General features: G+C 36.6%; 1 long non-coding RNA gene across 1 annotated transcript; it reads right to left on the bottom strand.

The window, feature by feature from the left end:
* Positions 1–45547: 45547 nt before the first annotated feature.
* On the bottom strand, positions 45548–61757 carry LOC309846005. Its single transcript, XR_014301673.1, has 3 exons — positions 61575–61757; positions 55297–55354; positions 45548–46338 (listed from the first exon to the last, which is right to left on the bottom strand). It is a non-coding gene; the product is annotated as an uncharacterized lncRNA (long non-coding RNA).
* Positions 61758–72089: the final 10332 nt, after the last annotated feature.

The following is a 72089-nucleotide window of genomic DNA, read 5'->3' as shown; positions in this document are numbered from 1 at the left end:
TCCTTGAGGAGAACACAGGCAGCAACCTCTTCGACCTCAGCCGCAGCAACATCTTCCTAGGAACACCGCCAAATGCAAGGGAAGCAAGGGCAAAAATGAACTATTGGGATTTCATCAAGATTAAAAGCTTTTGCACAGCAAAGAAAACAGTTAACAAAATCAAAAGACAACTGACAGAATGGGAGAAGATATTTGCAAACGACATATCAGATAAAGGACTAGTGTCCAGAATCTATAAAGAACTTAGCAAACTCAACACCCAAAGAACAAATAATCCAATCAAGAAATGGGCAGAGGACATGAACAGACAGTTCTGCAAAGAAGACATCCAGATGGCCAACAGACACATGAAAAAGTGCTCCATATCACTCGGCATCAGGGAAATACAAATCAAATGAGATATCACAATGAGATATCACCTTACACCAGTCAGAATGGCTAAAATCAACAAGTCAGGAAATGACAGATGCTGGCGAGGATGCGGAGAAAGGGGAACCCTCCTATACTGTTGGTGGGAATGCAAGCTGGTGCAGCCACTCTGGAAAACAGCATGGAGGTTCCTCAAAATGTTGAAAATAGAACTGCCCTATGACCCAGCAATTGCACTATTGGGTATTTACCCTAAAGATACAAACGTAGTGATTCAAAGGGGCACGTGCACCCGAATGTTTATAGCAGCAACGTCCACAATAGCCTAACTATGGAAAGAACCTAGATGTCCATCAACAGATAAATGGATCAAGAAGATGTGGTATATATACACAATGGAATACTATGCAGCCATCAAAAGAAATGAAATCTTGCCATTTGCGACAACATGGATGGAACTAGAGCGTATCATGCTTAGCGAAATAAGTCAAGCAGAGAAAGACAACTATCATATGATCACCCTGATATGAGGAAGCGGTGATGCAACATGAGGGCTTAAGTGGGTAGGAGAAGAATAAATGAAACAAGATGGGATTGGGAGGGAGACAAACCATAAGTGACTCTTAATCTCACAAAACAAACTGAGGGTTGCTGGGGGGAGGGGGTTTGGGAGAAGGGGGTGGGATTATGGACATTGGGGAGGGTATGTGCTTTGTGAGTGCTGTGAAGTGTGTAAACCTGGTGATTCACAGACCTGTACCCCTGGGGGTAAAAATATATGTTTATAAAAAATAAAAAGTTATTAAAAAAAATTTTTTAATTTATTTATTTGACAGAGAGATGGTGAGAGAGGGAACACAAGGAGAGGAAGTGGGAGAGAGATAAGCAGGCCTCCTGCTAAGCAGGGAGCCTGATGTGGGGTTTGATCCCAGGACCCTGGGATCATGACTGAGCTAAAGGTAGACGCTTAATGACTGAGCCACCCAGGCGCCCCTCAACAGACTTTTTGATTAACCTGTCATCTATTAGTCCAGATACATCACATATGAAGGCTTCTATGGTACTATATTTAGCCACCATAAGAGTCAAAATACGTGGCTTTCTATGTGGTACTGCAAAGTAATTGACCTTCCATGTCTTAAATCTAATTTCATTTCCTTAACAAAAGAGAAAAAAGAAATATAAGAACACTGAGGAGAGTAATAATAGACCTAAAGATCCTGGGAGTTAACATCTGCCTTCAACCTCTATTTCTTATGTTTCTTGCCTGATGTAGATGAGGATCTCTTTCAACAGTCCTAGAGGACTTCTGGGCCTCTCACCATATTCTGAGGTGGGAACTGGATGACATGAGTTGCATATTTGCTTCCTTGGCTCATTGATGACACTTGACCAAAATAAACCAATTCCACGGGCCCTCTAATTAACATTGTTTCAGTTTAACACTCAAATGCTAGAAATATGGCATAGTCTATCCTTACACTTAAATCCCATTTCGATTCACTCCAGAGAAAATTCTTAGTAACTGTGATGTAAAAAGAGGCCCGAGGGGCACCCGGGTGGCTCAGTCAGTTAAGTGTCTGGCTCTTGGTTTTGGCTCAGGTTTTGATCTCAGGGTCCTGGGATGGAGCTCCCTGTTGGGCTCCACTGACAGTAAGGAGTCTGCTTGAGATTTTCCCTCTCTCCCCCTCTGCTCCTCCTCCCTGCCTTTAAAAAAATAAATCTTTTAGGGTGCCTGGGTGGCTCAGTGGGTTAAGCCACTGCCTTCGGCTCAGGTCATGATCTCAGGGTCCTGGGATCGAGTCCCGCATCGGGCTCTCTGCTCAGCAGGGAGCCTGCTTCCTCCTCTCTCTCTCTCTGCCTGTCTCTCTGCCTACTTGTGATCTCTCTCTGTCAAATAAATAAATAAAATTTAAAAAAAATAAAAAAATAAAATAAATCTTTTAAAAAACAAAACAAAACAAAAAAACTAAAAAACAGAAAAAGCATGCCAGAGATTATTGTCACCCAGGACCAGCAATGGAAGTATTATGATCATTTGGCTAGTGAGTTGTCCAATTACACAAAATCATCCTGAGGACCCATTTCCTAGGAAAATTTCTGCCTTTGTGGGGCTTCCAAATAAGCTGGTCTTGAGAAAGGTACTCAAGTACAATTAGTTTATTTGGAATGTAATTGCAGAAAACATAGATAGGAGGTTGGGGAAATGTGATGGAGAAGATAGCCAAAAAGGGTGGGGGGGAAGTATATAAATCAAGTTACCACTTAGGGAAACAGTAGCTTAATCCCACTGGTGTTGGTTTCCTAATTGGCCCCATAACAGAGAGGTCAAGGACAAACCAAAGGGAGAGACGGACCACTCCAGATTATAGGTAGACATGGTAATAGGACAGGGAACTTTCTTACAAGGGATGTCTTGGATGGCCACAAGAGGAGAAAATCTCTGCACCAGGTCACCCAAATCATAAAAATTTATAGAGGCCTTAACTGGGTTCACTCACATATATCATCCAAATTATCTCAATAATACGTGGTTTTCTCAAGGCTACATCCTTGGTAACAGCTCCCACAGTTGGAAGTATAAAGAGAAAGAACATTGTAAGGAAAGGAGAGAAAGTGAGGAGCCTCCCATTAAACAGCTTTTGAGTCAACATGTGCTCTCCACGACCTCCTCCAACAACTGGGGAATTCTGGAAACCACTGTACAGCACTCACTCCAGAGTTATGTCATCGAGAAAGAGAAAACTGGGATTTTTTTTTAAGATTTTATTTATTTATTTGACAGACAGATCACAAGTAGGCAGAGAGGCAGGCAGAGAGAGAGAGAGAGAGAAGGAAGCAGGCTCCCTGCTGAGCAGAGAGCCCGATGTGGGTCTCGATACCAGGACTCTGAGATCATGACCTGAGCTGAAGGCAGAGGCTTTAACCCAGTGAGCCACCCAGGTACCCAGGATATTTTTATATACCAATTGCCATTAGCTGGGGACCCCAAAAGGAAGAGGCATTGATTTCCTGGCACTGCCAGAGACCAGGTGGGCTAAGAAGGCTCCAAGAGCCAGACAAACTCTCTAGGAAAAAGAGAAAATAAAAAGCAGGTGCTAGCGGTTGGAAGTTAGGCTTCTGTGCACTCATATGGAAAGGGCACCAATCAAATATGCTCTAGTGTGCTCTATCTTCCAGGGTAATCCCTTGGCAGATGTTAACTGGCAGTTTTTCTCTTCAGCTGCTTCAATTTCTAGATTTTCTTACCTGAAGTTACATATTCTAAGCCCTCTAATCTTCATCTTAAATATTAGCAATATTTAATATCCTGAATCATAAATTCAGCAGTACTACAATCAGCATCCCACTCACTGACTTTACATAGGTTTTGTAGAAAAGATGTTTTTACTTTTAATTATGCTCTTCTATGAAGTGTTTCATGTAATCTAGCACAAATTTTGATTACATGATGTCTCATGGGACAAAAAGAAATATATGAAGAGAGGCATACATTGCAATTAGAGCACCTTGTTAGCAAGTTAAATGTGAAGGAATATGAAATGTGGGAACTTCATTACCCAGAAAAAAATGAGACCACTGGTACTATATATGAGTCAAACATGGTCTCTGGACTCTAGCTCACATTTAAAACAAATATTGTGTATTAAGAAGCAATAGTTAAGCTGAATGTTTTAATCACTAAAACAACTGAAAAAGAAATTAAAATCCTCTTACAAACAAAATGCTAAAACAGGATAATTTTATCTATGTGATCTGAGAACAATAATATTCAAACTTATACACAATTTTCCAGAATATTTAAGAAGAGGAAAAACACTCTAATGTATTTTATGATGCCGCTATCCTAACCTGAAAAAAGCAGAACAGATGGACAAAGATAAAGAAAAAAATAGCCCAGTGTATCTGCAGAATACGCACTTGTACCTGCGGATGAAGAAAACTCTGGACAAGATATTAGAAAACAACATGTATCATATAATTATCCCAAAAGATGCCAGATAATATTTAGCTAAAATATGGCACTTAGGCATTATTCTTTTTTTTAAATTTATTTATTTATTTTCAGAAAAACAGTATTCATTATTTTTTCACCACACCCAGTGCTCCATGCAATCCGTGCCCTCTATAATACCCACCACCTGGTACCCCAACCTCCCACCCCCCCACCACTTCAAACCCCTCAGATTGTTTTTCAGAGTCCATAGTCTCTCATGATTCACCTCCCCTTCCAATTTACCCCAACTCCCTTCTCCTCTCTAACACCTCTTATCCTCCATGATATTTGTTATGCTCCACAAATAAGTGAAACCATATGATAATTGACTCTCTCTTCTTGACTTATTTCACTCAGCATAATCTCTTCCAGTCCCGTCCATGTTGCTACAAAAGTTGGGTATTCATCCTTTCTGATGGAGGCATAATACTCCATAGTGTATATGGACCACATCTTCCTTATCCATTCATCCGTTGAAGGGCATCTTGGTTCTTTCCATAGTTTGGCGACCGTGGCAATTGCTGCTATAAACAAGATCCTAGCCAATAGGATCCAAGAGCACATTAAAAAGATTATCCACCATGATCAGGTGGGATTCATCCCTGGGCTACAAGGATGGTTCAACATTCGCAAATCAATCAATGTGATACAACAAATTAATATGAGAAGAGAGAAGAACCACATGGTCTTCTCAATTGATGAAGAAAAAGCATTTGACAAAATCCAGCATCCGTTCCTTATTAAAACACTTCAAAGTATAGGGATAGAGGGAACATTCCTGCACCTCATCAAATCTATCTATGAAAGACCCACAGCAAATATCATCCTCAATGGGAAAAAGCTTGCAGCCTTTCCATTGAGATCAGGAACACGACAAGGATGACCACTCTCACTACTCTTGTTCAACATAGTATTACAAGTCCTAGCAACAGCAATCAGACAACAAAGAGAAATAAAAGGTATCCACATTGGCAATGAAGAAGTCAAACTCTCTCTCTTCGGAGATGACATGATTCTTTATATGGAAAACCCAAAAGACTCCACCCCCAAACTACTAGAACTCATACAGCAATTCAACAACGTGGCAGGATACAAAGTTAATGTGCAGAAATCAGTGGCTTTCTTATACACTAACAATGAAAATACAGAAAAAGAAATTAGAGAATCGATTCCATTTACTATAGCACCACGAACCATAAGATGCCTGGGAATAAACCTAACCAAAGAGGTAAAGGATCTGTACTCGAGGAATTACAGAACACTCATGAAAGAAACCGATGAAGACACAAAAAGATGGAAGACCATTCCATGCTCTTGGATCAGAAGAATAAACATTGTTAAAATGTCTATACTGCCTAGAGCAATCTATACTTTTAATGCCATTCCGATCAAAATTCCACCGGTATTCTACAAAGAGCTGGAGCAAATAATCCAAAAATTTGTATGGAATCAGAAGAGACCCCGAATCGCTAAGGAAATGTTGAAAAACAAAAATAAAGCTGGGGGCATCACGTTACCTTATTTCAAGCTTTATTACAAAGCTGTGATCACCAAGACAGCATGGTATTGGCATAAAAACAGACACATAGACCAGTGGAACAAAGTAGAGAGCCCAGATATAGACCCTCAACTCTATGGTCAATTAATCTTCGACAAAACAAGAAAAAATATACAGTGGAAAAAAGACAGTCTCTTCAATAAATGGTGCTGGGAAAACTGGACAGCTATATGTAGAAGAATGAAACTCGACCATTCTCTTACACCGTACACAAAGATAAACTCAAAATGGATAAAAGACCTCAACGTGAGACAGGAATCCATCAGAATCCTAGAGGAGAACAGAGGCAGTAATCTCTTCGATATCAGCCACAGCAACTTCTTTCAAGATATGTCTCCAAAGGCAAAGGAAACAAAAGTGAAAATAAACTTTTGGGACTTCATCAAAATCAAAAGTTTCTGCACAGCAAAGGAAACAGTCAAAAAAACAAATAGGCAACCCACGGAATGGGAGAAGATATTTGCAAATGACAATACAGACAAAAGGTTGATATCCAGGATCTATAAAGAACTCCTCAAACTCAACACACACGAAACAGGCAAACATATCAAAAAATGGGAAGAAGATATGAACAGACACTTCTCCAATGAAGACATACAAATGGCTATCAGACACATGAAAAAATGTTCATCATCACTAGCCCTCAGGGAGATTCAAATTAAAACCACATTGAGGTATCACCTTACACCAGTTAGAATGGCCAAAATTAACAAGACAGGAAACAACATGTGTTGGAGAGGATGTGGAGAAAGGGGAACCCTCTTACACTGTTGGTGGGAATGCAAGTTGGTGCAGCCTCTTTGGAGAACAGTGTGGATATTCCTCAAGAAATTAAAAATAGAACTTTCCTATGACCCTGCAATTGCACTCCTGGGTATTTACCCCAAAGATACAGATGTCGTGAAAAGAAGGGCCATCTGTACCCCAATGTTTAGGCATTATTCTTAACAAACTTGCAATGGAAGTTTACTTTAATCTAAAAAGTTTACTTTAATCTAAAAAAGGGAATTGTTATAAAACCCATAGCAGTCATCATACTTAATGTGAAAAGTTTATGTTCCCTTTAAGAAAAGAAGTAAGACAGGATGCCTGGGTGGCTCAGTTGGTTAAGCAGCTGCCTTCAGCTCAGGTCATGATCCCAGCATCCTGGGATCGAGTCCCACATCAGGCTCCTTGCTTGGCAGGGAGCCTGCTTCTCCCTCTGCTTGCCATTCTGTCTGCCTGTGCTCGCTCTCTCCCCCTCTCTCTCTCTGAAAAATAAATAAAATCTTAAGAAAAGAAAAGAAAAGAAAAGAAAAGAAGTAAGACAAAGATACTCTTAAACACTGTGCTGAAAGCTCTGGTTAGTGAATAAAGATAAGGAAAGAAAATGAAAGGTCTAAGGACTAGAAATAGAGGAAAAAATGGGTTTTGTATGGAAGTGTCAGATCACTAATATTATCTTCCTGAAACCAATATTATGCTGTATGTTAACTAACTGAAATTTAAATAAAAACAAAAAAAGAATGTTCACACAAACACAGATAAAGGGGAAATTAAAAATATCAAATTCATGCCTATAGAATAGTAGTTAATAAAATGGAGTATATTTATAAATTGAAATACTTCATGGTATGTCAATGAATCAACATCAGCAAAATTAATCAATACGGGTAAATCTCAGAAATATAATCTTTATTAAAAAGAGAGAATGTCTAGAAGAATATATAAATGTGGTTCCATTATTACTTACATGTTTAAAAACCTGAAAAACTAAACAGTATCTTGATGAAGGTATATTGTATTAAACAATGTACTAAAAGTGAATAAACACAAAACTCAGGATAGTGGTCACCTCTGCAAGGATGGGCTGCAATAAAGATTATCTCAAGGGGCTTCAATGGAACTGGTAACAGTCTGTTTCTTGGTACACCAGTGTTCCTTTGTTTTCTGTTACCTTACATGTATGTTATGTTTTTATTTCAATATTTATTAAAACATTAAAAATATAGCCAAGGTAAAAGTAGTGTATTTCTTCTTTTATTTAATATAAGGAATAAATATAATTTGCCTTATCTTTAAAAACACACATCTTAGAATAATCTTAAGTGCTGTGAAATCAATGATATGGCAGCATACAGCCTTGAGGCCAAGAATTATTTCTTTTCAATATTATAACAAGTTTGTCTACCCACCAAAAATACAAAAGCAAGACCAAATAGTATTTTGAGTTCAGTAATTCTCCTTAATAACACCTAGAAGCCAGAGTTATCTATGATTTTTGTCTACCATAATAATATTGATCGCTAGCCACTGAATGAGGGGAAAGTAGTATATTAAGTGACCTAAAATGGGTAGTCTTAAGTGTAGTTATCTTTAGAGCAGTGATATATTGAAAACAAAGTCACACTTAAAGTTACCATAATAAAATGCTCCTTGGCACTAAAATCTTAAAAGCATTGTAGAACTGTAGACAAAAATAATGTTGCTTTCTAAAGAAATGAAATACAGCCAAGAATAGAAAGAACTTTGAGAGGTCATTCAAGCATATAGCTTAATACCACCAAAACACTTAGCTTGAATTTTCTTCAGAATTATTAGATACAGACAATACCTTATCTAATTTGATATTCTAGAATTTTATATTCTATAGCCACAAGGTCATCTTTCAAAATTTCTATTATAGAAAATTTCAAACTTACAGAATAGTGAAGGAAACAGCATTTTGAATCCACATCTACCCATCACCCATGTTTAACAATGATCAAAGCAGGACCAGTTCTTACTTTCTCTATCCTATCACACATTCACACACCATCCAATTATTTTGAAACAAATCTCAGACAAAATGACTTCACCTATAGCATTTTAGTGTATATGTGTAAAACACAATAGCTGCCTTAACAACATAACTAAAATATCTTAATCACCTCCTCCCCCAAAATTTAAAAAAATAATTTCTAATATCACCAAATATATAGATAATATATATACATTTAATTGATCATCCTATAGTTCTTCTTTTTATTTTTACAGTATATTTGATCAAATTGAAATACAAATGAGAGGTATACATCTTGATTGGTAAATTTGTCTCTTAAGTCTTCTTGTAATTTACAATTATCACTCTTCTTTTTTTCTTCTTATAATTTATTTTGAAGGAATCGAGGTTTTGTTTTCTTTTATTTTCTTTTTTTTTTTTTTTTTTTGTCTTTTGTGTCCCATATGTTCCCTGTAGTCTGGATGTGCTGTTTGCGCTACCCAGGCATCATTCGACATGTTCATCTCTCTCCTATATTTACTCCATGTCCATAGATCTAGCTTTTGCAAGACTATTTTTCGGAAGGTACACTGTACTTCCTTTAGGACGTACCTAATATCAATGTTGCTTCCCCTTGTAACATCAGTGATGATTAGTGATCAGTAGTAGATCCCTATTTTATGAGGGATCACCAAATGTTAACATCTTAAATTATTTCTTCTTCATGTATAAAATGGTATTGTTTTTATAAAGATCTATCTCTCCTGATCTGCTATTGTTTTCCCCAAGGTACCGATTTTTTAAGAAAGGCAGAATAAATGATTATGTATTTTTTTAAAGAAGTTTTCAAAATGACTTAATTCTTTATGTTATCTTCTAATGGTGGTCAATTAAGTTGGGGAGAGAGGAGTTTCATTTTTTATATCGTAATGAATTCATGAAATAAACACATTTGATGTGCTTTGGTTTTACTGTTGTTATTATTTCTATAGATGCACAAATTATTCCATATCATTGAAGATTCTTCAAATTGGTAGCCTGAAATTGGTTATAGAGAGAACATTTACACCAGAGAAATCAGCAAACACAAATCAGCTTTTTTTTCCTATAAACCAGCTATCAACATTTGCCACCTTGCTACTGGTGTCATATCCTATATTGTCTCTTTCATCATTATCATTAAGTTTTAGTTTTATGGGTGCAAACACATTTAATGGCTACTTCTAGAGGATCTATGACTTTATGTCAATATATACATCTATATTTTTTTCCTAATTTTGATTGCTGTCTAAGAGCATTCTCTATTTAATCCAATTGGAAAATGCTAATGGAAAAAGAACACCCTGAGTTCTTGTGTGTTCATGATAGTCTGTCTGTGGCCCTTATATTTGAAAACTAAATTTGCTAGATATGAAATCCTTCAGTGACATTCTCTTTCCTTGAATATCTTATATAGGACTCATTTTTTTTTTCTTTTTCTGGAGTTACAGGTTAATCACATGCCTTCCGCTGTTTCGGGGGATTGTGGGGGATACTCCTCACTGCTGACAGAGTTGAAATTCTCTTCCCTACTTGACTGTCTCTGACACCAACTAGTAGGTTTAGGAGCTTGGCCGGTTAGTTCTAGCATGATGAAGTCAAAGTCTGGGTTTCACACTTGATCTTGGATGGTGTTAGTATGTGGAGATGGGGTCATATGTTTTTCTGTAGTGTTTGATTGGATGGAGTAGATATTTAAAAGTTTGTGGTCTTCCTTGCTAGGCTGTCTTGTTCCTAATCTGTTCACAAAGGAGAGCAGACATTTGTTGGGGCTTCTTGTATGCATCTTCTGGGATTTCTGAGTTACTGGTTCCTTTAGCTCCAAGTCAGAGATACTTGCAGCAAAAAGAAAATTCCGAGAACCTAGCATCATGTTATTCTTTGGATTCTAAGGTCCCAACCAGTCTACCTCTTTCTCGCTACCTTTCAAAATCTTCTTATGTTCATCTTATGTTGTATTCAGGAGTTGTGGTTGTAATTAACAGAAAAAATATGGATAAGTACATCTCCATCTTCCTGAAAACTGAACCATAAAATTCATTTTAACTTCATTATTTTCCAAAAGAGTTTATGTTCCATATTTGAGAATGCATACCAATGCCTGTGGACTTTGAAAGAAAATTATATGATACCTTCAAAATTTTGTGTGTATTTGTTCTATTTTTCTTCCAGGAACTTTGTTATCCCCACGCTAGCTTCTTTTTGCCTTGTTTATTTCTTAATCTGTTCCATCTTTTGGTCTGTGCTCATATGTATTGATAAAGATTATCCCTCACCTCACTTTCTTTTTAGTAAATCAATTTTCAGCAGTGTCTGTTCATTGCCCTTTTTTTTTTTAAATTTAATAACAATGTTTACTTGGTCCTCAGTTGTTTTTTTTAAGATGTGCACTTTTTTTTTTTTTCCCTCATGCTCTTTGCATTAGTTTTCCCTTTCTGCTTTAACAAATTCCCACAAGCTTAGTGGCTTTTAAAAAAAATGCAAATTTCTTACAGTCCTGTAGTTCAGTCTAAATGGTCAACAGTGCTGTCTTCCTGCTGGAGGCAAGAGTAGGGAATCTTTGCTTGCATTTTTCCATTTCTAGAGGCCTCGGGCATCCCTCTGCTTGTGGTACCTTCTTCTATCCTACAAACCAGTGGCAGAGCATCTCTAAATCCTCCTATTCTTTCTACTCTGATTCTCCTTCCTCCCTCCTTCCCTTGTAATGACCTTTGTGACGACACCAGACCTACTCAAATAATCCAGGATAGCTTCTCTTTCTCCAGCTTCTTAACTTGAAGCACATCTACGAAATCTCTCTGGGCATGTGAGGTTACATATTCACAAAATCCAGCGATTAGGACATGGACATCATTCAGGGGCCATTATTCTGTCTCACATATCACGTAACCGTTTTATCTCCTTATTTTTGAGCCCTTCTTTAACAGATTTCACATTTTTATTCACTTGCATATCATTTAGTGACTGGGGAAGTTTCTTTTCTAGATTGAGTGATTTTCTTCCATATGACAATATTGGTCATAGCATAGTATCCTTTTTTTCCCTTCTGGATGATACCATGCTTTATTTTTTATAAAGCACAGCCTTCTGTCTACATATATTTTGCCTGCTCTCTTCTTACCTGGATTTTGGATTTTTGTTCACAAACACAGCTTGAGAGAGCTAGATGATTTCTGCTCTATCCACTATTCTGTAACTCATGGAATTGTGAAGGAAAGAATAGCACTAAACTGAGCTTACATTTTGAAAATGGGGGGTCCTGCTATTTCGCTAAATGTCCTTACCAGCACTCATTACATTAACAGGAGAAACCCTATTCTCAGAATGAGATACACTCCTGGTTTCTAATTTAGTGTCTGTTTCTGGAAGCTTTATTTCCACTGAAGAACCTTAGCTCCAGGTTCATTTCCCCCTTTCACACTTTTCTCCCAGCAGTCATCATCTTTACTACTCCTTCAGGAAAGAAAATAATAAAAGAGATCTACTCAGTTTTTCTCTCTCAGTGACAACTTGCAGGTTTTATTGACTTTTCATTACAGCAACTATGGGGAAGGAGGAGCAGGAATCAATCTGTGTAGCACCTTCCTCTGTTTCATATTTTCTTAACTTTTGCTTTAATGCAAGACCAAGTTTTTATAGTTTATTACATTTGATTATGCTACTTACCATATGTTGCCACTCTTTTTGTAGTTTTGGAGTATTTTTGATGATTGTTGCTGTTTTTTAAGTTACTCTGACCATTTTAGGGGATCCTGGGTAGCTCAGTCCATTAAGCTTCTGACTCTTGATTTCAGCTCAGGTCATGATCTCAAGGTCCTAGAATCGAGATCTGAGACCAACATCAGGCTCTTTGCTCACTGCAGAGTTGGTTCTGACCCTCTCTCTTTCCCTCTCCCTCTGCTCCTCTCCCTGCTCTCTCTGTCTGTCTAATATAAATAAATAAATAAAATCCTTAAGTTACTCTGACCGTTTGTTATGGTTTGCAAAAAGAAATTCTGTGATGCTACTTCAATCACTTTATTCCCAATTGAGAAAATATCTCCATGAGTCTTATTTTAAATGTGAATAGATTTTTTTTTTTTTAAGATTTTTCTTTATTTACTTGATAGAGAGAGATCACAAGTAGGCAGAGAGAGAGGGGGAAGCAGGCTCCCTGCTGAGCAGAGAGCCCAATGTGGGGCTCGATCCCAGGACCCTGAGACCATGACCCGAGCTGAAGGCAGAGGCCTAAACCACTGAGCCACCCAGGCGCCCCTGATACTGTGAATAGAAAAAAAGAATCAGGATTTACTTACCAATGAGTAAAAGTTTTGAGCTAGTAAGAGGTCAGTAACACACATTTCAACCCCCAAATTATATTTTTTCCTATTTTCAGGAATTCTACTTTAGTATTAATGATCTCACTACAACACACTACTAATAGGGACTAAATTATATTTTTAACAGTTTTGAAATGATAATCCAAATGATAATTTAGTATAAGTCAATACCTTTTTAAAGGTTTTATTTGGATTTAAGTTGTGTGGGAATGATGCTTATTATTTCTTTAGAGTGAGATGGATCTTCATAAAATCACCATAATCATAATTTGAAGAGATTTTAAAAGGAATACAATCCAGTCATCTTGAAGAATATAGAATATTCCAAAATTTTTACCAAATGTCCACCTGAATGTGGGTTAGATACCTCACCACCACCTGGGGCACACCATTCTGTTTTTTGTCTGGTTTCTGTGCAAGTCGTATATATTCATCTGACCTCTTTCTCATACTGACCCAAGCTTCCTAGTTCCTCCACTAGAGACTTTATCTGATTGTTCTTCATGACAACACTATGAATATTTGAGGGAAACACACGTGTCTTCCTCAAAGAGAGCATTAATTTATATCAAAAGTGTTTGGATACCATCCTCATTCGAATGTTACCAAATAGAACATATCTGGCAGAAATAAACACAGTTAAGAAGAGCCTTAAATATAAATACAATACTTGAACATCCCTTCAGCTAAAAAAAAATATCACAGTCACACTTTTGATGAAAGTGTAAAACTCTGTCCTTAATTTTTCCTTAATCATTGCAGGCCCAGGGTGTTTAATACATTAATGGTCATTTCAGATATTGATGAAAATTATAGTCACTGCTTACTAAAACACTGCTGCCAAGAACCTTTTACTCTCCTTAAATTTTACGCTGTTGGCTGCAAGTTCTGGTTTGCTTTCTCACATTCAATACCGTTGAATTTCATTTTTAGCAGATACAATCCACCAGGATAGATTTGAAACCCTATTTTGTCATCTAGTCCATTTTTCATGTCCCCAAGCTTTATGTTATACTTTATCTGAAACATCTTTAATCATATATCAGTCAAGTCCCTTATAACAAAAGGAGATATAAAGAAGGAGGAAAAAGAGAAAAATATAGAAAGAGCAAAGGCAAGTAAGTGTAAAGGGAAAAAAAAGGAAAAGAAACCAAAATAGCTAGCATGTTAAGCATAAGGGGACTATATACTTCATCCTTTTTTTATGTAACCCAAATTTACAAGATTTAGCAAACTCAAAACAGAGAAAGGTGTAACCTAATTAGAACAATTATAATCCTGCCTCCTCACATTCATTTTAGAGGGAGCTATAAAGTATAAATAAACAAATACATAAGTATACTGTTGCCTCTGTATTTGCTTTGCTTATTCCCTCAAATTGTTAAAGGTGTGTATCACACATCTTATTAATTATCCTCACATACCATGCATAGTTAAAGAAACAATTTCTATAATTTTTTCCTTTTTTTTTTCTTTTTTCTTTTTTCTTCTTTTCTTTTCTTTTTTTTTTTTTAAGTAAGTTACACACCTAGCATGGATCACAGTGTGGGGCCTGAACTCATGACCCTGAGATCAAGACCTGAGTTGATATCAAAATTAGGTTGGTTAACCAACTGAACCACCCAGGCAACCCCAAAGTTTTAAATTTTGATGTGGCTCAATTTGTCACATTTTTCTTTTAGGGATGTGCTTCTAGTTTCAATTCTAAGAACTTTTCACCTAGCCCTAGGTCACAAAGAGTTTTCCTCATTTCAATCTAAAGCTTTGGTAGTTTAAATATTCTCTTCATTATTATTATTATTATTATTATTATTATTATTATTATTATTATTTAGAGAAAGCACATATAAGTGGAGGACGGGCACAAGGTGGTGGAGACTATCTTAAGCAGACTCCACGCCCAGTGTGGAGCCTGACACAGGGCTTGATCTCACACCCCTGAGATCATGACCTGGGCTGAAATCAAGAGTGGACACTTAACTGACTGAGGCTCCCAGGTACTATTGCTTTTTTTTTAATCATATTAGGTTAGATCATGGAATTCTGTTTTATTAAAGATGACAATAATGAGATAGATGGGAAAGTGACGGGTTAAAATTATAAGTAACTAAAATACTATATAAAACTCTGCTCACCATAGGACTACCTAGATGTATGCAGAAGAGAGTGAGAAAGACTGGAGTCAAATTTGAACAAGTAGGGTTACTGACACAATGGTACCTGAACCTTTTGAAATTCTTTCAGAAATATAATTGAAGTGGGATGCCTGAGTGGCTCAGTGAGTTAAGCCTCTGCCTTTGGCTCAGCTCATGATCTCAGGGTCCTGGGATCGAGCCCCACATTGGGCTCTCTGCTCAGCAGGGAGCCTGCTTCCCTCTCTCTCTGCCTCTCTCTCTCTCTCTGCCTGCCTCTCTGCCTACTTGTGGTCTTTCTCTCTCTTTCTCTCTCTCGCTGTTAAATAAATAAATAAAATCTTTAAAAAAAAAAAGAAATGTAATTGAAGTGAGAAGACATCTTCAAGAACCCCCAAAATGTATTTTTTAAAGATACGAACTTGGGGGGCGCCTGGGTGGCTCAGTTGGTTAAGCAGCTGCCTTTAGCTCAGGTCATGATCCCAGCATCCTGGGATCGAGTCCCACATCGGGCTCCTTGCTCAGCAGGGAGCCTGCTTCTCTCTCTGCCTCTGCCTGCCATTCTGTCTGCCTGTGCTCGCTCTCCCCCCCCGATTAATAAATAAAATCTTTAAAAAAATAAATAAATAAATAAAATAAATAAAGATACGAACTTGGACTTAAGTAGATGTATATGTCCTGGGGAGCTAATACACAGCATAGAGATTTCCATCAACAATATTGTGTTATAAACTTCAAAGTTGCTAAGAGACTAGATCTAAATGTTCCCATCACAAAAAAAGAAATAATTATGTAATGTAGTAAACGTTTTAGTTATTGTTATGGTGGTAATCATATTGGAAATTATAAACATATCAGATCAACATGTTATACAGCTTAAAAATATTATATGTCCATTATATTTCAACTTAAAAAAAAGCAAAATAAAAACAGGTAAAGACAAACTAGCAGTAACTAAACTACCTGCTCAATATCAGAAACCGCACTAGAGAAAGTAGAGAGAAAGCAAAGGTCCTTGTGAATGAGCTTAGACACAAATTCCAAATCATTATCATGTATTCACTGCAAAGCTTCTCAGTCCATCCTCTGAAACAGCAGCAAAAGCTAGAAGGGCACGTGGTAACCACCAGCTTGGGTGAGATTTGGAGGAACTCTGGAAATATCTGCAAGCAGTAAAGTTATTTGGGAGTCTGGGCTCTATGAAATCTAGAAACCAACAAATAAAACACATTTTCAGGTCAGTGGTCAGCACTGAGGAGATATTGCTTGGATAGAATCCAACTTGAGCAGATGAGGGTGAATTGGAGCAAGGGAAAGTGAAGATTCAAATAAAAACTAGAGAGAGCTGAGGTGGGTGGGGAACTGTGAAGGAAGTTCTCAGACAGTAGAGACCATACTTGTGATTTGTCAGTGAAGCAATGGAGGAGGGGGGTCTAGGGTGGTGAAACTATAATAAATACCCTTGCTCATCCCTCATCCCTAAAAGTACGATTGGTTATTTTACCTACAAATGTGTAACAGAAAAGGTCTGCAGCATACTCTCATGCAATGTCATTATGATAAAAAAGAAAATAGGGAAAAGAACATCCCTAGATACATAATGAAAACATGTCATTAACATTTAACCACAGAGCAGATAAGAATTGTAATGCCAGCTCAAAATAAGTTAAAAAATAAAAAACAGAAGTTTAACAAAATAAAATAATACTAATAAAATGAATCAGCAAAGTCAAAGAAAAAATTTAAGTGATGGAAATTAAAAAAAAATAACAAATCAGAAAGAGAAAAAGAACTTTTAAAAATGGGAATGATTGGTAAAGAATAATACTTGAAAGTATAATTTTTTAGAACCCGAAATATAAACTAAATATCCATGAATTCATACTGCTAAAAATGAATGATTTAATAAACAAATGAAGCAAATAAACAAGTCTCCCAAGCAGAATTCCAGATGATTTGTGTAGCTAATTGGCTCTCAAAGAGGGTAAGCGTAACTCCCCACTCTTTGTGAGCTTTGCATAGTGATTTCCTTCCAGAGAGTATAATAAGCAAAGGGTAGAAGGACAAGGAAAGAGTAAATAACATTACCTGAGAAAAAGGGCAAACACTATCTTGGCTATGTGATCAAGGTTGACATCTATAATAATGTCATGTTTAGTGTATGTACTCTTGATTTGTTATGAAGAACATGTCACTAAACCTTTGTAGTCTTCCCCTCCCTTAAAATTTGTAATCCTGTCTAATAAGAAGAAAAATATAAGACAAACCGTAAAGAAGAGATATTCTACGAAAGACCCGATCAGTACCCCTGAAAACCATCAAGGTCAGCTCCAGAAAAAACAAAAAAGAGAAATATGATGACTAAATGTAGTCCCAGAAGAGATCCCAAAACAGAGAAAGGACATTAGAATAAAGCATGGACTTTAGTTAATAGAAATAACAATAATAATAATAATAATGTATCAATATTGATCCATTAACTGTAACAAATGCACCATAGTAATGCAAGATGCTAATAATAGGGAAAACTAAGTTTAGAACATAAGGAAACTCTCAGCACTCTCTTCTCAATTTTTCTTTAAATCTCCAACTGTTTCCGAATAATAGGTATATTTAAAAACATAAAAATCATTTCAGCATGGGAAGTAAACAAAACAGAACATAAGAATGAATTAAATGAATAGACCATAAAGGAAGTAGGAGATGTAGGGAAGAAAACGTTAAAAGCCAAAAAGCAATGAAGAGAAACAGAATGAAGCAATGAAGAGAAACAAAATGGCCAAAATCCAGAACACTGGCAACACCAAATGCTGGTGAAGATGTGGAACAACAAGAACTTTCATTCATTGACAATGGGGAATGCAAAATTAGAAGACAGTTTGGAGATTTCTTACAAAAGGAAATAATTTTAGCAATAGTCCCCCTTGGTATGTGCTCACAGGAGCTGGAAACTTATGTCCACACAAAACCTGAACATGGATGTTTATGGCAACTTTACTCATTAACTGCCAAAATGTGGGGGAAACAAGATTTCCTTAGGTACATGAAGTACAAATATAATGTGGTACTTTCTAACAATGGACTATTATTCAGTGCTAAAAAAAAAAAAAATCAAGGCATGAAAAGACATAGAGAAGCCTTAAATGCATATTAGTAAACAAAAGAAGCTGATCTGAATATGCTACATGTGCTATGATTCCCAGTACATGGCATTCTGAACAAGGCACAACTATGGAAACAGTAAAAAGGTAAGTAATTGCTGAGGGCGTCTGGGGAAGGATGACTAGGCAGAGCACAGGGGATTTTTCAGGAAGTGAAACTACTCTGTATGAAACTGTATGATGGACTCAAGTCATGATACATGTCCAAACACACAGAATGCATGGCACCTGAGGCTCCTGGGTGGTTCAGTTGGTTGAGCTGCCAACTCTTGGTTTCTGCTCAGGTCACGATCTCAGAGTACTGGGACTGAGCCCTGTGGCAGCTCTCCATTCAGCAGGGAGTCTGCTTCTCCTCTCCCACACCCTCTGACCACCTCTCCACCCCCTGATCTCTGGAATAAATAAATAAATCTTAAGAAAAGAAAGAAAGAAACAAAGAGAGGGAGGGAGAAAGAAAGAAAGGAAGAAAGAAAAAAAGAATGCACAGCAACAGCGTGAACCCTGTTGTAGAGTTTGGGTGGTTATGATGTGTCATTGTAGGTTCCTCAGTTGTCACAAATCACAACTCAGTGGAGGATGGTGATCACGAGGGAGGCTATAAAAGAGTGGGTGAAATCTCCATATCTTCCTCTCCATTGTGCTCTTAAGCTAAATCTGTTCTTAAAAAATGTCTTTCAAAAAAAGAAAGAAAAAAATGAAGAAACTGATTCAAACCTCATCAAAGTGGGAGACAGAAAGTAGACAGATGATAGCGGCACCAAGTACTAGTGGGGGGGAAATGAGCAATGGAACAAATAATAATAATAATAATAATAATAATAATAATGAACATAGCAATCTACTCTCACCCAAAATACCCTTGAGACTGCATATTGAAATTTCAAATTATGTGCCTGGGGAAAAATGTCTCAGAATGAGTGACCCAGAGATTTGTTCTAGTAAAATTATTAGATGAAAAGCAGCTTTTCAAGGTATTAAAACTTTACACTTGAAACAATTAGACTGTAGTAATGGTGCTGGGGGGGTGGAGGGGGGAGGAGAGGGGTGGTCAGAGGAGGCCTGGGTGAAATTTGAGACTCTCATCACCACTCACCGGTAGACACCATGGCCCCCAGGTCAGGAGAGAACATGGGGGAAGCAGTAACTAGGAACCCCTAGCCCCTAGTCCTCCCAGCAACAGAGATATTGGTGGAGGCCTAATGGAAGCCAGAAGTTCTTCCACACTGAACAGCAACCAGAGCCACCCTTCCCCTAGGACAATGGAAGCCAAGCAGGAAATCTAAATTTCTACTTACCTCCAGCAGCAAAAGCCTGCCCTGCCCACCCTTCCCACTTCCCGCCCCCATGCCCCAAGAGCCACTTTGGAGGAAGCCAGCTAAAGCACAAGATTTGAAGTTAAGAGCCAGAATTTCATATTATAATATCCCAAATGTTCATGTTTTGATAAAAAATTAGTTACCATACCAAGAACTGAAAAAATCTTAAACAGAATGAATCAATAGACACCACCACCAAGAGGGCAGAGATATTAAAATTATCTGACAAATACTTTAAAGCAGGGAATATAAAATGCTTCAACAAGCAGTTATGAACATGTTTGAAAAAATGAAAAACTACACAGTCTCAGTAAAGAAATAGAAAGTTTCAGGAAGGAAATACAAGCATAAAGAAGAAACAAATGGAAATTGTAGGCCTTTAAACACAGAAGCTGGGAGGGCGTTTGGTAAAAGCCCTCAATTGATGTACTCAACACCAGAATGGAGGGGACAAAGAACAAATCAATTAACTAGAACAAAGAACAACAAAAAATATCCAATTTGAACAAGAGGCAAAATAGACTGATTAACAAGAAATAACAGAGCCTCGGGGACCTGTGCAACAATAACAAAAGATTGAAAATTCATGTTATCGGAGGCTCATAGGAAGGAGTAAGAGAATAAAACTTAGAAAGTATTCAAAGAAATAATTGCTCAAAAATTCTCAAATTTGCAAAAAACATACACCTTCTTACTCAAAAAGCTGAACAAGCCCCACATACTGGCGTAAAATTGTTCAGAATTTGACACATTCAAACAGATAAACACACACACACACACACACACACGCACGCACGCACAAGTGAATACAAGTGAATAAATTCAGGAAATCTCCAGAATATTGGTGTATTTCTCTTTGTGTGAATATTCTGGTTATTATATTATACTATAGTTCTATAAAATGTCACTGCTGAGGGGAACTAGGAAAAGCATGCAAGACATTTCTCTTTATTATCTTTTTTTTTTTTTTTTTTAAGATTTTTATTTATTTATTTGACAGAGAGAGGTTACAAGTAGGCAGAGAGGCAGGCAGAGAGAGAGAGAGGAGGAAGCAGGCTCCCTGCTGAGCAGAGAGCCCGACGCGGGACTTGATCCCAGGACCCTGAGATCATGACCTGAGCCGAAGGCAGCGGCTTAACCCACTGAGCCACCCAGGCGCCCCCTCTTTATTATCTTTATAACTGCATGTGAGTCTGCAAATATCTCAAAAGAAATTGTAACTAAAAATGGTTTTTGCAATCCATTCTCAATTTAGTTGTGCTCTCCTCTGTCATTATCTTGTAATCTAAAGAGCCTATGAGAAAATTGGGAAGAGGAGTATTTGATGGTTCTTATAATCTTTAAATGACATTAGGATTGAAAGAGAGAGTAGATTATGTCACCAGAAGTTTAAGAGAGGAGGGGTCAGGCAGGAGGAGTCATGGCTCTACAAGGGCAGCATGAGACATTCTTGTGGTGATGGAAATTTTCTATGTCTTGACTGTATCAACGTCAGTACCTAGGTTGTGATAACATTCTATAGTCCTTTAAGATGTTACCATCGGGAAAATTGGGTAAAGCGTACATGGGATCAATCTGCTCTATCTTAAAACTGCAGCCGCGCGCCTTGGTGGCTCAGTTGGTTGAAGAGGGGTTTTAAAAAGTTAAGGCCACTGTCTTTCACAGGAGGGAGATAAGTTATAAATTGTCCCTGATTAAAATTCCATCATGCACATTAAAAGTATGTCATTAGCAGATGGTAGCTACACTTGTGCTGAGCGTAGCATAACATGCAGAGCTGCCAAATCACTATGTTGTACACCGACACCAACGTAACCTTGTGTGTCAGCTTTATTCAATTTAAAACAAAATATGTCAGTATTACATTAATAGTTGTTATTATATTTTAACATTATAGAACTCTTAGGAACAATGTTTCTTCCAGAGTAATTGTTTGATTTTCAGCAGTCTCAACCTAGGTTTTTGTTGCATTACAACTAAATAAATTAAATATAACACTAACACAGTACAATGCCCCATAATGTCACTGGACCTATGAAGGAAAAGTTAGGAAGTAAAATGTTACAGAGGAAGAGTTTCTTAGAGTCTTTGGAACTGTAGGGTTTGACTGAAATCTTTGATTTTGCATTTATGAGCTGAGAGTCCTAGAGCAGGTATTGACTTTATTTGAAATTCAGTTTTATTTTCTCTAAATTGGGTTAACACTGCTCATCCTACAGAACTATTCTGGGCTTGGGACACAGTGCTTGGCACAGACCCTGCTCTCTGCCTTGACATTAAAAAAATAGTAACTATTAATTATCTCCTTCTGTCCCTTATTATAGTTCATTATATTCAATATATCTTAATTAGGATCACAGGGAATTGCACCGTATATTTAGAATGACTTTTGTTTAAAGTGACTAAGTGTTAACAGAAGAATCATGGTCCATTAGCATCTTCTAACACCTAGAGATGTCTCAGAAGACCCTTAAGCACACAGGCTTGCCTGGTTATAAATTACCATATTTTTTAATGGGGAATTTTGTGAAACTGTTTGGGTTTACCAGAGACAATTATTTTCTTGTTGAAAAACACACTGAAAATACCTGAAATGGATATACAAAATGTTAAGACTGGAAACAAAAGTGTCAGTACTGACACAAAGTAACAATTTGCTCTTCACTAGTGGACAGTGGGTTGTTGGCAAGGATTAGCCAAACAATTTATATATTTTTTTCTTCCAGTCAGGCAGCATCTGGTTTTCAATGGAAGACTGAGCATTTGTCTGCCTTTCTCTACCCCCAGCTGTCCTCCCCATATGTACTCACAGAAATAAAGAAAACTTCTAAATCAAATTAATAAAATGACAGACCATTAGGCAAAATATGGTACAGTTTCTCTCATTATTCAGGGGTTAAAGAGTAAACAAATCTGTTTCCAGCACAACTGATGATACAGGCAACACAGCAGTCATAGAGGTTTGCCGACTGGATCCTCACTTTCCCATAACTGCTCCACTGTTCTACTTTGCCGCTGGCTGAGAGCAAATGAGTCAACTTGTTCTGCATCCGGTGACTGATTTTCTCAGCAGGGGACCCTCCTGAAACTACCTTCTGAGGCTATTATGAAAATCAACTGATCCAGAGTCCATTAAATGATGAACAGGCACACATTATCAAGTACCACAGATGAACCACCTGCCTTCCTGGGAAAAACAACCTTGACAGACTCAGAACTTCCCTCTTAGCAACCAGGTTCATAGGAGAGCAGGCAGCCAGCAACTCATCTGTACAACAGTGGAATAGTTGGCACCACAGGTGGCCCATCAGCTCCTAATCACCATTTAGGTGTGTGTTTTCATGAGAGCAAACTCTTGAAATTGCTTTTTATTATTATTATTTTAAATATTTGATTTATTTATTTGAGGGAGAGAGAGAGAGAGCCAGCACAGGAGGGGGGAGGGTAAGAGGGAGAAGCAGACTCCCTGCCGAGTGGGGAGCCCAATGCCAGACTGGATCCCAGGACCCCAGGATCATGACCTGAGCCAAAGGCAGACACCTAACCCACTGAGCCACCCAGGTGTCCCCAGATGCTTGAAATTGAAAGTGAAATTTGGTTAACCTATTATTTAAGATCGGATTTTTAAAAATCAGTGACTATTTGACAATTTAAACACTACCAATTACATTGACCTAATTGCTCTTTATAGACACTATACTCAACAGTGGCAACAAACACATTGTTTCCAAAGGCAAGTTGGATTCTAACAACATGCACCATTATGAGGGGCAATCATTCTCAAAAACCTTTGAAATTCTTAAATCCAACAGTGTATATTTTCTGAACATAGCAGAATTAAAAGAGAAATCATAAAATTCTACACAAAGGTCAAAGAAAAATCCATGAGAGAATACATAAAGTGGTTGGAATGATAATGAAAATACAGCATGTCAAAATTTGTAGGATGCTGCTTAAACACTGGTTAATGAGAAATATTCAATGTTTAGGTAAAATGAAAATGCTAATTATCTACATTTCCAACTCAAGAAGATAATAAAAGAAGAGCAAAATAAACTCAAAGTTTAAGGAAGAAAATAAAAAAGAAATCAAACAGCAAAGGGAAAAAAACAGAAAAAATTAAAAAGGATAAATTTGATTCTTTAAAAAGAGTGAAAATTGATAAATCCTTAACAAGTCTGGGGAAGATACAAATTAAGACTACCAGAAATAGGGGTGCCTGGCTGGCTCAGTGGGTTAAAGTCTCTGCCTTTGGCTCAGGTCATGATCTCAGGGTCCTGGGATCGAGTCCTGCATCGGGCTCTCTGTTCAGTGGGGAGCCTGCCTCCCCCTCTTTGTCTGCCTGCCTCTCTGCGTACTTGGGATCTCTGTCTATCAAATAAATAAATAAAATCTTCAGAAAAAAAGACTATCAGAAATAAAACATACATTGCAGATCCTATGCAATTTAAGAATAAGGAGGTAAAATTTAAATAATTTATAGCCAAGTAATCCAACAAATTAGATAAGATGGACAAATTCTTTGGAAATCACAATTTACCAAAAGGATACCCAAAGAAATAAAATATCTCTAAAGAAATTAAATACATAATCAACAAATTTCTAACAAAGAAAATCTCAGTATAGAATTGTTTCACAGAAGAAATAATCCCAACTGTATATAAATTCTTTTGGAAAATATAAAAAGAAGGATCATACAACTCATTTTATGGGGCCAAAAGAGCATCAAAAACAAAACATAAAAAGAAACCACATAAAAATTTACAAATAGATCCCCCATGAACAAAAAGATATTTTTAATAAATATTAGCAATAGAATCTCACAATTTATAAATCAAGTAATGTGTCATAATAAAGTAGAGTTACCCAAGGAGTAAAAGGATAATTTAAGATTTGAAAATCAACCAAAGCAATCCCGCTTTAAACATATTAAATGAGAAAGTAAAGGAGAAAAAACATGAAAAAAATTCATGACAATACCCATTTCATGATAATAATTTCCAGAAAACTCAGAAGAAAATAATGTTACAGGGCATCTATATAAAGCCTACAACTAATAGCATTGATTCTTTGTGGTAAAATATGGGCATTATTCCCAAAGACTGCCAAAAAAAAGCAACGATGTTTGCTTTCAGCAATTCTAGTCAATGCCAGACCAGAGAGCCTGAACTTTGAATAAAGCAAGAAAAAGAATAATATGCCTAAAGTTTGGAACATAGAAGTAAAACTGTCTTAATTCATAGCTAACATGTTTGTTTTTGTAGACAGATGCTTATAGCCATGGAACAAAATGGAAGCCCAAGAGTTGAGCCAAATATGTAAAATTGAGTTTTTTACAAAGGTGCCAAGGTAAAAAGGACAGTTTGTCACAAATGTTCCTGGCATTGCTAGATAAATATATGGGCAGGAATGAATCCTGATGCCTAGTTTTCAGGATAAAATAAATAAATATAATTCAAGCTGCGATGTACAACTAAATGTGAAATCTAAAAGCCCCTACAAGAAAACATGAGAGAATAGATTCACAAATTTGAACACGCAAAGATTTTTTTAGGCATACAGAGTTCATAAATATCACTAGAAGAAAAAAAAATCTGGTAACTTGAACTACATCAACATATTCATCTTCTGTGGTTTAAAAGATATAATTAGAAAATGATTAAGCAACCATAGAATGGGGCGGAGTATTGATAATGCATATACATGACAAGGACTTGTGTTCAGATTACATAAAAATCCAATAAAAATAAATAACAAAAATCTCGGGTGCCTGGGTGGTTCAGTCCGTTAAGCATCTGCTTAATTAATAATTTTAGTGCCTGTTTCACAGGATTATTGCAAAATGAAATGTCAAGAACTTAGCCCAGTTCCCAATATACATTAGATATTCCACATATATTATCTGTAAGTATTATTTCCCTGTACTCTCTACAAAATCCCTACATGTTGTTTCACATGTTTTCAAAAACACAATTGTCACAAGCACAAAATGAACTCTATTCTCTCCTCCACTCCTTTTGCAAACCTGGATTAAATTACTGTTTAGGTTTTCATTACTCCCCAAATGCCCTTGGTGGGCTACTTAAAATACCCCACGCCTGCGAATGTACGCACCAAGATTGCCAATGACTGTTGTCAGCTTATGCCAAGATTAGGGGTGTTAATGATCTTTATTTATGAAGCCTAAACATTCTCCTGCTCACTGGACGAAGTTCTAGCATAGTTCCCTTCCAGAAGCCATAAGCATCAATGCTGTTATTACATTACATTTATTTTCTCCAAAGAAAACACAAATACGGGACATTTGCTGTTCTTGTTCTCCTTTCTAGTCCTTCATCTTAGAGTTTAAATGCAAATGCATGATTCAGGATCAGAGGATTTTTGAGAAAGAAATATAATTCTATGCTAATAGTTATCCCATTGATGGGATTTCATCCACTGATCTTAAATCAAATTTATGTTTCAATCCTTTCTTCCTTTAGGAAGAACTGCTCAGTAACTCACATAAACAACCACTTTGAAGACCCCACAACCATCTTCAGTTCTCCAGGTGGAGTAAAATGTACCAAAACTCTGGCATAGGCTCAGATTAGTCTCAATAATGGATCAAACCAGGTTACGTCACTGCCATAGAGAAGCTAAAGGGGGCCGGGAACTAAAGAGAAGGTGAAGAAAGGAGGAAGAAGCCTGGAAGACCTCCCAAGTGCTTATTAGAAACTTTGAGGAGTCATATTAGAGCCTGTAACATCAAGAGAATCAAGAAAATAATAAGAAGGATTTGTTTTCCATGGACATCTGGTACTACTTACTATTCTTTCCTGAGAATAGACCCAATGTTCATAACACACAGATCACTAGCATTTCAGAGAACAGAGTGCTTATCAACCAAGTGGTGAGGAGACATTGAAGTTTCGGGAATACTATGTGTTCTAAGCTGCATCTTGACCCATAAATTCCCTACAACAACTGTTAACCAGACACATGTGTTCACTTTTTTATTTTATTTTATTCATTTATTTGACAAAGAGAGAGAGATCACAAGTAGGCAGAGAGGCAGGCAGAGAGATGGGGGCTGGATCCCAGGACCCTGAGATCATGACCCGAGCTGAAGGCAGAGGCTTAACCCACTGAGCTACCCAGGTGCTCCCACATGTGTCCATTTCTAAAAGACAAATGTAAATGACCCCTAAAAAGATGGCTTTGTGCCAATGACCTAGACTGTCCATCTCTACTCACTTTTCAAACTATCTCTTGAAGGTATATGGGTAGACAAGTCTTCCACAAAGAAGTAAAGTTTGACAAATCTTCCCATACTACTATGTTTCCAAATAAAAGATCCATTTTCTGGAGAAAGCAACTAGAATTTATACACAAACATAATTTTTAGAAAATTACTTTGGAGTATATATAGATGTGAATTTATTCTGTTGGGTCCTGTTTATCAGCTCTCATCTTTAAATTGGTCATGATGCTGCATGTCAATGGTATAAACCATAAAACAGTTAAAAGGCTTTAAGATTTATTCCTCATGATACTCCTAAGGAAATTTAGTAATAATCCTGTTGAGGTTGTTTTCATACCTAGAGTTTATTCTTTTGTTTGACTCCTAAATGGATACATTTACCTAGCTCAGGCTTCACTACATTATAGTATTGGACAAAAATCCACAGAAAAATATGGCACCAATGATAGCAGCACACAGAACAATTTGAGATTTTGAAATAATCTATCAACTAAGAGGTTATTTAAAAGTAACAGAATATCACCACAAAATGGCTTTAAAAATAAAGGGCACTAATTGGCTGTATTAAGTAGAAACAAAAAGAGACCAACCTTTAAACTTGATTTGATTCAGGCAACACATGTTAACAAGACAGCTTTTCTCCATTCTTCTCCTTTACCTTCAGCCTTGTTAACATTATCCCAAAATTGCCACTCCTTTCGGTGACAATGTCAAAAGCTATATACACTTCTTTTTCATCAGTAGAAGGAGAGAGCCTCGGAAAAATTCATGATGAGACAGAAGAAACTTATTTCCCATCTGACCATAAGAAACCTTTTACCTAGTCTTCTTAGAACTAATTGAGTCAGGGATGACAAGTTGTTTTTTTTATATATATATATATATATACTTTGAGATTATTGTCATACTGAAAATATTTTATAAACTATTGTCATGTGTTTCCCTTTTAACAACTTCATGCAAGAATTTCATTGTGCCAGAAAATGATGACCTTTAAGTATGAAGACAGTATTTTGATTACAGAACAGAACATTTTTGCTCACCTTTAAAATGTTGCCACATTCATTAACTTCATAGGTTATAAAAAGCACACAGAATCCATTTCTTATCTTTCAATACCTTTTTTACCCGCAATGCAGTAATCAGATACTGATGAATGTAATAATTTGTAGAGAATTTAAAGAGTAAAACTTTTCAGGTAGCACAATGATTTAAAATCAACCAGGAAAAGGCTCCCTCAAAATATTGTTTTCTGTAATTTTCTGCCCATTACCATAAGAGCAAAGTAAAAATAGTTCAACTCTATAAAGAAACTAAAGAGAATGTTTCACTTTTGCTATTCCCTTGAAAACACCATTATTAGTGATCAGTTAAAGAGGGCAAAATTTTAATTTGGGGGGATGGGTAGAATCCTTTTTAAGCAAAAATCAACTTTATCTCAGTTTACAATAAATTATTGATGAAATAAAGACATTACTTTGATTCAAAGTATTAAAGGGGCACCCAGGTGGCTCAGTAGCTTAAGCATCTGCCTTCAGCTCAAGTCATAATCCTAGGGTTCTGTGACCAAGTCCCACAGCAGGCTCCCTATTCAGCAGGGAATCTGCTTCTCCTTTTTTCTCTCTCCTTCACCCTGCTCATGCTCTCTGTCTCTCTCAAGTAAATAAATAAAATATTTTTTAAAAAAGTATTATAAAATACTTCATTATCACACAAAAAATAAAATTACATTAAAAATATTAGCAAATTGAGCTAACATAAATCACTCATCAATGTACTTTACTCTTTTTAACAAATCCATAATTAGAGAAAAATAAGTTAGGAAAAATGTCCTTTTCCGTCAAATTGGTCACATTAGCTTTGAATCACAAGCCAAACCACACAACTCTCTGAGCCTTAGGGTCTTCATCTACAAAATGAGAGAAGAAACGAAACACGCTCAAACATCTCTCCCAAAATTTATATAGTGTTGTTATCTTAAGTAATACTTGAAGGAATGAGGGTTTAACCTCAAAGTGTCTTCTAGATATATAAAGCTCCCCTTTAAGCGGCAAAGCTTTACTTTGAGCATTTACAATAAATGCATTATGTTTCACTGTCACCTTAAAAAAATATGAGCTATGACTGTTAACGAAATCTCCCAACTTTTTAGTCCTGCCTCTCAAATTGTCAGCTGTTGGACTACATCAGCACAGCCTTGTGGGCCCTGACTCCCATTCCCGGCAACCATGGGAAGAAGATGGGAGTCTCAGAATGAGGGTACCTGAACCTTCCTTTTCTCTCTCTCAATGTTTTGAACATGAAAAGGAATATAATGTAACAAAGTATGTACAGATATTTTGTATATGCATATACATATAGATACATATGTATCTAATGCAAAGCATTATTTTTTGAGAAACAATTCTTACATTTTTTCTAATGAAAATACTTGGATATCACACAAACTATCTCTTAGTTTAAAGGACCTGTAGTTTTATGGTTCAAATCCTTCAATTAACTGACAATTCTGCAGCCATTTTGTTTCATTTTTAATTTGCTGCTTTATCGTCTGGTTGCATAGGGCCTAATATTCACTTTGTTTCTCCCAGAGTTTCCAAATTTTGACCTTTCAACACATGAAAATGAAAACCTACAGCTATCTCTGTTACTTCAGCAAATCTGCTATCACCATTCACTTTAAAGATCTTTTTTTAAATTTATTTATCTATTTGATAGAGAGAGATCACAAGTAGGCAGAGAGGCTAGCAGAGGGGGGGGGGGAACAGGCTCCCTGCTGAACAGAGAGCTCAATGTCAGGCTCGATTCCAGAACCCCGAGATCACAACCCGAGCTGAAGGCAGAGGCTTTAACCCACTGAGCCACCCAGGCACCCCACCATTCACTTTAAAACAGTGGTTCCCTAAACCACTTTTGGGGGGTTTTGGTGTTTTGTTTTGTTTTGCTTTGTTTTATGTTTTGCTTGAGATCCCTAAGTTCCAGCCCTAGGGACCCTGGTTTAGTACATCTGGGGCAGGATACAGGAAAGCTGTTTCTCAAAACTCCCCCAGGTAATCTGAGATCATCTAGTTTGGGAACTATTACTTTGCCCTCAATTTTAGCAGCTGTCTCTTATATTTTATAACAAATATAAAATTTTCTTCTGATATGAATCACAAGTACATTCCGAGAAAATTTGTATCTACAGAGAACCAGATGTAGCAATCTTTTGCAAGAAAATTTTAAAACACTATATAAACAGAAGAACTAAGACAATGCAAGTTGATGCTGAAAAGTGAGAGGTTGTACCCTCATGAAGCAATTGTTTTCATGGTATTTGTAGTCATTCACTGGTAAACTGGTAATGGTCTCATTCACTGGTCTCAGGGTAAACAGAGACTAGCTGATAACAGCTGTCATTACTAAATAAAATATGGAAGATCTTCAAGTAACAAAAAAGTGCCTGAGTACTTAATCAGCATTATTGAGAAAATGTTTCTAATAGACCTCAACGAAAAGCATAAAATAAGCTACTGTTTCCCGCAGAAATTCAAAGATTTCTTTGCCTCTGGAGTTTACATTAATAGAATAAAAAAACTGAAAAGCACTACTTTGAAAACTAAGTGTAAAAAATTAAAATTAGGTGTAAAAATGTAAGAGTAGAAGCTATCACTGTCTTTTAAGGATGTCTGAAGCACAGATAGATTTTATAGTCTATCCTTACTCACAGTAACTATTAAAATGAGATATAAAATGTTTGTTGCCAAGAATGAACACCTTCCAAACTTAATACAAAAACCACATTTTTTTTTTTTTTAGTGTCCTAGATATCTGTATTCACTACAGTATATTTTTGATGTGTTTTGGCTGCTTTCTTGGCCCACCCTTATCAAGAGCCTCAAGGTTAGTGTTCCCATGCTTCAGGAAGCTGGGTTATACACTGGTAAGTCTTATATAGGTGAATAAAGCTGTCCCATAACATTCTAGAAGATACAGCTTTGGTTCTCCTTGAAATAGTGTACAAGATATTATATAGGCAATCTATAAACCAAATCAGCCAGAGTGCTTTTCCAGATATCACCACTGGAGGCCAGGGTGTGGTTAAATACCTGTAGTTGTAGATTCAATTTTCCTCAGAGGAACACCATTTCCACAATCGCTCATGGGTGTCATGACATGAACTTGAAAGGAAGGGTAAACTATCTGTGTCCGTATGGACTTTCATGCACTCTTGAAAAGTTCAGACCCCCTGTGACAGATGGAGAATACATAAACCTTTTGTATTGGGCATTCTGGTGATCTTACATTTGGCTCAAATTCTATTTCAGGAGAGGTAAGGTAATAGTTTTAAAATCATTTCAATAATTTCATCTATCCAGCAATTTGTATTAAAACCTCTCTATTTTGAAGAGCTGGAATTATTTTGCTTTTGCTATCAGACAATAAAGAGGCTAATCGAGTAATACTCTGAATGAAATCCAACAAATATCCAAAAAGTACTGAACATTCTGACTTGTTGCAAGGGTCTTCCTGAAGCTCTCCTTGTATTGAATCACACTCTGAGCTAGGGTGATTTTCTTGTGTCTCTTCTAGATCCTTATCACCTTGACTACAAAAAACATGTACAATGTTTCTATCTCCACATCTTCATCTTTAAAAGCAAGCAATTCCTGGGGCGCCTCGTTGGCTCCATTGGTTAAATTCAGACTCTTGATTTCAACTCAGGTCATGGTCTCAGGGTCATGAGATCGAGCCCCAGGCTGGGCTCTGCACTCTTCGGTGTGTCTGCTTGAGAGTCTTTCTCTCTCTCTGCCTCTTTCCCCACCTACCTGCCCCTCCCCAAGCATGTGTTCTCTCTTTCTCTCTCAAACAAATAAGGCTATATTTAAAAACAAAATAAACAACCTGAGCAATTCTTGACAGTTTAATAAGCTAGCTCTATCAAATTAAGCTGACAGTGTTCTCAGGTGCTCTGGGCAACTGGTTTATGACTGGGCTTAACCATGTGGGGTATAATCAGAACCAGTTTTATTTTTCTACCACCATTGCCTGCAAACACACCCTGTACTACCTAGTTTACTGACTTCTGGGAGGCATGTCCATTGTATCTCCTGCTACTGTGTTACCAAATCCAGGACACTATCTAAAATTCCACCTAGAATTGGACTGTGCTCTTCCCTAGCCACTTTGCTCAGGCCTCCCTGAGAGTTTACAGACTTGCCTGGGGGAAAGAGAGGCATAAATTTGATTTTCTTTTTTATTCAACTAACTTCTCTACTCCATCCTCCGCTCCTCTTCTGCCTCTGACAGGTTCAGTGTTAGGGGCATGGGAGGAAGACTTGCAGGAAGAAAGGTAAAGTGCTCTGTGCATCGAGTGGTTTCATTTGTTTGTTTGTGAGGCTTTTTTAATTTTTTAATTTCAGTATATTAGTAATTTTAGTTATATTAGTTTCAGGTGTACAGTGTAGTGATTTAACAATTCTATATATTATTCAGTCCCCATCACCTATTTCACCCATCTCCGACCCACCTCCTCTCTGGTAACCACCAGATTGTTCTCTATATTTAAGAGTCTGGCAGGGTAGTCTCTTTATTCCCTTATTCATTTGTTTCTTGAGTTCTGAGAAGTGCAAATCAAAACAACCATGTGATATCACCTCACACCTGCTGGAATGCCTAAACTTAAAAACACAAGAAACAAGTGTTGGCAAGGATGTGGAGAAAAAGGAAAGCTTGTTCACTGTTCATGGGAATACAGAATGGTGCAGCTACTCTGAAAAACTGTATACAGATTGTTAGCTTCTTTGTAAGGCGATTCTTGGCACCCTCCATCATGGACACCATCTAAAAGTTGACTTTCTATTTCAAAGCCCATTTGTGTATTCTTTAGAATGTCCTCCTTCTCTGCTCTTCTGCAGGGACCATCACACTGTCCTCTTTTGATGGAACCCTTCTTCATTTCTTGTCTTTAGTAGAACACCTCTAGCATCTTTCTGCTAAAGCTCTCACCTCATTGGCCAGTCATCTTGGATGAGTTACTGTTAAGATTTCTGGGGCTCCAGATAATACTTAGTCCTTGCTAACTTGTCTTGCTTTATTCTGCCAAAATCATACAACCCTGCCTTCAAAATTATGGCATGCAAGAGATAGCCACCAACTTCTTGGATGGCTTAAAACTCGAATTGTTGGGGGTTAAGAACCCCCTTGCATTAATCTGCAATAGCAGCATGGTAAGGACTGAGATTTGCTGCCAACAGGCCTTCAGTCCAGAAATAGAATGCCTACCCTCTTCTTGCAGGCAGCCTGAGTTTGTGAAGTAATTCTCTTGGGTTGCCTCCACTCAGCTTTAGATGGGAGAAGAGAGAGGAGTTTTTCCCTCCCCTACCCGGAAGGAAGGGAAAAATCCCACAACTTCTTACTCTTAGGAGTTTCCTCCATAGAAATTTTCCTCAGTGACTCTTCAGTCTACTCTGAATTTTGTTTGAAGTAGTGATAGTGCCTAAACTGGTTGTAGCAGGCTTCAGAATGCAGATGTTCAGGCTGCCTGGGTGGGTCAGTGGTTTAAACATCTGGGTCTTGATTTCAGCTCAGGTGATGATCTCAGGGTCATGAGATTGAGCCCTATATCAGGCTCTGCACTAGTATTGACTCTGCCTGCCCGTCTCCTTTTGTTCCTCCTCATCTGTCTGTCTGTCTCTGTCTCTCCCTCTCTTAAATAAATAAATCGTTTTATAAAAATGCAGACATTCATGTTACACTAAGTAACATTTAACTACATGAATTACAGTAAGAACTCCAGGCTAAATGCTGAAACAACAGAACTTAAAGACATAAAAGTGGAATTAGCAACCCTTTTTTTCCGATTCGTTCTGTTGCTCACTTAATAGTATAGCAGCCAAGCCGACAGCTTAATATTCTTTTTTTCTATTATGCCCACTTTTCTACTGGCAGAGAAAAAATACGGATAGAGGAGAGAGAAGGACTAAAAGGAATTGGGTACTAAATATGTAACTGTTTCTATTATCCTACCTCCTGAGATCCAGGACTCCCAGCTTATGAAAGGTTAGCAACACTCTATGATGGCAACATAGAGCATGCGTGAGTTCCTTTTATCTAAAAATAGGGCTTTCTGAAGAATATAGAATTACATTCTTATTTTAATATTTAAGCCTATACTCAGTGAGATTCTAAAAGCCTGAAGACTTTTTCATCACAGGAAATAAATCAAGAGCCTATATTTAATGCCACACAAAGCAGAAATAATTCTACACACACACACACACACACACACACACACACACATGAAAAGAAAGGAGAAAAAGCACTCCTACAGATTTAGTACATTGAACAGATACCCATGGCTTTTATCTTTAATGAGAGCCATTGAAAAGGTGGGAACCATGATTTGATAAGCTTTGTTTTAAATCCACGTCAGATAGAAGACATTGAAAGCAAATGCATACTCTTATCAAATACAGCAACTGAATTTGAGCTTATCCACTCAGTACTAGAGGCATTGAAACTCACAGATTATATATAATTCCATTTTGATTATATGCACAGGTAAAACCAATTCTAAATTGTTTTCCATTTCTACACATAAAATAGACTTTCTTTTAAGTGGGACTCATTCCAATGTTGAAATAATGTAAAAAAAAAAAAAAGAAAGAAAGAAAAAGAAAAAAGAAAAGAAAGACAGAAAAAAGGAAAACAGACCAAAATATATAAAGCAGTATTTTGTCTGAATAGAGGAACTAAAGGCAATTTAACAAATTATTACTAATAAGAAACTGAAATTAAAATAGAAATTTATTTTTTAAACCAGATGTGCTTTTGAGATACTAGCTGCTTTTAAAAATAGTATGTGTCTCCTGGGAATATTGCATTCAGAGATTTCAATATTCAATTATTTTTTAAGATCACTGACTTACGACAAGAAAAACAATATGATTAATACTACAATGTTTTAAAAAATTAAAAATACAGTGGTTGCTGGAAAACATGATTTCTTTTTTTTTATTTAATTTAATTTTTTTTTTCAGCGTAACACTACTGTTTTTGCACCACACACAGTGCCCCATGCAATCCGTGCCCTCTCTAATACCCACCACCTGGTTCCCCCAACCTCCCACCCAACATGATTTCTTTTTATGGAGAAATTCATTATTCCCCAATGCATCTGAAAAGCAAATAAAAAAAGCAACAAAGCTTTTTATTTTTAATTAATTAAATCGAAGTTTGGAATTACTTCACTTGCCCAGTGTGTAGAATTAAATGTCCCCAGAAATAGAAAAAAAGAGTTGAATTATCAGATAATCATAAAAACAAGCTCCAAAAGGAGATTGTACAGTTAATAGCCTAATCATTTTGACAAAGAACACTCTTAATTCTTAACTACCTTTCTATAGTGATGACAACTAATAGAAAAGCAATTACAGTGTTAGAATTATTCTTATACCTGCTGAGTCTGACCCTTTATGTTTCCATAGGGAATCCAATAGGGTTCGTGATGAATTGAGGTGGGATATTACACTAACTTTCTCTGAAGCTAATTGTGTTGCCACATTTACCAGCATCTAGCACAATAATTATCTGACCAAGCATTCTTTGTTATGAACAATATGTACAAAATGTGGGCAATCAATAATAACTGGAAAATTGAGCTGGCAAAAAGAAATCATTATACATGAGTTGGACTTATACTCAATTGTATAATAAAGGATTACTCTACAAGAAGACTTGTATTAGCATAAAACTCTACACAAAATGTGAAGTACTCTAGTGATATTTCAGAACATCAGAAGAAAATATATCCCTCTTGGTTAATGTTAAATAATAAAGCAACCCTCCACATGTAACAATATGAGTCCTCCAACACATGTGGAATCAATTTCTCCTTAACATTTTATAGTACTCTTCTTGAATAGTAACTGTTCCTGAAGATGTCCTCATAAGACAGAAAGTCAAAAATGAAATGATCATATACATGGAAGAAAAAAAACACTCCCTCATTTGCTCTCTCCTTTTCCTGCATTTGCGGGGGATACGCATGGGATAGGAGTACCTGTCTATGACGCTTGAAAATGAAGACGGCTTTTTCCATAATCTAGGTCCACCCATGTTATAATAATAGGTGCAAGTTTTTGTAATAAATTAAAAATAGGTAATAAAGAGTGATATTTTTTAGCATAAGAATGCATAAACAATGCCAACAAATGCCATCAAACAACATGAAAGTCTCACTGGTTGGGGGATATTTGACCCTATAATTAAACTGGTCTTTTATCAACTCCCTCTGTTCATGGAGATTCTAAACTCTACTGAGAAACATTCAAAAATAAGAAATTAAACAAAACAAGCACCTAATATTACACAAATAATTGACAGTCTCAAAATCCTTAAAAGGTAGGGGGCAGATACCATACCAAGATAGCTAGGGCAGTCTGGGAAGAAAGAAGGAATTGGCAAGTGGGTAATTTGAGGGGTGGCCCCAACCATGGTGAATGTAAATCTGTCAGGTCCAGTAAGGAACAACTGATTTGAGAAGTAACACAGATTTTCCATATTTTCTACCCAAACTGGACTCCTCTTAAACTGCACAAAGCATTTTCAAACTGAAATAGTGAATAGTCAATGAATACTGAATAATAAAATAGGATAATGTATTTTTCTAGAATCCATGTGTGACAGATACATTAAGAATGCTCACATTAAAAGATTACTTATGATTGGAAACAGAATTTATTCTTTCTCTTTCTGTCCCTACAAAAGCAGCTCAACTTCGCTCTTGCTGGGACTTAGGACCAATACGTGGTGCATGCACATGTGCATGCATACGTGCATGTGTGTGTGTGTGTGTGTGTCTGTGTCTGTGTGTCTGTGTGTGTGTGTGAAGAGGGACAGGATGCCATCAACTGTTGTTAATTCAGTTCACGTGAATTATGCATATCCATTCTCTCCTAAATCCACTGGCCTGAGACTTTGCATAGCCTTTATTTTCAACCCTAAATATGTGATGGAAGTCACACTATGTATTCCTCAGGAAAGTCTTCCTCCAGCATCTAAACCAAAACCTAGTGAAACATCTGGGGATTGAGATAGTGGATAAACCTCTCATCTTCTAGTTGAGAATATTTTCAATGATTCTGTTTGGCCAGCTCCAAATGGCACATCAAATTCTATACTTTTGTTCTTACTTTACCTTAGAATCATTTTTTGCCCATTACTAGTCCATCAGCTCCTCGTGAAATTGTTGGATTAATGCTCTGATGACTTCACATATAGTCCACTGACACTCTCTGAATGGAGAAGGGAAAAAACCCTACTTGACAAAGGTTATAACATTTTTTGTTTGGGGAGCGTATAATTAACTTTCACATTGCAGAAGCAAACTATTACCATTCTTGAGTTAAAGAAGTGTTTTTTGTTTGTTTTGGAGTCTCATTCTTTCAACAAGATTTTTAAAACTCTCAACATGAATTCATAATGCATAATCAATCTATCATGAACGAGAACTGGAACAGTCTCAGAGGATAAGACACAGCTAGCTCTGTCTGCTGAAGAATCAGTCACATGTTGTTACTTCAAGTACTCTAAGTACTTTGGAGTCAAGTAAACCTGAATTCAGAGGAAAGCTCTACCATTAACTTAAAGTATAATGTTGGGTAAATGCTAAACTTTATTTTTTTCAGTTCTAAAATGGGAATGCAACATAAAATTCTTAAGGATGGTGTAAAGATAAAATAAAGTCTTGCAATTAACTACTCGGATAACACTTGCAAGGTCAGCTGCTTTCATCATTCCTAACACTTAGCTCAAAACATTGTAAACAGGGATGCCTGGGTGGCTCAGTTGGTTAAGCAGCTGCCTTCGGCTCAGGTCATGATCCCAGCATCCTGGGATCGAGTCCCGCATTGGGCTCCTTGCTCGGCAGGGAGCCTGCTTCTCCCTCTGCCTCTGTTTGCCTGTGCTCGCTCTCTCTCTCTAATAAATAAATAAAATCTTAAAAAAAAAACATTGTAAACAATAAATGCTCTCTACATGAGTCTATGAAGGGAAAGAAATTTAGTGACTGAACTTGAGAAGCTGGTGCTTGAATTTCCATATCTCTTTGTGGTATTAGAACTTTGAATGATTTTTCATTAAAAGAGTTTCATTTCCATTACATTTTAAATAATTTCCTTAGAATTCCTAATCCACACTTGGTATTCTTGCTAGTCCTTACCATTTCTATAGATTTATTCCTTTGCCTTTATCTTCCTTAATTTTGTGGGAAATTTAGAGTGAAAGAGGGAGATAATTGGGTGATATTACTCTATCACGGTGACCTAAAAGTCTCAATATATATTCCTTTTTTATTATTTTTTATTTTTTCAAATCTTATTAAATTCTAGTTAGTTCAGGGCCCCTGGGTGGCTCAGTTGGTTGGGTCTCTGACACTCGATTTTGGCTCAGGTCATGATCTCAGGGTCACAGGTTTAAGCCCCACATTGGACTCTGTGCTCAACATGGAGTCTTCTGGTCCCTCTCCCTCTGCTCCTCTCTATTCTCATGCACTCTTTCTCTTTCTTTCTCTCTAAATAAATTAATACAGTCTTTTAAATAAATTCTAGTTAGTTGACATATAGTGTAATATTGATTTTGGAATAGAATTTAGTGATACATCACTTGCATATGGCACCCAGTATATTCTAATTTAGATTATATGTATCTGTCGGTTTCTTGGTTGGGGATTATCATTGTCTTTTCAATTTTTCTCAGCCCTTGGAAGAGAAGTCTTTCAGAGTTGGCAAACAAAATGACAATGCTTCACAGAAAAGACCCTTTGTGGTAGATTTCTAAGTTTTATGAAATTTACCCATCCTGCCAGAGATAACCTGTGGGATTTCTTTTTTCAAAAACAGAATGTATGCATAAGGATATACTTTTGCAGTTAAATTTCCAAAAGATAAAATATGGATATGTGATAACTGAGTTGAATGATGCACATGGACACCAAGGAGGATTTACCAAGCGAAGAACAGTTCTTCAACAACTTTTTCTTTAAGTACTAAAATGCTATCCTTTCAAATTCTGGTAAATAATCAAATAATAACAGTCCCAATTAGTTTGAATTTACATAAACCTATTTAATGCTATATATGTCCAAGGCATTGTGTTAGACAATATGAAGAACAGAAAGAAAGAAGGAAATAGCTTTTGTGTGTATGAGTTTACAATCAGAGTCAGAGAACTGAATATACAAATAAATATATTTTTTAAAAAGAGGAATTAATATATATTAAAAGTATATTTATTTCCAAAGCTGAGGTTCTCTGTCTACTTTATTGAAGCAAATATAGAGGAAGTCAACGATTCATGGAAAATGATCCAAATGCGATGGGCAGAGATGCAAGATACAGAGGTGGGTAGAGAAATAGATTGAGTGGGGATAAATCAAGGTAGGTATCTGAAGAACATTACAGAAAGGAGGGACACCTGTTAGTAAACAGGTTAGGGCAATCAGGTTAATCTTTTGGCTGTTGCTAACTTATAACTTCCTTCCCCATGAAAGAGAATGTACACAATTTAGAAGATTAAATGTTACACCTTGCGTATACATATATGTAACATTTGAGCACTAGGAATAATACCCTAGTGTGCCATTTTATGCTGTTAGAGCAATAAATGTTTTGAACGAGACTCAGAGGTAAAAAGGCTCTCCAGAGAAGCTTTTAAATGTTCAAATTCAGGACATGGTTTTTCTATCTCCAGAAGTGAATAAAATCCCAAGGAAGAGAAACCAAAATAAATAAATCAATAGGAGGGTGGTGAAAAATAGTGGACCAGCTACTAGGAAGGTGTTAGGAAGTTGGCAATTTGATAAATTCAGTTTGCTGAGCACACACAATACAGAGTAGGAACAAATGAGCAGGTCAAGGAGACCAAACTGCAACAGCTCGTACACAAAAGGTATCAGCAGAGAAGTGTTTATTTAAAGCTAAATGAGCTTAATTTTGTTTTATTTACTTATTTTTTAAAGATTTTACTTTATATAAGAGAGAGAGAGCATAAGCAGAGGGAGCAGCAAGCAGAGCAAGAGGGGAAAACAGGCTCCCCACCGAGCAAGGACCCCTCCCACCCCCCGCAGTGTAGGACACGATCCCAGGATCCTCCATGAACTGAGCCGAAGGCAGATGCTTAACTGACTGAGACACCCAGGCACCCCTAAAATTAATGGAGCTTAATTTTAAAGGTGCTTCATTTCTACTGTCCCATTCCAGGGCTCTCGAATGGGCTTTAACACTATGTCCATAGAAGTTTGTATCTTGAAAAAATTGCAAAATTAAGTCATTTTAACCAAAGTTAGTTAATATCACTGCCTCTTTCCTCTCCAACTTTCACTGTCACAGAGTTCCTTTCTGTCAAGTAATCAGCTTTAGAGTAGCCCTCATTATTGGGACCTAGCTAGAGGGAGGTTGAGCTGCAGATGTTTTACTTTAGGATAGTATCCATGATTCTCAGTCACTTCTTTGTAATTAGTTAATTTATTTATAGTCATCATGGTGCAGCAATTTTAAAAAATCCAATTACAGCCAGTATATTCAACCACCTATTGTACCAACTCAGTTTTGTGTCCAATTTTGCTTAATGAGGATCCTCAGAATTGTATAAACTTCATGACCCACAAAACCCTGGATGAAACATAAGTTCCAAAATGGAGAAGTTGGTAACCCACCCAGAAGGAAAGAACTGATCCCAAGAAATCAATGTGGTATAAAAACCAATACAATATGAGAGTATTAATATCTCTGGGCTGGGAATGAGGAGACCTAACTTTTTGTCTCAGAAGTTTAGCATAATAATTTAATATAATAGACATAACTTTATCTCTTCAGGCTTCAGTTACATTATCTGTACAAATGAAAAAGTTAATCCAACTTAAAATTGCCAAATACTGGTCTTTGAACTGATCTTCATAAAGTTTTTAAGGAAAATTCATTCATTCACACATGCTTGGAATGTTCACTGAATATCTACCACATGTCTGAGGCCACGAGGTATTAGGGATACAAGGACTCTGATTTCCTGCCTCTGAGAGCTTAGTGTTTTGGGGACTGGGATGGAGGCAGAAACACTAAATGAATCATCATAGAAACGCATACAAAATTACATACTGTGTGTAAGTACTATGAAGATAAAGCAGAAAGAGCCACAAGAGAGTACAATAATTAACTTTTCTGAAGGCCATCAGATAAAGCTTCTGTAAAAAAGTGTCTTTAAGCTGAGATATGGATGAACAGGAGGTAATGATAATGAGAGACAAAAGGAGGCTGAAAGCCTTTTAGGCAAGTGGCAAAGCATGAGTAACATCGGGAAATGGCAGGGAGCATAGCTTATGGTCTCCCAATTTAGTTTGATTATGTACAATAAGCGGCTAAAAAATTTGACCACACTACTAATGTTTGTTTCTTTATCCATGAGCAGGGTACACATACCACTGTATTTGTATGATATGTATAATATAAAAATAACAAAAAATACAAATGTTTCAATATTATATGAAGGGGACAGAAACCTTTCCATTCTAACAGCAACAACAACAAAAAAAGAACACTGTGGCAAATAGATTCTACATTTTTGTTTTTGAAAATCTTGGTTTAGTACTTTGTGATACAGTGATTAAAAGTCTTTCTATGGTCTGTTTATTTTGGCTACTAATTTTAATGGCCATTATAGCTTCAAAACATAATAGTCCACAAAGGAGCATATCTAAAAAGGAAAATTACATGATTAGCTAGACTTACAAAATGATGACTTCAATTTTACATCTACTTGCCCAGTAAGCACAAGTTTTTATTAAGAATTGCCTAGCAATTTGTGATTTCCTGGCATCAGTCAGTTGTCTAGAAAACTGATCAGAGCGTGTTGAATATCCAATTTTTAACAAATGAATCTAAAATCCACAGAAATTCTGCATTTAAAAAATTCTCAGAGATTAGAAAACTTTGCCTGCAAAGAGGACATTTATAGGTGGTGCAATCACATAACTTCTGGCATCTATGTAATAATGATGGAAACATTTCCAAACATCTGTCTTCAAAAGAGCTCTATCCATAACAAGAGTTTCCTTAAAAGAGAGTATTATTAGCCGTTTCACTCACTGAAACATCAAAGTTCCTTCAAATAGGCTAGGCAACTTTGGTTGTAAAAACTGATTAGTAGATTTGAAACTGAAGAGAACAATTTGACAGAAATGAGCACATTTTTTCGAAAAGGAAAACTTAGAAATTTGTCTTTATGTAGAACAACCCTTCAAAGAATTTCACCCTGTGTTAACTGGCAATCTTTGGACATCACAGAAGATTTTGATAGTCACTGCCCATCTTATTTCCAAAGATCTATAAACACTCCATTATAAAAAGCAATGTTTTGAAAAACCAACCTCATGGGGCACCTGGGTGGCTCAGTGGGTTAACTCTCTGCCTTTGGGTCAGATGGTGATCTCAGGGTCCTGGGATCAAGCCCCACATTTGGCTTTCTACTCAGCAGGGAGCCTGCTTCCCTCTGTCTCTGCCTGCCTCTCTGCCTACTTGTAATCTCTGTGTCAAATAAATAAATAAAATCTAAATAAATAAATAAATATCAATCTCAGTAAAATCTTATCAAAGGGTAAACCTATTTTTTTTAAAGAAAGCTTGTTTTGCACGAACTGCAGTGTTTTAAAATATTCTGGAAATGGACAGAAGAGTAAGAGTGAACCCATCTATCAGTGCAGGTTTACAAGCATCCTCTCCTCCCCAGAGAACTCCACTCTGTGACAGGGCACCCTCTGACCAAGATATCAAGGCAGTAATCCTTACCAAAAATGTCAGTGAAGTCTACTTTAACAGTTTTGTAGACAAATATTAAAATAAATCCAAATATTTTCACCATCACTTCAATGTACTATCATCTTGTGACCTCCCGTGTCTTTCTTTATCTCATTTTGTACACCACTGCTCTGGAGGAACCAAAAGAAAGTCTGGGAAGTTGGAGGGCAAAAGGTAAGGGGACTGAGAAATGTGGCTGGCTGAGAAGGCAAGGAGAGTATGTCTTGGTAGGACATGTTAATGATTACCTTACGAACAATAGGAGTGACAACTGACTACTGCGCTTCATAAAATTTTTAGAAAATGAAAATATATCTATCAGGTTGTCCTTTATTCTGTCTGTATTATTATTAATATTAATATTGGGGGTTAAGTTTTTTGAAAACATTATAATAACTGTAGCTTCTTTTAAACTTTATTTTATTGTAGTCTGAACACGAGATCCACCTCTAAACCAATGTACATGTGTCCAGTACATTATTGTCAACTGTAAATATAAAGTTGTACAGCAGATCTCTAGAGCCTATCCATCTTCCTTAACTGAAACCCAATGCTCACTGATGAGTAACTCCTCATTTCCCACTTCCTTAGCCCCTGGCAAGCACTACTGCACTCTTTGATTCTACTAACTTGACCATTTTAGACACCTCACACAAGTGGAATCATACAGTATTTGCATTCCTGTTACTGACTTATTTCACTTAGCATAGCATCCTCAAAGCTAATGCATCTTGGCACAACTTGACACAACTGCAGGATATGTTTGCCCTCTTAAGGGATAAATAGTATTCCATTACATGTATATGCCACATTTTCTTTATTCATTAATCTCTGTTTAAAGTGTTAGATTCCATAAAAAATGAAGCAGTCTTTGTTCTCTTCCACCTCAATGTTTTTTAAATTTTTAATCTTTGTAACACAAATGTCTGAGAATCACTAGTCCACATAAAATCTAGGATCCATTTTAGTCTCTAAAATTTGGGGTTTAGGGGCATGTGGGTGGCTTAGTTGTTAGCTATCTGCCTTCAGCTCAGGTCGTGATCCCAGAATCGTGTCCCACATTGACTCCCTGCTCAAGCAGCGGACAGTCAGCTTCTCACTCTAACCCTCACCCTGCTCATGCCTTGTGTGCTCTCTCACTCTCTCTCTCAAATAAATAAATAAAATCTTAAATAAATAAATAACAAATAAAATTCTGGGTTTATATGCTTGGAAAAAAAGATTGAAGTCCATGTGGAACGGGCCACTGCGTTTTTGTTGTGGTTTAAGAATAGAAATAAACTGCCCTTGTATAAAATGGTTACCTATCATTAAAGATGCCACATAAAGTTTTGTGTGAGTCCCAAGGGTTTGGACAACCAACAGATTACACCACTCTTTCTCGTCAGCTTTATAGCAGCTATTATGCTGGATATATTCTTAAATATCCTTCATCAAGTGTGCTGAAAATTACTTGAGGCTTTAAGAAAAGCAGAGTGTACCAATATAAAATATTCCAGAAAAAAAAAACCCTGAAATATGTACATACATTTTTCAGGTTTCCAAAAACTGATTATTCTATGAGTAAGAAGTCTTGGGAATTGGATGAAAGCCAGATTTCACTTTTTGCATGGTTACTGTCATATGACAATGACTCTGTCAAGTATAGATATATTTATGGAACTTATTCTCTGGCATTATCTAGGAGAATAAAAAGCCCAAACATGCATAAACTTGTTTTTATAGTAACTGATAGTTGTCAAGTTGTCAACAAAAGCAAAAAAAAGAAGAAGAAAAAAACTGGGGGCACATGGGTGGCTCAGTGGGTTGGGTCTCTGCCTTTAGCTCAGGTCATGATCTCAGTGTTGTGGGATCAAGCCCCTCATCGGGCTTTCTGCTCAGTGGGGAGCCTGCTTTCCCCCTCTCTCTCTGCCTACTTGTGATCACTCTCTCTCTGTCAAATAAATAAATAAAATCTTTAAAAAAAGAAACAACTGAACTATAATGTTTGACTGGGTTTTGTTTTAGTAAATCCATAAATAGATACTTCTTACAATAAACTTAGATATTAACATTAGCATTCATATTTGATGTTAAATTTTTCAGAGGTTATAGTAGTGTAGTAATATAATAATCCCTGTAGGAAGATTTCATTTACACATAGCTAGAATGAGGTCTCATGCAACCAAGACCTCATTATTTTTACCAAGTTATTTGTAACATGTACTTATATAAATGATATCAGAGATAATTAAAAGTAAACCTCACTTGCCAAAAAAAGGTATTTAGAGTATAGTGTGCTTGATATCATTTTTATTTTATAAGAACAAATATAGGAACCACTATGAATTGTCTGTAATTTTTGTAGGTGCTTATGTTAATCTTAAACTGTGACTCTCACCAAGCTTTCACAGTTCCTGTCAAAGATTTTCCACAAACTGTGCCATGACTAAAATACAAACACTCAAATTTTTAAAAGGAGCACAAATTTGTGGTACAAAGAAATTTTTAAAAGGATAAACTCAGCCATTATTATTAGGTACAGTAATAAATTATGATAGGCCATATCTGGGCACATAGTTAAAAACCTACAGTAAGCTGTAAGCCCTCATAATGTACTCCATTTCAAATTTCATTTTTCTAAAAAGCTACAAAAGAAAAAAAAATTTTTACCTTCTATATAATTGTGGACTCAAAAGACATTGCTTGTTAGCTTGTAGTAATAAAATACTTTAAACATATTAAAATATTAAGCATTGTAGAAGTAATATGTGTTTTAATTATTATAGTCTATTCTCCAAAACATTCAACTGGAAATCTTAAATTCTGTTATGAAGAAGCCTGTGAATGCTCTAATTTTTCTAATGGATAAGTAAACATAATAAAGTATAAGCAGTAGCTTTTAGCGGAAAATGAATAAAGTTTATTCATAACTTCATTAATTCAACTAAATATATAATTACCCAGTTCATGCACTATACTCTCTATTATATGTTCCATTTCCCAGGGAGATGAACTATAAGTCTACTAACTCAATAGTTCTGAATAGTACAGAACATACTAGTTCTTTTTACTTAAGTTTCCCTTTTAAATGGAATATTTCAACATATTATAAATATAAGGGTAAGTATGTGGATATGAATAAGTATATCTATGAAAAATTATCTTATAAGCAAATCCCAAATTCTTTAGCATTTAAATTGTTAGAGCTTTCTAAACTTCAGATCCACAACAGCAAAGGTTCATACCAGGTGAGGTTAGGACCAGCCCTAATGAGGATATGGAAAGTAAGAAGCAGAGTATCTTCTACCAAGGAGAATAGGCATTTAAATGCTGAATTTTTAAATGTTCTTCTATAGTCTTAATATAAAATTGATCTTGCCCTTGGATCATTATATTTTTCTCAAACTTTTAGATACATTCTCCATCTAGTTCCAAACGATACAAAAATTGTCCTTCCATTTAGTCAAACTGATTTTTGTCTCTTCTGACCACAGTATTTTGAAGTACAATTGAGGGAGCAATGCTGCTTGAGGACTAGAAGATTGCTGAGTGGTAAAGTAAGTCTTTTTCAAAGTCAAGGAAATTTTAGCCATAAATAGGTTAAACTTCCAGTCTTGATGATGCAGGCCTCTGAACCAGCCAACTTTGATGCCTGTAAATATAGAATATCACCAGTAATTATAAATTAAAGTGAGCATGTAGGCTGTATAATTTATAATATAATCTTGGAATTCAATCCCCATAGAGAAATATTTAGGGCACTTAACACCAGATACATGCACAACCATAACCCCTGGTACTGAGAACAGAGGAGTTTCTTAAGTTTTGTCCATGTTTTAAAAAATGAATGTCATCGCTCAAATATAACTGCCTTCTCTGAATTTTCTGTTCTGTTCCATTGATCTACGTGTCTGTTTTCGTACCAGTACCATACTGTTTTCATTACTACAGCTTTGTAATATAACTTGAACCCTGGAATTGCTCTTTTTGTTCTGTTCTTTCAAGACTGCTTCGTAGGGGCACCTGGGTGGCTCAGTAGGTTAAAGCCTCTGCCTTTGGGTCAGATCATGGTCCCAGGGTCCTGGGATCAAGCCCTGCATCGGACTCTCTGCTCAGCGAGGAGCCTGCTTCCCCCTCTCTCTCTGCCTGCCTCTCTGTCTACTTGTGATCTCTGTCAAATAAATAAATAAATAAATAAAGTCTTAAAAAAAAAAAAAGACTGCTCTGTAGCAGCATTATTTACAATGGCCAAATTATGGAACAGCCAAATTGTCCACTTTCACATGAATGGATACAGAATATGTGGTGTAGAGGCACTTGGGTGGCTCGGTTGATTAAGCAGCTGACTATTAATTTCAGCTCAGGTCATGATCTCAGGGGCATGGGATTGAGCCTCCCTGTTGGGCTCCATGCTCAGCAGTGAGTCTGCTGGAGATTCTCTCTCTCCCTCTCCATGTGCTGCTCCCCCCGGGTTGTGCTCTCTTTCTCTCTCTCTAAAATAAACAAATTAATTTTAAAAATGTGTATATAGATACAATAGAATATTACTCAACCATCAAAAAGAATGAAATCCTACCATTTGGAGCAACATGGGTAGAGATAGAGAGTATTATGCTAAGTAAAATAATTCAGTCAGAGAAAGACAAACACTGTATGATTTCACTCATATGTGGAATTTTAGTAACAAAACAAATAAGCAAAGGAAAAAGAGAGAGAGGAAAACCAAGAAACAGACTTTTAACTATAGAGAACAAACTGATGGTAGAGGGATGGGTGAAATAGGGGATGGGGATTAGGAAGTGCACTTGTCAGGATGGGCATTAGGTGATGTACGGAAATGTCGAATCACTGTATTATACACTTGAACTAATATAACAATGGATGTTAACTAACTGAAATTAAAATAAAAATTAATTAATGTTTTAAAAGTAACTGCCTTCTCAAAATTGGGAACAATATTTTGGTGGCTAAATCTAGTTACTTCTTATTGGAGTTACTTTCTTAGCCTCTGTGAAGGCTCTGGAACTGCTGATTACCCCTTCTTTCTGTAAACTCTCTTGGCTTCCAGGATGTTACTCTCTTCTGGTCCTTTCTCTTCTTTGAACAGTCTTTCTCACTTTCCTCTATTGCTATCTTTTTCTCAATAACCCTATTGAATTATATTTTATCTATTTTTCTGCTTTAGGCCTTCAGTAATAAATGCTGACAACTTTAAGTTACCAGTACACATTTTTTAGACTATACTACCTGAATATATTATAGGCACTTGTAATTCAATAGAACCCAAACTTGCCACATTATTCATCCTTCTCAACAGCCCTTCTTTCTGAGAATTGTTTAAAGACATTATCAAGCATCTAGTAGATTTCCTTTTCTCTTTTTCTAGTTCATTACCAAAATAATTTTATGTTGTATCTCTAATCCTCTGAGACCTGCAACCTGAGGGATTTTTGTAGAATACAAATCTAACTTTGTCACAAATCTGCTTAAAATATTTCAATTTTCCATCAAAATATAAAGACAATTTCTGAAATCTTTAGTATGGAATTCAAGACTTTTCATAATGAAGCTCTCCTTTTCCTTCTCTCGATTGTATCCATTCACTCATTTATTCACCAATTTGTTTATCTATGTCAAACTATTAGGCACCAAGATTATAAGGTTAGAAATAATAAACACAGTACTTTCCCCCATAGATCTTTTAAAGTTACCCACTTCCACTGTACCCACATGGACCATTCTACCTCTAACAATGTCTTGATCTTTCAGGCATCCTGCCTTTGCCTCTGAAATTTTCCCTTACTTGATTGCCCTTGCATTCTCTGGCCATCTTATGGTGTTCCACTCATTCTTAGAGTAACTGAAATTGCAGCCTTTCTTCAAATTTTAAGTAATTTCTCCTACTTAAGTTTTAGTAGAATGTTCTCCAAACTGCCTGTTAATTATTTAATATTATACCAAAACTAATGCGTAATATTGCATTGACATATAGTAACTATGTACTACAGGGACAAAAGGAAGGTCTTTGGAGTTAGTAAAATTCACTCTCAAGTCCTGACTCTGTCATCTATTATCTGTGTGATTTATTCTAGGAAAATTACTTAAACTGTCTGTGTTCCTCTTTCTCGGTATATGAAAAAGTTTTAATGGGTCTAGTTATATATCTTAATCTAGATACCTAAATTTATGTCTCTATCTCTGCAAACCCATTTACTGCTGTCATATATCTTTGATCAATGTATTTTATTTAAGGGCAAAGATTCTGATATGTAGAGAATATATAGAGAGGTGATTCAAGGTATCTTATAAAATACATACCAGTACCCATATATGATTATACCCATGTCCCTGTGCTCAACAGTGTCCACTTTTCTTCATTAAGGTGCAGACATTAATAAGATTAGTTGGGTTAAATAACCAGCAGTGTTTATAACTAAATAGAACGTATGCTTGTGTGGCACTTTAAGCAATACCTATAAGACATTAGGCAGGTCATTTAGCTATTCTGAACTTCAGTGTCCTAATTTATAGAATGAGAAAGTAGAGTTCTTTCCTGTTCTAAATTCTCATTCTGATATTTAATTCTATAATTTATAGGACTCTGGTTATATAAGTAGTACCATAATAATGATACCAGAAACTCTGATAGTGCTTCATTGATTTTAAAAATTTTATAGGCTTTATCTATTTTACTCTAATGACTTTGTGAGATGAGTACATTGTTACTATTATCTTTTAAGATGAGAAAACCAATGATAATACCCAAATGATGCAGGCATATTAGATAGTTTTAACTAGCTTCTGTCTGTTTTCTTTCTGCTATGCTAGTAGTTTCCGACCAATGTGCTTAGGACCCTGTGGAGGTCTCAGGACTCTAAATTTTACATTTTATAATCCTTAGTAGGAGCAATCTTTGCAGTTGTGAGTATGGGAATTTTTTAACACTTTTTTAAAAAAATCATTTAAAAAAAATCTACCTATTCACCTATGTATCTACCCCTGACATTTGCTTTATAATTTTATGATAGGTGACACAAAGTAGTTTGAAAGAAAACAGACCAAGCATCCAGGAAATTCAAATTCCCATCTCTGCTCTTCCTCCTGTTTACATAGTCTGCCTTTTATCTACATCAAATTTTCCATGTGTGGAACACAAAAATAGCAGCCATTCCATGAATTCTCCATGATGATACATACATATATAAAGAAAATTAGAGCAAACCCAAAGTCCTATTTGGCCACTCATTTCAATCCTCTACTTTTTTTTCAAGTCTTTTCTTAAGCTGCTTAAAGCAGTGAAGTTGCTAATTTATTATGTAAATTAAGGTTCTTACGTTTTTTGAAAGTGCGCAACCAGATAAGGAAATAGAGAGAAAAGTCATGGCTGGAAACAGAGCAGCCATGGATTTTCAAACTGCAGAATGTGATTATGCCGCCAGCACATCTGGTGGAAACATGGATGTCCTCATAAATAAGACATTTCTTTTTTCTTTTTTTTTTTTTTTAGGCAGGCAGAGAGAGAGAGAGAGAAGGAAGCAGGCTCCCCGCTGAGCAGAGAGCCCGATGCGGGACTCGATCCCAGGACCCTGAGATCACGACCTGAGCCGAAGGCAACGGCTTAACCCACTGAGCCACCCAGGCTCCCATAAATAAGACATTTCTGAGTGGTTTCCCACTAGACCATAATTTCCTTGAGTAAGCATACTTTCACTTAATTTAATTCATCTTTATGTCCACAGTATTCCATTACAGGACACAGAGTGGGTATATAATTAATATATTTTGTAAAAGTAGAAAGAATATGGAATCCCAGTTCTGCTGTTTACATGGATGAAATTGGGCAAAATACTTAACTGTATCTGTTGTAACATGGTACTAATGATAGTTACTTCACAGGATTATTTTAAGTCTTAAATATGCATGGCATTTGTTTAATGCTTAGTAAATGTTAATTTCCCTTCCATTAATCCTGAATATGTAAAGAATATTTGTTATTTTAGGTAGGATTTTTTTTTTTTTTTTTTGAGTAAAGACCCTAATCCATTAGTATGCATAGAACATCCTGGAAATAGCAAAAATGTTTGTGGTTATGTTTCAAAATAATTTAAAAGGGTCTTGATATAGGAAAATAGTCTGAGGATGATACTACATGAATAAATGAAGTCATCCTGTTAAAGACTTCAAATGCCATACTCAATAATTTTAACCTTTCCTTCTAAGAAATGGGAAAGTATTATAGTGGACCAGTGCAAAACTTATATTTATGATTTAGAAACAGTCCATGAGCAAGAGTTCAAAGTTAGACTTTGAGGGTGCCTAGCCTCATAGAGGTCCAAGACAAGACGTGATGAGGGTTCTGGATGGAGGCACTGGCATTGGGAATGGAATAGAGTAGATGGAGGAGAAGCCAATTTAGGGGCTATCTTGGTAGGTCCTGACAAGAGATTAGATGTAAGGAATGCAAGAGCAGAAGGATATGAGGATAACTCCAATGTTTCTAATTTTAAAACTAGGTGAATGACTGCTGTTGATATTCACTATTTATATGACCATATAACTAGAGGAAGGTTTATTGGATAACAATGATAATAATTCAGTGATAAAATATAACTACCATTTATTAAGTACCTAAACTGTCACCTGCTTGATCTTATTTAACCTTCAGACTACTTCTTTGAGATGGATATTATTTTTTTCCATTTTACATGTAAGAAAAATGAGGCTCAGACATACGGATTGTACAAATTTACTGAACTGAGTGAGAATTTGAGTACATGTCTGATTCTAAAGAGAATATATATAAATGATATGCTATATTATGTGTCATTTAAGATTTGGAAAAAGAGTTTACTGAGGAAAAAGCAAAATATTTGGCATTATTTAGCCCAGAGAAGTAAATGCATGTTAAGCATGAAGCTTTTTTATATGAAAATTGGAAAATTGTTTTTGTTATAGAAGGCCAAAAAAAATCAATATTTTGGAGCCAGACTGAAGTCAAAACAGATAAGTTATTAAAAAGAACTCATTAGGGGTGCCTGGGTGGCTCAGTGGGTTAAAGCCTCTGCCTTCGGCTCAGGTCATGATCTCAGAGTCCTGGGATCGAGCCCCACCTCGGGCTCTCTGCTCAGCAGGGAGCCTGCTTCCTCCTCTCTCTCTGCCTGTCTCTCTGCCTACTTGTAATCTCTGTCTGTCAAATAAATAAATAAAATCTTTATAAAAAAAAAAAAAAGAACTAATTAAGTCAAAGAAATGTAAGACATTAAAATTGAAATGAGAATTTAAAAGGTTGAAAACACATCTTTACGGAATGGTGTATAAAAGTGTATAAAAAATGTCCTGCTAGATTCACTTTCTAAGAATAGTACTCCGGAAAATGTAGGAGGAAATGTATGGCTGTTTTTGTTTTGGAAATTGTTTAATGTCATACACATTTTGCCTAAAAGCATGCAAGAGGTTGTTGTCCTATTAGACAGGAAAGAAGCAGCTCTTATACCAATCAGTAAGTAAATTAAAAATTGTAGCAGTAAAATAGGCCAAAAAAGTTCCATGACCAAGCAAGGCATGAAAGAAAGAATACAAATGACCAATACACATACAGTAAACACCCTACCTATCGAAATCAAAGAAAGGAAAATTAAAACAATAATATAGCATTATTTATTAAATTTGCAAATATTATTTGTGATAATATTGTCATCTAGGATAAGGGAAAATAGCTTTTGATGGAAATATTAATTAGAAATAATCACAACAAGAATAATACTAAACATTTCTATGAGTTTCCTCTCTGGCAGGTACTCTAGTGATTATTTTGCCTATTTTATCTATTAAATCTTCATAGTCATCACAAGGAGTAGTTCTAGGAATCCCATTGTACAAATAAGGAAACTCATCCACATGGAATCAGCCTGTGGTCACATAATCAGACTGAATCCAGAGCCTGCATTCTACTTTCCCGAAAACTCCATTCTAAATGAAGGGTACCGACATAATTCGTGAAATGTGCAAACCCCTTACCTCAGCAATTCAAGAATTTCTCTCAAAGAAATGATTAAAGCTTTGATGAAAATTGATGTATGAGAGCAGACAGCATCCCATTTTATATAATAGTATGAAATCAGAAACAAGCCAGGGTCCAGCAATTGAGAATATTTAATAGCTATAAATCAATACTGTGGATGCAATCTGCATTATAATACTTAGGGGATTATTTAATTTCATGGGGGATGATTATATTATACTTAATTAGTAAGGAAATTGCAGAATAGTCTATATAGCATAATTATAATCTCTATGAACACAAACCTATATAAACACACACACACACACACACACACACACACTTGAAATATTGGGGGTTTCTTCATAGAAATGTTAACATGTTCATCACTGAGTACTTAGGATATTGGTGAAATTTAACTGCATGTCTGGATGTTCTCATTTTTCCACAGTGTCTATGTTAAAACAAACTATCTCTTTGTCACAGTCACAAGCTCCACACAGGTGACTCTTCATGATACATGAGAACTGAACAAATCCAATGAAACATGAAGGTCAAAAAAAGCATAACTCAGTCAACGGGATGAAAATCTGCACATTTTAACAAACATCTGGAATGTTACTCAAGGACAAAGAAGACTTCCTCTGAGTTGTACTGACAGGAGTAAACAATGCAAAAGCTACTGTCTTCATTTCTCACTAATGTTTCTGCTAATACATTCTTTTAATGGTTCTGGGAGTCTGTCTAATCCCTGGGTGTCCTAAATGATGGCACTCACACAGCTTCCTGTGGTAGATAGATTATTCTAAAAACTCATGGTTTTTATAGCCAGAGGACTCTTTTCTGAGAATCCATTCTAAAGGTTCTCCTTCAATTTCTTCCTGCTCTGTCTTCCTTGCATCTTAGTAATTATTGATTTTTTCTAACTTCTGCGGCCTGACTCATCCGGTAGGTATTTACGGCAGCAACCTGTAGTCTCAGGTATTTCCTCTGTCATAGAACTCTTTCATACCCTCATCAGCTTAGTGTGACTTCTCTGTATGTCCTCCAATTGGGTTCAAGTGTATGTGGTTTTCCATCATGCTTAAAGCTCCCATTCATGGGGAAGGTAATTAAAAAAATCTTTAAAAAAAAAAAAAGTTAATAGCTAGTCAGACTATGATTTACACACTAGTAACTTTTTGGCCCTGAGAAAATGTACCCAAAATATGAACATAACAAGTTAGCCTTCACTTTGTTTAATCAGCAGAAATATGAGCAATTTATTTTCCGTGGATGATTAGAATGCTCTACTGCAAAGTTTATTGACCTTTTAAGCTGACGTTCTGCCAGACAGTGTGACATTCTGCCCAAGCCTGTGATCCATGAGGTTTCCCCCATAGGTTGCTGTTAGAAGGAGGAGGAAGGATAATGCGGTGATGGCACCCAGGGATTGTTTTGTCTATGTTTGCAAGACTGTGTGCAATCTGCCTTTTTAGGAAATACGGCACAGACTTTGGAACCAGACAAGCCTGCCATTAAAGCCACACCTGCCACCCAGCAGCCATTGACGACAGGTATGTTGGGTGAAGTCTGTTTCTTTGTCTGTAAGAGGAGGATACTAATATCTACCATATAGTATTTTCTGTGAATATTAATTAAAGTAATAAAGTATTTTTTATTCAGAATTTCTTCCATGAAAATTTTTTGAATGAATTAAGGAAGTAATTAACTTTTGCACTTCATACTCTTCTCAATGGTATAATCATGGCCCTAAGACACAGATGCAGATCTTACTCATAAGTGCTACAATGATACTCAGTTTCTTTCTACACTTTTCATGGCTTTAAATGTTCATTTCAATCCAAATGAATGTTATTTTTCAAAAAGAAATGATACTAACTTATTTCATTTGCTATTAGCATTGATCATGACAACTGCCATTCAACAAACCTTATTTAGAAAATGATCCCTTATAAACAAAAACAGAAGTATAACCAGCTATCCATCTTAATTAGTAGGCACATATACTATTTACAGACCTGCCACCTAATACTCTCCCACTGCCCTTTTATGCAGATGCATGTTAGCTTTCTAAATGCTGTCATCAATAATGCCAAATTATATAAAATTATCCATCCTCAGAGTATTCCTTCACTTTTCCTAGACTTTCTTATTTTAGATCATAGCTGGCCATCTGGTAATATTTTGTATATTTTCTACAAGTTACAACCATGGACTTTGTGTCAGGTAGACCAGGGGTATCTATTTCTAGGGTTAGCATACATATGTGCCCATAGGTAAATCACTTATCCTGTCTAGATTTACATTCTCTGACCATAAAAATAGCCTTCAAATGGTTATTCTAAGTATTTGTTTAGATAATGTTGGTAAGTCATTTAGCACAAGTCTTGCCACATTCTAAGTACTCACTTTAACTCTTTTAATATCACTGAAATTTAATTTAAAAAGTGTAATGCAAGGTGATGAACACCACAGATGGTGGTCCTATTGTGAGTTCAGTGAATTGTATAAGACTGATGAATCACAGACCTGTACCCTTGAAACAAATAATACATTATATGTCAATAATAAATAAATAAATAAATAAATAAAAGGTATAATGCATACCTCTAATTGGGGGGCTATGACACTAAAAGCTCAGGAAATCCTGCCATTTGTGCCAGACCTGAAAGACATTATATTAAGTGAAATGAGTCAATCATAGAAAGACACCTCCTCTATGATCACACTTCTTTGTGGAATCTAAAATAGTCAAACCAAAAGAAACAGTACAATTGTGGCTCCCCAGGGCTTGGGCAAGGTGTGAAGGTGAGGGAGATAATGATCAGAAGGTACAGGGTTTCAGTAATCAGGAGAACTATTATACAGCAGAGTGTTGCATTGTACTGTATACTTAAAAGTTGCTCTACTCATGGACTTCTCTTAACAACCCACCTTAGCAATGCCAATCTAAAGTGCTAACCATAGGAGTCAGTGTTTTTGCCGATTCTATGGCATACTCAGCATTCTCAAGGATTCTCGTAGACTCCCACAGCATTATACTACCTCTTTGTCTTGTCTGCTGTTCCAGTTCCCAGGCTGGTAGCATTTCGTCTTCGATTTCCTATCTGCTGAGTTTCATTGCATAGTTGTTCGGTTTTTTTTTTTTTTCTCTTCTTTTATTGAAAAGAAATTTTCTTCCCAAGGATCTCTGCAAGATTTTCATGAATGGCAGCAGTTCCCTCAGTTACAAGATAATATCATCCCAGGTTCTCTCTGCCTTTCTTACCAGATGTTTCTGACAAGTATCAACACATTCTCCTTGGTTGTACATTTAGTTTTCTCTATCTCAGCAAATAACCTTGACTCTATGTAACAAAAGAGACTGTAGACAGCTGATCCAGGAAACAAAACTTTTTACCCCAAGAATCTGGGATGGGCATTGAGGGGACTATATATGTATACTAATTAAAAATATATATACACATAATATATATATTATTCCCTGTCATATATACATCCATTCCTCTGTGGATGCTTTACACTATCTGGTGATTACTTTCTTCAGTTCTAGTGGATTCCATATCATTCCTCATGGAAGATCTAGTTCAGTTTCTCCTTCCTTTACAAGTCTTCAGTATCCTCAAGTCCTCTCTTGCTTACTGACTGATGGAGAATAAGACTATTTAATATGATAGTGTAATTTAATTTGCACAAATTCTGACATGTGATTCCATGTATTTTTCAGGACTTTCTCTAGCCTCAGAGGAAACATGTTTTCTTTCAATTTATATCCTCACATGAATTAGTTCTCAGCCTTAGACTGACCAAAAAAGATGACTGAGAAAACAAATAGAGAATAAACAGGATGAAGATGAAGAAGCTATTTTAAAGGATGAGCAAAAGTTAGCCAGGTTGCCTTAGTTTTATTTTATTTTTTTTGAAGATTTATTTATTTATTTATTTGACAGACAGAGATCACAGGTAGTCAGGCAGGCAGAGAGAGAGGAGGAAGCAGGCTCCCCGCTGAGCAGAGAGCCTCATGCGGGGCTTGATCCCAGGACCCCAGGATCATGACCTGAGTTGAAGGCAGAGGCTTTAACCCACTGAGCCACCCAGGCACCCCTTGCCTTAGTTTTAGACCAACCAAAAGCACAACCTGAGACTAAGGCTTAAATGCAGGTAGTCTGTTTGAGAATTTATCCTAAGAAGCACATATAAGAACAGGAGTAAAACAAAGAAGGTGGGAAAAACCAATATAAGCATATGTTATTGGGTTGGATACCAAGACGAGTGACTGGTGCTTGATTATGTGGAAATTTCTCAGAAACTTTTTTTTTTTTTAAGATTTTATTTATTTATTTGACAGAGAGAGATCACAAGTAGGCAGAGAGGCAGGCAGAGAGAGAGAGGAGGAAGCAGGCTCCTTGCTGAGCAGAGAGCCCCATGCGGGACTCGATCCCGGGACCCCGAGATCATGACCTGAGCCGAAGGCAGCGGCTTAACCCACTGAGCCACCCAGGTGCCCCTCTCAGGAACTTTTTACAATATTTTCAAAACCAACCACCTAGAGGGTGAAGGAGGAAACATTTATTTATATTTCCTATTGGTCAAGAATGGTATTTACCCAAAGAACAAAAAAATGCTAATTTAAAAGAATACATATATCCCTATGTGTACAGCTGCATTATTTACAATAGCCAAGATATGGAAGCAACCCAAGCATCCAATAATTCACGAGTGGATACAAAAGATGTAGTGTGTGTGTGTGTGTGTGTGTGAGATTATATAAATAATGGAATATTATTCAGCGCTAAAGAAGAATGAAATCTTGCCATTTGCAATGACATGGACAGAGCTAGAGAGCCTAATGCTAAGCACAGTGTATCAGTCAGAAAAACAAATATGTTTCAATCATATGTGGGATTTAAGATACAAGACAAATGAGAAAAAAAAGAAAGAGAGACAAAACCAAGAAACAGACTCTTAAATATAGAGAACTGATGACTACCAGAGGGGAGGATGTGAGAACATGTATTAAACAGGTGATGGGGATTAATGAGTGCACTTGTCTTGATGAGAACTGGATGATATATGGAACTGTTGAATCACTCTATTTTACAACTCAAACTAACACTGTATGTTAACTAACTGGAATTGAAATAAAAATTTTTAAAGTGAAAAAAAAAAAAAGGCTCCCACATGCACTGACTTCTCCTGTACCCATTCATCCCATTCATGACTATGAGGCAAATTTCCACTAGCATCTCACATGACAACATCAGAGAAATCCATGGCAGGATATGAAACATACACATACAGGCCCACACTTGTGTCAAGTTCCTTGAAGCCACCACAAAACTACTGACACACAGTGTCTCAAGTCAGAAATGGGTGCTAGAGGGTTTGAAGAGACACATAAGAAATATATGATTCACAGATCAAGGGAAGAAAGGTAGCACAGACATAATAAAAAACCATACAGTGCTGTAAGCCAAGAATTTTTTTTTTTTTTTTAAAGCAATGCAGGAAGAATAGTCATCTAAAACCCGGTATGGTCAGACAAGAGACAGAGAAGTAGATGGGGCTTTCATGCCATGCTACGAGATTTGGAATTAATTCTATAACTAATGGGAAATAAATTGATGATTTAAAGGGATATAATCATCACAAATGTTTCCATCTGTAATAAAGCAGTTGGCAAGAATTGGGATAAAAAACAATGTTGGAAAACAATAAATGGAATGACAGGAAGAAAAAAGTATTTGACAAGTTGGGATTTTTGCTTCAACAAATGATATGTCAAGTCAGTGGTTCTAAACTAGGAGCAATTTCACCTCACAAGGGACATTTAGCAATAACTAGACATTCTTGTTTGTCACAAATGGGAGGACAGTACCATATGGGTAGAGTACAAGGAGGCTGCTGCATATTCAACACACAAAACAGCCTCCCATAACAAAGAATTATCCAGCCCCCTGAGTCAATGGTACCAAAGTGGAGAAAACCTAGACTGGGTACTCTATTTTAGCTCAGCCAGAGGATGTTAAGTATGCATATACTTATACATATACATAGCTTGATGGCATTGAAGAAATAACAAAGTAATAAGGAATTATTAGAGCAAGATCCAGGGGCAGATGGAAGACCAAAGAGAGTAAGGTTTTTATTATGATAGTGTTGATGTAAATTTGGTGAGAACATATACCTTAACAATACTGAATTTTTCACCCCATGAACATAATACAACTCCAAAGTATTAACACGTTTTGAAATCTGGTAGCAATTATTTGTTGTTTTCAGAGAGAAGTCTTTCATGTCTTTTTAAAAGTATCTTCCTAAGTATTGGGGGCTTTATTCTGGTCTTATATTTTTTTATTTCATCTTCCAATTGTTTGTTATTAACATGTAAATAATATCGACTTTTTGGGTTGATCTTACTAAATTTACTTATTAACTACAGAATTAAAAACCTTGTAAATTTAATTTTCTCCAGCAAATTTTTTTAATACTCTTATAACCAGATAACTGAAAGCACCCTGTCGCATCCTAAAATTACTCACAATGATTGTCCAGTTGTTTTCAGACATCTTTAGTGGCAAAAACCTTTATTCAAATGAAATTTTAACTGGGAGTCCAAACAAATACAACAAATAAATCAGAGTTTCTCTGGCTGAAGTTTGTGTGAGAGGAGGGAAGGAAAACCTGGAGTGCTTAGCCCAGCAACTTCCAATGTGTATTATGTGGGAATTTGTCAGAGCCCCCAGGGCTCCAGGGAACATAGCTAGGCAACCAGAGCAGGTTCTGGGGCCCTTGCATATAGAATAAGAATTCAAACTCTAGGAAATAGTCAAATTTCTATATTTATTGAGTGAAAACTTTTTACTGAAAGACAATGTAACAAACAGAAAGAGAAGCATAATTGCATATGGGACTATTTTAAAAATGTAAGAAAACGCTTATAAGCAAAGTGAGGTAACTTTGGGCATAAGCAAAACTCAGAATGGGAATCAGAGATAGTCTGTAATTCCTGGAAAATCCAAATGTCAAATTAAAAGTATGGAGAAGCAAAGAAAATAAGAAGGGTACACACACACACACACACACACCTTCACTCGAGAGACAAAATAGCAGAAGCTTTTGAGTCCAATGGTAAAAATTTGAATCCTTGCTCAACTTGATTATTACTGTGTGACCTTGGTCAACCTCCTTCAACTCTCCAACCCTGAACTGGTTTATCTATAAAATTAGCACTTCTGAAGTTATGGAAGTAAAGCACTTCCCATCAATAAGAGCTTAATTATGGGTTTCTTAAAAAGTCTCCACCCCCACCCACCCAGTTAAGCACCCTTCCCTATGAGGCTAGCTCTCCCAAAATTGTGCATGCATAAACTAAACAGTAACAGTGACCTTGTGCACATTTGATTCTTAGAAATTATAGCATAATAGCAAAAGCATTCATGCCATATTAAAAAATCAATTCCAGGTAAATTAAAAACCTAAATGTGAAAGGAAAAACCATAAAGCTTTTAGAATATGGAAGAATATATTAATATCTTTGGTATCTTAAAACACAAAAAGCAGTAGCCATGAAGAAAAAGATTAATAAGGTCAACTACATTAAACTTATGATCATAATTTTGTCTTCTTCAAAAGATACCATTTTTAAAAAGCAAAGAACCATGGAATAGAAAAAGGTATCTGCAACACATAGCTGACAAAGGGATTTTTATCCAGATTATTTATGATAAAAAAGAAAACTCTAAAAAGTCAGACAACCACAGAGTAAAACAGGTAAAAGACTTAAAAGAACACTTCATAAAAGAGGAAAGCAAATTACTAATAGACATACACTAAAGGCACTAAACTTCTGAAGTCAGGAAAATGCAAAATAATATTTTACTTCATACTAATACATATTAACAAGCATATAGAGCTACTAGATTTCTACACGGCTGGAAGGACTATAAATTGGTACCTCTTTGATAAAGCTCTTTGTTTACCTCTTTGGTAAACAATATATCATAATCTAGAAATGTGGAAGAGGTAGTCCCTTTAATTCAGAAATTTCACCCCCGTGTATAGTCTACAGAGATAAACGTGCTTATTTGCAACAGGTACAAGAATGTTGAGAGCACAGTTGTTCGTAATTGTCAAACATTGGAAGCAATCCAAATGCACACAACTTTAGAATGGAAAACACACTGTGGATACATAAATAAAGCAGATCATGGGCACAGCCACATTAGTGTCTTTAAAAAACATCATTGTGAACAAAAGAGAGCAAGTAACAAAAGTTTATAGACATTGTGTTACCATAAAGTTCTAAAAAAAAGAAAAAATGAAACTATGTTTAAAAAATGTGTGAAACCCAACACCCAGCCCTTCACACCAAGAGAAAGGAAACTCCCCACTTCACCAGACTTCAGCTGAACTCACAAGTGGGGGTCTTTACAGGTTAGGAGCTGGAGCTCCCTGGGCAGACAGCCTCCTTGCTTCCATCCAGTCCCACACCTGCGTGCAAACACACACATTCGCACACATGTGTGCACAGTTAAAACACACTCATAGTACTCTTACCTCCACAGTCATGATACACGTGCACCCCTAAATGTGAAGAACAGGCATGCTCAGCTGCCCTCTGGTCCTGCAGGCGTCCACTCGTATGTAATACGTGTAATACTCATATGTAATATGGTCGGCCACTGCCAGCATTGCACATACACACACCCCCACCAACCTGCACTGGCAGGGAATTTTTCAAACTTGTTCACCATTTAAAAAAAAAAAAAAAGTATACATGAGTAGGAAACTTATAAAGGAGCTCCAGCAAATCATTTCAAATGAGTTAGGAGAGTAGCTGCTTCTGGGTAGAAATGAGGGAATCTGTGATTTGTGAGACTTACCCGTCAGGATCCCAAACAACTGTAACAGAGGAGAAATGAGGGGCCCCCGGGGTGGCTCAGACGTTAAGCGTCTGTCTTCGGCTCATGAACCAAGGATGCTGGGATCGAGCCCCGCACTGGGCTCCTTGCTCGGAGGGAGGCCCGCTGCTCCCTCTCCCACTCCCCCTGCTTGTGTTCCCTGCCTCGCCGTGGCTCTGTCAGATAAATAAATAAAATATTTTTTAAAAGGGGGGGGGGATTATAAACCTGTAACTACAATTCTGAAAAACCCCTTACGGCTGAGGGAGGTACACGCGGAAGCACCAACGAGGGAGGGGTGTCCTTCCTCCAGACTGGGGTTCACGCCTTGTTGAGCAAGGGGGGCAGCGGTAGCCCACAGCACGGCCAAGGTCACGGCTTTAACGAGGCGGAAGTGATTCCCAGTCACGGGGAAGCCGGAACCATCCCTCAGGGGTCCAGACGGGTCAAGGTGGTGTGGTAGACACAGAGGGAGCTGCGACGTCACCCGGTTGGGAATCCTGTGTGGGCAACGTGGCCCAGGCCTAGAGGCCACACGGGCCAAAGACTGCACGCCCCGGAAGGGAAACCCCTTCCTCTTTCAAAGTCCCTCTAGCTCCCTCTACCGATGACGCTTAATATCACACGGGCACCAAAGGCGGCGGGGGTCGGGGGTGGGGTGGAGGGGATGCTTAAAGCTCTGTTATTGCGGAAGAGATTTGGGGGTGGAGGGTTTCAAGGCGAGAAGCAATCAACTGATAACTGGCACAGAGGAGAGAGAGGGCCTTCTGTGATGCCCGTAATGTTCTAATACTTCACGGCTGTGATCATTACACAGGTGTTCTCATTACAGCTATTGTTAAACTAAGTATTATGTATGTTTCTGTATGTTATATTTCATAATAAGATGTTGATTTTAAAAATAAAATAAGCATATATATGATTAACATTTAGCTGACTTAAATTGTATTATATTGTATTAAATTGTATTATATTGTATTAAATTGTATTATATCTCCTGCTTAACAAAATTCTTTGTTAAGCTACCTAAGTATTCCTCATCTTGACTTCATTGTCCTTAGAATGGGGGTGGTAATACCTGTCCAGTTGTATGAAGCAATTCATATTTTCTAACAAAAGGAAAAGGGAAAAAACAAGGTAATATGTACGAAAGTGTTTTGAAGGTCATGTGAACATGTATAGTCAGAAGTAAGAATTATTAATTCGTCAATAATTTTGAAAACTCCAGTTTTTGCAAAGAAAAGTATATTACTCAGGGTTCTCTAGAAAAACAGAACCCACGAGATATATATGTAAAATAAGTGATTGACTCACATGATTATGGAGGCTGGGGATTCCCACAGTCTTCTTCAAGCTAGATACCCATGAAAGCCAGTGGGGTAATTCTAGTCCAAGTCTGAAGGCCTGAGAACCAGTAGAACTAATGGTGTTAAGTCCCAGTTCAAGGGCAGGAAAAGATCAATGTGTCCCCTCAACAGTCAGGCAAAAAGAATTCTCCCTTCCTCCACCTCTCTGTTCTCTTCATTCCCTCAACAGATTAGATGATGCCCATTTACATTGGTGAGGACAATCTACTTCACTCTGTTCACAAATTCAAGTGCTAATCACTTTCAAAAATACCATCGCGGACACATCTAGAAATATTTATCCAAATATCTGAGCACCTCATAACCTAGTCAAATTGACACATAAAATTAACCATCATAAGAAACACATACTCATTTTAACAGTGATATCACTACCAAAAAGGCCAAAAACTAAAAAGTATAATGCTGGTCTTCTCCTGGAGAATCAAGAGCATGTTTACAATTACTTACACAAAAAGTAAAATGTTTCTTCTCTTATTGTTGGAAAAAACATGTTTTCCAAGCTGAAAGTGACCTAGAAATTATCTAGTCCAATCCTTCGTTTGTAAATATGAAAATATTGATGCCCCAAATGCTTGTGTTTTCAGTTGATGAATTCCAGAGCTGGAATTAGAATCCAATCTCCTAACATACAATTTATGTTCATCCCAGAATATTACACTGAGGATCTTAACAAATCCCCTAAAGTTGCAGAAAATCTGTGAGTATGAAAAGAAGCAGCAGCTATGGTCTACTTCCTTCTCTACTCGTTAGATTTCTCCCCTTTTGAGTAGATGTGATGCTGAGATTTATTACCTATCAGTAGCCTCTACCCGAATGCGGGGAAGATGAGCTTGCCTTAATGGAATAAAAAATGAAAAGTGCGATAAGATGTAATGGAATGCAATAGAATCTCTGCTCGGTGCCCAAAAAAACCCAAAGTCACTGTTTGGGGGCCTCAGCCAGCTGGGCTGTGCTCAGGTGGGCACACGTGAGATCAGGGCTGTATCGAGTGAACATGCTGTCATTTCAGTCTCTGAAATCCCACACATCTATGAGTTGATGTGAAGACTGATATGACAACACGATGTTATTGTGATACCTAATCTTGGTTAAAATCACTTCAAGGAAGAAAGTTGAAGCAAAGTTTGGCTCTGCCTTCTAATGACTTAGATATTTGAACTATAAGTTAAAAATCAATTCTACCCCAAAGTTCATTAATAGGTTACAAAGCACACTCACAGACAATAATCACTACAGTCTCCTTGCAGAGTGGGTGAAGGCTATTTGAGGAACTGGGGCAGAGAAGTGCTCCTCGCCTAAAATCAGAAACCCTGAGTCTTTGTGAAGTTTTGACCTGTGTAAGAGTTGAAACAGCTCTGACATCCTCCATTACCTGTGGAATGTAAAATACGGCCATTCTGCAGCTGGATGACAGTGATAAAGTGCAGACTAATGGTTTTCACCCTCTGCACAGACCCTGATGTTCCTGGCCTTTTCAAAACAGGGAGGCTAATGTCTAACAAGTCATGTAAAAGTCATAGTGAATGAACCCTAAAGTAAATGCAACATAACATCCCTTTGCATTTCGGTTTTCCTTGAAATATCATCACTTTAAGTTCAGAGTCGAAGCCAAAAGGCAACGATTCTGGGTGAGTTTTGAAATGTGTGTTAACTTAACCAGAAAACAATCCAGCAAAAAGAAGGTTGAATCACTTGCCGTCACTTGACAGTTTTAGCACTCGCTTTTCGCTTTGGCAATCAAGGTACTGGAATTGGATTCAAGACACTTTCCCTGAAATTAGGATTCAATCATTTTTAGTCAAAAGCTAAAATGGCAATTTATGAAAATATAAATTAGTTTCATCATAGAAAATACTGGAAATGGAGGCTTTTTGAATACCTACCATATAGAGATGTTTTTGCATATATTATATGCAAAATGACTACATATAACCTGCTGAGTAGATATACTTCTATTTTTTCTCATTTTACTGACATAACAACTCAAGTTCAGAAACGTGAAAGAATTGTTCAAAGTCATGAATTCAGTAGGTGGCAGATTATAATAAAACTGCAGCCTTGTTCATAGTTTTTTTTATTTGTTTTCAATATATGACACACCATTAACCCTGTTAATCTCTACATTTAGAGCAGAACAAACTGCATCGTATATATGTTTGGTTGGTTAGTTTAACCTGTATGCATGTCCTTCTGTAATAGAAATCTGGGTTTCTATCACACTTCTAAGACGGGGGCAGTGGGGGTTTGGTATGGAGCCAGGATATCACAGAGGAGATATGAGAGAAGAGTGATTGAAAAATGGTAGACAAGATTAGTGAACCAGAATTTAGGTGATCTGGCTTCTGACGCACATTGCTGTAAGAGAATAAAATTAAGAGAAAAAGATTAGGACTTGAGAAAGAAAATAAAATGCTTCCTCAGCTCTGACCTAATCAGCTGAAGGGTTTTATAGTTGTGATTTGTGTCTCTCCACTTCCGCCTTTTAGAGATGTCTTAAATATTTAAAGACTTTGTGCATTCTCCTTTAAACAGAAACTTCCGTAGAGAAATGGCTATAGCTTTTTCCTTTTTCCTATATCCTTCCATAATTGTGAGTTTCCAACTTTATTGAGATAAGATTGACAAATAAAAATCATACATATTGAAGGTGAACAATGTGACATGTTAATATATGTGTACATTGAGAAATAATTACCACAATCAAGCTTATTAACATATTCATCACCCTGCTTAGTTACCTCTATGTGTGTGTGTGTGTGTGTGTGTGTGTGTGGTAAGAACACTTGAAGATCTAGAAAGAGAAGATCTAAAAAGATCTAAGAAGAAGGATAAACCTTGAGGCTTCTACTCCTGACTGGCAATGAGATTCAACTAATTAAACAAAGAAGTAGAAGTGAAAACAAGACCTCAGAAGGTAATTGGTGTAATCTACACTTATGTACCAGCAGTGACCAACTCGTGATCAAATAGAGATCATACAGATTCAGAATGTAGCCTCCAATTTAATTTTAGGATGAGAGCTTTATGTATGTATGTATGTATGTATGTATGTATGTATGTATTGAGAGAAATGCAAGCAGGAGCACTAGGGGCAGAGGGAGACTGTGAGAGAGAATCTTAAGCAGGCTTAGCACAGAGCCCAAGGAGGGGCTTGACCTTACCACCCTGAGATCATGACCTGAGCCAAAATCAAGAGTTAGACACTTAACACACTGAACCACTAAGTCACCCCAGGATAAGAGCTTTCTAGAAAGCTACCTTTATCTTGCTACTTCTCTGAGATATAAAGCAAAATTATCTTCTCATTGGAATGATTTTTTATGATAAATAGGTAGTCTAATTTGTATAAATATACCCTGTTCCCTTGGGATTCAGTAAAGTAAAATAGGATGAATGTGTTTTGTTACCTGTTAAATAACACACTTTGCTTGATGTTAGTCATATTTTATTTTATTTTATTTTATTTTACTATTTGATGTTTTAAAATAACCATTTATCATCTTTTTAAAGATATATATTTTTTAAACTTGTTACTAAAGGTCAAAAAGTTAAACGTCACTAACTATATTTTTTTTCCATAAATTGGTTCTCATACCAAAAAAAAAATGTTAACTAAGTTTATAAATGACTTAGTGGGTCATTTAGAAGGGTAGGACATTCCAAATCTGGCTAATAAATTATTCCAGTTTAGTGATGATAATAAATTAACATTTCCTGGAAAGTTCCTACATCTTCGTAACATTTTTATAATGTTTCCTAACTTTTGGTCAATGCTATTCTTCTTTAGAATTATAAATACTGGTATGGAGGAAAAGCTTCTTGTTCTATCATGATACAAAATATATATATTCCAAGGTTGTTTTGTTTCACAGAGGAATGTTTGCATTGTTATTTTTAGTTAGTTTAGTTTACTTTTGTTTGTTTCCAACTGAAGAGAAGGAAAATATATAGATGTTGTTCAAAAAAAGCACAGAGAGGGAAAAAAACCCAGAGAGATGGTAAGAAGAGCCTGTCAGTGGAGGGATGAGATGTCAGTGGAGGGATGAGATGAGATCACCAGCCACAGACACAGCCTAGCAGATTTTCTTGGGCTTTGACAGGAATAGACAGAGTATTAGTGAAAAGGATCATACAGTTACACTCAGGGTTGTTGATACCTCTTCAAGAGATAAAAATCAACTTGTTCTTTCTTTCCTCAGTTAATCATTTTCAGTTTGATGTATAGGTTTCCCAACACAAGTCCACTGAGAACCTGTTTCTACAGGTTATTTTCTAGGGTGAGAAGGATTTTGAATCCATCCCTCTCAGGTAGAAAATTCGTCTTCCAAAGCACAGGACAAAACTATATCACAAAATGTCATGATAGAAACACTTAATTGGAAAAAAATTATCTCTCAATAGACTCTTTATAATTCTCCTATTGTTAAGTCCTTACTCTGTGGTAAGTGCCTTGTTTTTATTATTTCATTTAATATTGTAAACATACTAAAACATTTAAAATATGTACTGTTATTATCATTATCTTCGAATTATAGAAGAGGAAGCCAATATATAGAAAATTTAGGTTACTTGTTCAACACGAAATAGCTACTAAGTGTAACTTTTTTTTATCTTTTGTTAAGATCTTCAGTGTCATATTCTGAGATGAACATAAATTGTATGTTAGGAGATTAGATTCCAATTCCAGCTCTGGAATTCATTAACTGAAAACATGAACATTTGAGGCATCAATACTTTCATATTTACAAACGAAGGATTGGACTAGATAATTTCTAGGTCACTTTCAGTTTGGAAAACGTGGGTTTCAGACAATAAGAGAAGAAACATTTTGCTTTTTGTGTAAATAATTGTAAACATGCTCTTGATTCCCAATGAGAAGACCAGCATTAGACTAATTTTAGTTCTTGGCCCTTTTGGTAGTGATAGCACTGTTAAAATGAGTATGTGTTTCTTGTGATGGTTTATTTTATGTGTCAATTTGGCTGGATTATGAGGTGCTCAGATATTTGGATAAACATTTCTAGATGTCTGTGATGGTATTTCTGGAAGTGATTAGCACTTGAATTTGTGAACAGAGTGAAGTAGATTGTCCTTACCAATGTAGATGGGCATCATCTAATCTGTTGAGGGAATGAAGAGAACAGAAAGATAGAACGTGAACCCCAGCCTACCTGAGTCCTACAATTACACCCTTTCTACTACTGCTCAAGCAATGGATTTCAGTACAAGAAAATAGTCTGGACAATATCTGACAGTTAGTTCATGTATTAGAGCCGTAGTACAGGTATCTTTATTAATCAGTTCTATCAAAGAAATTATAGTGATTACTATGTGGCATTCTTAGGAAATGATGTCTATATAATTGTATAAAGTTCAGTCATTTTCAGAGAAGCAAGTGATTTTTTTTTTTAAGATTCTATTTTTAAGCAATCTCTACAGAAATATCTGTTCCTGCCCTGCATGTCTCTTCCTCCATCCCTGAGTCTGCCTTAGACCCTTATGGAAGGAGCACCTGGGTGGCTCAGTGGGTTAAAGCCTCTGCCTTTGGCTCAGGTCATGATCCCAGGGTCCTGGGATCGAGTCCTACATTGGGCTCTCTGCTCAGCAGGCAGCCTGTCTCCTCTTCTCTCCCTGCCTGCCTCTCTGCCTACTTGTGATCTCTGTCTGTCAAATAAATAAATAAAATCTTAAAAAAAAAAATAAAGATCCCCAGGGTACTAGAATCAGACATTACCCATATCTGCAAACATCCCACGGACATCCTGAAAATTCCAGATTATCTGTTATTTTCTCAGTATGTATTAACAATAAATAGCAGATGAAGAATCATGTAAATCTCTATTTCTGATCAACTTTCAAATATCAGGGAAATAATAAATATGTGTCTTTATTGAAAATATTGCAAACATATACCGGTATTAAGACATGCCAATTAATCTTTATTTAGATTTTTCTAAGCGGCCTAGATAAATAGCATGGGCAGATATGTTACTTTTGAAATTTTAAATGATTTTAAAGGGCTCAGACTTAAATAGTGCATCATCCAACTGTTCCACCTGTGGCCTTCTCTTGTGTATTATCTAAATTTATGTGACTGGATTGTATGTTCAATGTAATAGATTTGTGGATACACCACCAAAAGGAAAACCCTATTTTTTTAAAATTTTTGTCAATTGTATTGAGGTATAATTTATAGGAAATAAAGCATATCCATTCCAAACATACAATTCAATGAATTTTGACAAATATCTGGTCTTGGGTAACTACCTCCACAATCTAGAAATGGAACACAAACACAATCCTGAGAAGTTCTTAGAGCTCCTCCGCAGGTTAGTATATTGCCCTCACCTCCGGCCCGGGATCCTACTTCTCTGCTTCTCTCATTGTAGCTTAGGACTGTCATGTAAATGGAATCATACAGTATGTACTTTTTTCACCCCAATTTTTTTAAAGAGACAATCACACTGATGCGGAGATCAGTGGTTTCAGATTTCACACACCCACTCCCACCCTCGTTGCAATGTCTAAGGTATAGAAGGTTCCCACACTGGGTGCAATCAGACGTTCTAAAAGTTCTGTCAGTTTTGCTTTACATGGCCCTGACAATGAGGTCAGTCATCTTCTAATGTATTTGCTAGCCATTTGTACGTGTTCTGTTGTGAAATGCTTTTTCATGTGCTTTGCCCCTTGTTTTCTCTTAGTTGCTGATGCTTTACACACTAATTTTATAAGAGTTTGTTAACTCGTCTTGATAAAATTTCCTTTTGACTCTGTTTGTTGCTGATGACGTTTTCCCAGTTGTAACTCGTGTTTTCACTTAGGATTATTTTTTGACGAACTAAGTTTTTAAATTTTTATATTGTCAAATATTGTTAACGTTTTTGTGCCTGAAAATATGTTCACCAATATGTTCTACTGAGACATTCACAGGTTTTTTAAATATTAAAATCCTTAATCTATCTGATGATGATTTTATTTTTCTGGGTAACCAATCATCCAGTTTCATTTACTGAATTCTCTCACCTTTCCTTACTGTTGAGAGAGGCCACCTCTGATGTACCTAAATTCCAGTGGATGCCTGAGTCTAGTTCTTAGTTCTCTGTTCCATCCCATCGGCCAATTTTCTACCCCTGTGCCAGTTACATACCGTCTTTATTATTATGACTTATAAAAAGTCCCATAATTAATATGCCCAAGCATATGATAAAATATTTATTTTCAAAATCAAATATGAAGCAATCGTCAAAATGAATGAATTTTAGCTAAATATAATAATAAGTAAGAACATTAACAATATATTATTCTATAGGAGGAAGAGCCCTAAATTATTACATGTAGCATCATATACTTTTTAATAAAGTTAAAAACTGAAAAATATGCCTTTTTATGGGCAAATAAGACAAAAGAAATTTACAAAAAGAAAATGTGTAAGACTGCTCTTCTTCAGGCTTATATTAGAAAATCTGCAAATACAATTCACCACATTATGGTATTAAAAGAGAAAAACAACATGACTCTTTCAAATAGGTTTAGGAAAAACATTAGATAAAATTCAAACTAAATTCCTAATTTAAAAAAACAACTCTTGGACTCCTAGGTGGCTCAGTGGGTTGGGCCTCTGCCTTCTGCTAGGGTCATGATCCCGGGGTCCTGGGATCAAGTTCCTCATCGGGCTCTATGCTCAGCAGAGAGCCTGCTTCCTCCTCTCTCTCCGCCTGCCTCTCTGCCTACTTGTGATTGATCTCTCTCTCTGTCAAATAAATAAATAAATAATCTTTTAAAATAAAAAATAACTCTTAGTAATTCAGAAATAGATGAGGACACCATTAATCTGATAAAATATCTTTTGAAAACAAAAAGGCAGAAATTCCTGGGACCCATCGTCTTCTACCAACGACTTCAGACACAAAAAGGGAAAGTTAAGCTGGAACAGAAGCAAAACTGACCAAGCAGGCTAAACAATATGAAGACATGGCAGCCTGCATCCTGTCCGTAACCAAATAAGGAGCTGAATTATCTCCAATGAGGAAAGCATCTTTTTCTCAGTTACTTGTGAAAAATGTTGTAAAAAGCCATAGGTCATTTTAAAGAGTCATCTCAAGTACCAAGCTAAAGATAGGAGATGCTAAAGGAGGGGGGGGAGGATTATTCATGATTACAGAGAGAAAACTGTGACAAAGCTTAGAGTACATCTACAATGATATACTATCCCTTCTGGAGAAGTTCTTGATCACGCTGCTCCACAAGCAGAGAGCAAAATCTTCTATTTGTAAGTGAAAGATGAGTCTTACTGTTACGTGTCTGGGTTGCTTCTGGTGCTGAGAGGAAAGGGATTGTGGATCAGTCACCACAAGCATATCATCAAGTTGTGGGTTTTTTTTTTTTTCTGTTTTTTTTTAGATTTTATTTATTTATTTGTCAGAGAGAGAGAGAGAGCGCACAAGGAGGCAGAGCGGCAGGCAGAGGCAGAGAGAGAAGCAGGCTCCCCACTGAGCAAGGAGCCCGATGCGGGACTCAATCCCAGGACTCTGGGATCATGATCTGAGCTGAAGGCAGTGGCTTAACCAACTGAACCACCCAGGCGTCCCCATACCAACAAGTTTGAAGTCAGCAGAAACGAAGAGCCCATGGACACATCCTATCAGATTGGGTCTCATCCTCAACTTTTCTGTACTCTACTATGAGGTCTGAACTCCTCTGAGCAAGCCTGCCGTCTTGCATAGACAGCTTTTGAGGGGACCATTGCTGAACTTGATACACTAAGTGAAGAGTCATACAAAGACAGCAGGCTAATAATGCAGCAACTGAGAGGCAACTTGACCTTGGAGCAAAGAAACAAAGCTGAAGGAGGGAAAAGAGGGGAAAATTCACTAGCCTTTCAAATTTTGTCTGCCTTATTCTAAAAATTTACAGAGAGTAGACCGTTTGGTCTGACCAAACTATCCCAAATAGGTTTTTGTTTGTGATTGTGATAGGTTTTTGTTACTTCTGTTTGAATTTTTATCTTCCTTTTGTGACTTTTATGTTTAATATTAGAGGAGTAAAGCTAATTAACATGTAGAGAGTTGTCTTTCTTTTTTGACGTACCTACATTTATTTATTTATTTATTTATTTGTTGTTAATTAA

Source organism: Mustela nivalis, assembly GCF_964662115.1.
Source record: "Mustela nivalis genome assembly, chromosome: 13".
In the NCBI taxonomy this organism is placed as follows: Eukaryota; Metazoa; Chordata; class Mammalia; order Carnivora; family Mustelidae; genus Mustela; species Mustela nivalis.
Note: the sequence above shows the minus strand (reverse complement) of the source record. Positions and strands in the feature narration are given on the sequence as shown.